General features: G+C 51.3%; 1 protein-coding gene and 1 long non-coding RNA gene across 2 annotated transcripts; both read right to left on the minus strand.

Moving 5' to 3' along the window:
- Positions 1-28,803: 28,803 nt before the first annotated feature.
- LOC137545320 (zinc finger protein 84-like) lies at positions 28,804-59,559 on the minus strand. Its single transcript, XM_068266433.1, has 5 exons — positions 59,453-59,559; positions 30,291-30,673; positions 29,848-30,113; positions 29,060-29,667; positions 28,804-28,987 (listed from the first exon to the last, which is right to left on the minus strand). Exons 1-5 carry the CDS (start codon positions 59,557-59,559, stop codon positions 28,804-28,806), a joined length of 1,548 nt encoding a protein of 515 aa, XP_068122534.1.
- Positions 59,560-65,851: 6,292 nt separating this feature from the next.
- On the minus strand, positions 65,852-66,486 carry LOC137547439 (uncharacterized). Its single transcript, XR_011026587.1, has 3 exons — positions 66,385-66,486; positions 66,173-66,295; positions 65,852-65,917 (listed from the first exon to the last, which is right to left on the minus strand). It is a non-coding gene; the product is annotated as an uncharacterized lncRNA (long non-coding RNA).
- Positions 66,487-72,089: the final 5,603 nt, after the last annotated feature.

The raw sequence follows: 72,089 nt of genomic DNA on the forward strand, positions 1-72,089 counted from the left end.
GCCTGCTCCTCAGCATGAACCTGTGGCTGCACCTCAGCATGATCCTGTGGCTGCTCCTCGGCATGATCCTGTGGCTGCTCCTCAGCATGATCCTGTGCCTGCTCCTCAGCATGATCCTGTGGCTGCTCCTCAGCATGAACCTGTGCCTGCTCCTCAGCATGATCCTGTGCCTGCTCCTCAGCATGAACCTGTGCCTGCTCCTCAGCATGATCCTGTGGCTGCTCCTCAGCATGAACCTGTGCCTGCTCCTCAGCATGATCCTGTGCCTGCTCCTCAGCATGAACCTGTGCCTGCTCCTCAGCATGATCCTGTGCCTGCTCCTCAGCATGATCCTGTGCCTGCTCCTCAGCATGAACCTGTGGCTGCTCCTCAGCATGATCCTGTGGCTGCTCCTCAGCATGATCCTCTGGCTGCTCCTCAGCATGAACCTGTGGCTGCACCTCAGCATGATCCTCTGGCTGCTCCTCAGCATGAACCTGTGGCTGCACCTCAGCATGATCCTGTGGCTGCTCCTCAGCATGATCCTGTGCCTGCTCCTCAGCATGAACCTGTGGCTGCTCCTCAGCATGAACCTGTGGCTGCTCCTCAGCATGAACCTGTGGCTGCTCCTCAGCATGAACCTGTGGCTGCTCCTCAGCATGATCCTGTGCCTGCTCCTCAGCATGATCCTGTGCCTGCTCCTCAGCATGATCCTGTGCCTGCTCCTCAGCATGATCCTGTGCCTGCTCCTCAGCATGAACCTGTGCCTGCTCCTCAGCATGATCCTGTGCCTGCTCCTCAGCATGATCCTGTGCCTGCTCCTCGGCATGAACCTGTGCCTGCTCCTCGGCATGAACCTGTGCCTGCTCCTCAGCATGATCCTGTGGCTGCTCCTCAGCATGATCCTGTGGCTGCTCCTCAGCATGATCCTGTGGCTGCTCCTCAGCATGATCCTGTGGCTGCTCCTCAGCATGAACCTGTGGCTGCTCCTCAGCATGAACCTGTGGCTGCTCCTCAGCATGATCCTGTGCCTGCTCCTCAGCATGATCCTGTGCCTGCTCCTCAGCATGATCCTGTGGCTGCTCCTCAGCATGAACCTGTGCCTGCTCCTCAGCATGATCCTGTGCCTGCTCCTCAGCATGATCCTGTGGCTGCTCCTCAGCATGAACCTCTGGCTGCTCCTCAGCATGATCCTGTGCCTGCTCCTCAGCATGATCCTGTGCCTGCTCCTCAGCATGATCCTGTGGCTGCTCCTCAGCATGATCCTGTGCCTGCTCCTCAGCATGAACCTGTAGCTGCTCCTCAGCATGAACCTGTGGCTGCACCTCAGCATGAACCTGTGGCTGCTCCTCAGCATGATCCTGTGGCTGCTCCTCAGCATGAACCTGTGGCTGCTCCTCAGCATGATCCTGTGGCTGCTCCTCAGCATGAACCTGTGCCTGCTCCTCAGCATGATCCTGTGCCTGCTCCTCAGCATGATCCTGTGGCTGCTCCTCAGCATGATCCTGTGCCTGCTCCTCAGCATGATCCTGTGGCTGCTCCTCAGCATGATCCTGTGGCTGCTCCTCAGCATGAACCTGTGCCTGCTCCTCAGCATGAACCTGTGCCTGCTCCTCAGCATGATCCTGTGCCTGCTCCTCAGCATGATCCTGTGGCTGCACCTCGGCATGATCCTGTGGCTGCTCCTCAGCATGATCCTGTGCCTGCTCCTCAGCATGAACCTGTGCCTGCTCCTCAGCATGATCCTGTGGCTGCTCCTCAGCATGAACCTGTGGCTGCTCCTCAGCATGAACCTGTGGCTGCTCCTCGGCATGATCCTGTGCCTGCTCCTCGGCATGATCCTGTGCCTGCTCCTCAGCATGATCCTATGCCTGCTCCTCAGCATGATCCTATGCCTGCTCCTCAGCATGAACCTGTGCCTGCTCCTCAGCATGAACCTGTGCCTGCTCCTCAGCATGATCCTGTGCCTGCTCCTCAGCATGAACCTGTGGCTGCTCCTCAGCATGATCCTGAGCCTGCTCCTCAGCATGATCCTGTGGCTGCTCCTCAGCATGATCCTGTGGCTGCTCCTCAGCATGATCCTGTGCCTGCTCCTCAGCATGATCCTGTGCCTGCTCCTCAGCATGATCCTGTGGCTGCTCCTCAGCATGATCCTGTGGCTGCTCCTCAGCATGATCCTGTGCCTGCTCCTCAGCATGAACCTGTGGCTGCTCCTCAGCATGATCCTGAGCCTGCTCCTCAGCATGATCCTGTGGCTGCTCCTCAGCATGATCCTGTGGCTGCTCCTCAGCATGATCCTGTGCCTGCTCCTCAGCATGATCCTGTGCCTGCTCCTCAGCATGATCCTGTGGCTGCTCCTCAGCATGAACCTGTGCCTGCTCCTCAGCATGATCCTGTGGCTGCTCCTCAGCATGAACCTGTGGCTGCTCCTCAGCATGATCCTCTGGCTGCTCCTCAGCATGATCCTGTGCCTGCTCCTCAGCATGATCCTGTGCCTGCTCCTCAGCATGATCCTGTGCCTGCTCCTCAGCATGATCCTGTGGCTGCTCCTCGGCATGATCCTGTGGCTGCACCTCGGCATGAACCTGTGGCTGCACCTCAGCATGAACCTGTGGCTGCTCCTCAGCATGATCCTGTGCCTGCTCCTCAGCATGATCCTGTGCCTGCTCCTCAGCATGATCCTGTGGCTGCACCTCGGCATGAACCTGTGGCTGCACCTCAGCATGAACCTGTGGCTGCTCCTCTGTATGATCCTGTGCCTGCTCCTCAGCATGATCCTGTGCCTGCTCCTCAGCATGATCCTGTGCCTGCTCCTCAGCATGATCCTGTGCCTGCTCCTCAGCATGATCCTGTGCCTGCTCCTCAGCATGATCCTGTGCCTGCTCCTCTGTATGATCCTGTGCCTGCTCCTCAGCATGATCCTGTGCCTGCTCCTCAGCATGATCCTGTGCCTGCTCCTCGGCATGAACCTGTGGCTGCTCCTCAGCATGAACCTGTGCCTGCTCCTCAGCATGATCCTGTGGCTGCTCCTCAGCATGATCCTGTGCCTGCTCCTCAGCATGATCCTGTGCCTGCTCCTCAGCATGAACCTGTGGCTGCTTCTCAGCATGATCCTGTGGCTGCACCTCAGCATGATCCTGTGCCTGCTCCTCAGCATGATCCTGTGGCTGCTCCTCAGCATGATCCTGTGCCTGCTCCTCAGCATGATCCTGTGGCTGCTCCTCAGCATGATCCTGTGGCTGCTCCTCAGCATGAACCTGTGCCTGCTCCTCAGCATGAACCTGTGGCTGCTCCTCAGCATGATCCTGTGGCTGCTCCTCAGCATGATCCTGTGCCTGCTCCTCAGCATGATCCTGTGGCTGCACCTCAGCATGAACCTGTGGCTGCTCCTCAGCATGATCCTGTGGCTGCTCCTCAGCATGAACCTGTGGCTGCTCCTCAGCATGATCCTGTGGCTGCACCTCAGCATGATCCTGTGCCTGCTCCTCAGCATGATCCTGTGCCTGCTCCTCAGCATGATCCTCTGGCTGCTCCTCAGCATGATCCTGTGCCTGCTCCTCAGCATGATCCTGTGCCTGCTCCTCAGCATGATCCTGTGCCTGCTCCTCAGCATGAACCTGTGGCTGCTCCTCAGCATGATCCTGTGCCTGCTCCTCTGCATGATCCTGTGGCTGCACCTCAGCATGATCCTGTGCCTGCTCCTCAGCATGAACCTGTGGCTGCTCCTCAGCATGATCCTGTGGCTGCTCCTCAGCATGATCCTGTGGCTGCACCTCAGCATGATCCTGTGGCTGCTCCTCAGCATGAACCTGTGCCTGCTCCTCAGCATGATCCTGTGCCTGCTCCTCAGCATGATCCTGTGGTTGCTCCTCAGCATGATCCTGTGGCTGCACCTCGGCATGAACCTGTGCCTGCTCCTCAGCATGATCCTGTGGCTGCTCCTCAGCATGATCCTGTGCCTGCTCCTCAGCATGATCCTGTGCCTGCTCCTCAGCATGATCCTGTGCCTGCTCCTCAGCATGATCCTCTGGCTGCTCCTCAGCATGATCCTGTGGCTGCTCCTCAGCATGATCCTGTGCCTGCTCCTCAGCATGAACCTGTAGCTGCTCCTCAGCATGAACCTGTGCCTGCTCCTCAGCATGAACCTGTGGCTGCTCCTCAGCATGATCCTGTGGCTGCTCCTCAGCATGAACCTCTGGCTGCTCCTCAGCATGAACCCGTGGCTGCTCCTCAGCATGATCCTGTGCCTGCTCCTCAGCATGATCCTGTGCCTGCTCCTCAGCATGATCCTGTGCCTGCTCCTCAGCATGATCCTGTGGCTGCTCCTCAGCATGATCCTGTGCCTGCTCCTCAGCATGAACCTGTGGCTGCTCCTCAGCATGAACCTGTGGCTGCTCCTCAGCATGATCCTGTGCCTGCTCCTCAGCATGATCCTGTGGCTGCTCCTCAGCATGATCCTGTGCCTGCTCCTCAGCATGAACCTGTGGCTGCTCCTCAGCATGATCCTCTGGCTGCTCCTCAGCATGATCCTGTGCCTGCTCCTCAGCATGATCCTGTGGCTGCTCCTCAGCATGAACCTGTGCCTGCTCCTCAGCATGATCCTGTGCCTGCTCCTCAGCATGATCCTGTGGCTGCTCCTCAGCATGAACCTGTGCCTGCTCCTCAGCATGAACCTGTGGCTGCTCCTCAGCATGATCCTGTGGCTGCTCCTCAGCATGAACCTGTGCCTGCTCCTCAGCATGATCCTGTGGCTGCTCCTCAGCATGATCCTGTGCCTGCTCCTCAGCATGATCCTGTGCCTGCTCCTCAGCATGAACCTGTGCCTGCTCCTCAGCATGAACCTGTGCCTGCTCCTCAGCATGATCCTGTGGCTTCTCCTCAGCATGATCCTGTGGCTGCTCCTCAGCATGAACCTGTGCCTGCTCCTCAGCATGATCCTGTGCCTGCTCCTCAGTATGATCCTGTGCATGCTCCTCAGAATGATCATGTGGCTGCTCCTCAGCATGAACCTGTGCCTGCTCCTCAGCATGATCCTGTGCCTGCTCCTCAGCATGATCCTGTGGCTGCTCCTCAGCATGAACCTGTGCCTGCTCCTCAGCATGATCCTGTGCCTGCTCCTCAGCATGATCCTGTGGCTGCTCCTCAGCATGAACCTGTGCCTGCTCCTCAGCATGAACCTGTGCCTGCTCCTCAGCATGAACCTGTGCCTGCTCCTCAGCATGATCCTGTGGCTGCTCCTCAGCATGAACCTGTGCCTGCTCCTCAGCATGATCCTGTGGCTGCTCCTCAGCATGATCCTGTGCCTGCTCCTCAGCATGATCCTGTGCCTGCTCCTCAGCATGATCCTGTGGCTGCTCCTCAGCATGAACCTGTGCCTGCTCCTCAGCATGAACCTGTGCCTGCTCCTCAGCATGAACCTGTGCCTGCTCCTCAGCATGATCCTGTGGCTGCTCCTCAGCATGAACCTGTGCCTGCTCCTCAGCATGATCCTGTGGCTGCTCCTCAGCATGAACCTGTGGCTGCTCCTCAGCATGATCCTGTGGCTGCTCCTCAGCATGATCCTGTGCCTGCTCCTCAGCATGATCCTGTGCCTGCTCCTCAGCATGAACCTGTGGCTGCTCCTCAGCATGATCCTGTGGCTGCACCTCAGCATGAACCTATGCCTGCTCCTCAGCATGATCCTGTGCCTGCTCCTCAGCATGATCCTGTGGCTGCTCCTCAGCATGAACCTGTGCCTGCTCCTCAGCATGATCCTGTGGCTGCTCCTCAGCATGATCCTGTGCCTGCTCCTCAGCATGATCCTGTGCCTGCTCCTCAGCATGAACCTGTGCCTGCTCCTCAGCATGAACCTGTGCCTGCTCCTCAGCATGATCCTGTGCCTGCTCCTCAGCATGATCCTGTGGCTGCTCCTCAGCATGAACCTGTGCCTGCTCCTCAGCATGAACCTGTGCCTGCTCCTCAGCATGATCCTGTGGCTGCTCCTCAGCATGAACCTGTGCCTGCTCCTCAGCATGATCCTGTGGCTGCTCCTCAGCATGATCCTGTGCCTGCTCCTCAGCATGATCCTGTGCCTGCTCCTCAGCATGAACCTGTGCCTGCTCCTCAGCATGAACCTGTGCCTGCTCCTCAGCATGATCCTGTGGCTGCTCCTCAGCATGATCCTGTGGCTGCTCCTCAGCATGATCCTGTGGCTGCTCCTCAGCATGAACCTGTGGCTGCTCCTCAGCATGATCCTGTGCCTGCTCCTCAGCATGATCCTGTGCCTGCTCCTCAGCATGATCCTGTGGCTGCTCCTCAGCATGATCCTGTGGCTGCTCCTCAGCATGATCCTGTGCCTGCTCCTCAGCATGATCCTGTGCCTGCTCCTCAGCATGAACCTGTGGCTGCTCCTCAGCATGAACCTGTGGCTGCTCCTCAGCATGATCCTGTGCCTGCTCCTCTGCATGATCCTGTGCCTGCTCCTCAGCATGATCCTGTGCCTGCTCCTCAGCATGATCCTGTGGCTGCTCCTCAGCATGATCCTGTGCCTGCTCCTCAGCATGATCCTGTGCCTGCTCCTCAGCATGATCCTGTGCCTGCTCCTCAGCATGATCCTGTGGTTGCTCCTCAGCATGATCCTGTGGCTGCTCCTCAGCATGATCCTGTGCCTGCTCCTCAGCATGAACCTGTGGCTGCTCCTCAGCATGATCCTGTGGCTGCTCCTCAGCATGATCCTGTGGCTGCTCCTCAGCATGATCCTGTGCCTGCTCCTCAGCATGATCCTGTGCCTGCTCCTCAGCATGAACCTGTGGCTGCTCCTCGGCATGAACCTGTGCCTGCTCCTCGGCATGAACCTGTGCCTGCTCCTCGGCATGATCCTGTGCCTGCTCCTCGGCATGATCCTGTGGCTGCTCCTCAGCATGATCCTGTGGCTGCTCCTCAGCATGATCCTGTGGCTGCTCCTCAGCATGATCCTGTGCCTGCTCCTCAGCATGATCCTGTGCCTGCTCCTCAGCATGAACCTGTGGCTGCTCCTCGGCATGAACCTGTGCCTGCTCCTCGGCATGAACCTGTGCCTGCTCCTCGGCATGATCCTGTGCCTGCTCCTCGGCATGATCCTGTGGCTGCTCCTCGGCATGATCCTGTGCCTGCTCCTCAGCATGATCCTGTGGCTGCTCCTCAGCATGATCCTGTGGCTGCTCCTCAGCATGAACCTGTGGCTGCACCTCGGCATGATCCTGTGGCTGCTCCTCGGCATGATCCTGTGGCTGCTCCTCGGCATGATCCTGTGGCTGCTCCTCGGCATGATCCTGTGGCTGCACCTCAGCATGATCCTGTGCCTGCTCCTCAGCATGATCCTGTGCCTGCTCCTCAGCATGATCCTGTGGCTGCTCCTCAGCATGATCCTGTGCCTGCTCCTCAGCATGATCCTGTGCCTGCTCCTCAGCATGAACCTGTGGCTGCTCCTCAGCATGAACCTGTGGCTGCTCCTCAGCATGATCCTGTGCCTGCTCCTCAGCATGATCCTGTGGCTGCTCCTCAGCATGAACCTGTGCCTGCTCCTCAGCATGAACCTGTGCCTGCTCCTCAGCATGATCCTGTGGCTGCTCCTCAGCATGAACCTGTGCCTGCTCCTCAGCATGAACCTGTGCCTGCTCCTCAGCATGATCCTGTGCCTGTTCCTCAGCATGATCCTGTGCCTGCTCCTCAGCATGAACCTGTGCCTGCTCCTCAGCATGATCCTGTGGCTGCTCCTCAGCATGATCCTGTGCCTGCTCCTCAGCATGATCCTGTGGCTGCTCCTCAGCATGAACCTGTGGCTGCTTCTCAGCATGATCCTGTGCCTGCTCCTCAGCATGATCCTGTGGCTGCTCCTCAGCATGAACCTGTGCCTGCTCCTCAGCATGATCCTGTGCCTGCTCCTCAGCATGATCCTGTGCCTGCTCCTCAGCATGATCCTGTGCCTGCTCCTCAGCATGATCCTGTGCCTGCTCCTCAGCATGATCCTGTGGCTGCACCTCAGCATGATCCTGTGGCTGCTCCTCAGCATGATCCTGTGCCTGCTCCTCAGCATGATCCTGTGCCTGCTCCTCAGCATGAACCTGTGCCTGCTCCTCAGCATGATCCTGTGCCTGCTCCTCAGCATGATCCTGTGCCTGCTCCTCAGCATGATCCTGTGCCTGCTCCTCAGCATGATCCTGTGCCTGTTCCTCAGCATGATCCTGTGCCTGCTCCTCAGCATGAACCTGTGGCTGCACCTCGGCATGAACCCGTGGCTGCTCCTCAGCATGATCCTGTGGCTGCTCCTCAGCATGATCCTGTGCCTGCTCCTCAGCATGATCCTGTGGCTGCTCCTCAGCATGAACCTGTGCCTGCTCCTCAGCATGATCCTGTGGCTGCTCCTCAGCATGAACCTGTGCCTGCTCCTCAGCATGATCCTGTGCCTGCTCCTCAGCATGAACCTGTGCCTGCTCCTCAGCATGATCCTGTGCCTGCTCCTCAGCATGATCCTGTGCCTGCTCCTCAGCATGATCCTGTGGCTGCTCCTCAGCATGATCCTGTGGCTGCTCCTCAGCATGATCCTGTGGCTGCTCCTCAGCATGATCCTGTGGCTGCTCCTCAGCATGATCCTGTGCCTGCTCCTCAGCATGATCCTGTGGCTGCTCCTCAGCATGATCCTGTGGCTGCTCCTCAGCATGATCCTGTGCCTGTTCCTCAGCATGATCCTGTGCCTGCTCCTCAGCATGAACCTGTGCCTGCTCCTCGGCATGAACCTGTGGCTGCTCCTCAGCATGAACCTGTGGCTGCTCCTCAGCATGAACCTGTGCCTGCTCCTCAGCATGAACCTGTGCCTGCTCCTCAGCATGAACCTGTGCCTGCTCCTCAGCATGATCCTGTGGCTGCTCCTCAGCATGATCCTGTGGCTGCTCCTCAGCATGATCCTGTGCCTGCTCCTCAGCATGATCCTGTGCCTGCTCCTCAGCATGATCCTGTGCCTGCTCCTCAGCATGAACCTGTGCCTGCTCCTCAGCATGAACCTGTGCCTGCTCCTCAGCATGAACCTGTGCCTGCTCCTCAGCATGATCCTGTGGCTGCTCCTCAGCATGATCCTGTGGCTGCTCCTCAGCATGATCCTGTGCCTGCTCCTCAGCATGATCCTGTGCCTGCTCCTCAGCATGAACCTGTGCCTGCTCCTCAGCATGATCCTGTGGCTGCTCCTCAGCATGAACCTGTGCCTGCTCCTCAGCATGATCCTGTGGCTGCTCCTCAGCATGAACCTGTGCCTGCTCCTCAGCATGATCCTGTGCCTGCTCCTCAGCATGATCCTGTGGCTGCACCTCAGCATGATCCTGTGGCTGCTCCTCAGCATGATCCTGTGGCTGCACCTCAGCATGAACCTGTGGCTGCTCCTCAGCATGATCCTGTGGCTGCTCCTCAGCATGATCCTGTGGCTGCTCCTCAGCATGATCCTGTGCCTGCACCTCAGCATGAACCTGTGGCTGCTCCTCAGCATGAACCTGTGGCTGCTCCTCAGCATGATCCTGTGCCTGCTCCTCAGCATGATCCTGTGCCTGCTCCTCAGCATGATCCTGTGCCTGCTCCTCAGCATGATCCTGTGGCTGCTCCTCAGCATGATCCTCTGGCTGCTCCTCAGCATGATCCTGTGCCTGCTCCTCAGCATGATCCTGTGGCTGCTCCTCAGCATGAACCTGTGCCTGCTCCTCAGCATGATCCTGTGCCTGCTCCTCAGCATGATCCTGTGGCTGCTCCTCAGCATGAACCTGTGCCTGCTCCTCAGCATGATCCTGTGGCTGCTCCTCAGCATGATCCTGTGGCTGCTCCTCAGCATGATCCTGTGCCTGCTCCTCAGCATGAACCTGTGGCTGCTCCTCAGCATGAACCTGTGCCTGCTCCTCAGCATGATCCTGTGGCTGCTCCTCAGCATGATCCTGTGCCTGCTCCTCAGCATGATCCTGTGCCTGCTCCTCAGCATGATCCTGTGCCTGCTCCTCAGCATGATCCTGTGGCTGCTCCTCAGCATGATCCTGTGGCTGCTCCTCAGCATGATCCTGTGGCTGCTCCTCAGCATGATCCTGTGGCTGCTCCTCAGCATGATCCTGTGGCTGCACCTCAGCATGATCCTGTGCCTGCTCCTCAGCATGATCCTGTGCCTGCTCCTCAGCATGAACCTGTGCCTGCTCCTCAGCATGATCCTGTGCCTGCTCCTCAGCATGATCCTGTGCCTGCTCCTCAGCATGATCCTGTGCCTGCTCCTCAGCATGATCCTGTGGCTGCTCCTCAGCATGATCCTGTGGCTGCTCCTCAGCATGATCCTGTGGCTGCTCCTCAGCATGATCCTGTGGCTGCTCCTCAGCATGATCCTGTGCCTGCTCCTCAGCATGATCCTGTGGCTGCTCCTCAGCATGATCCTGTGGCTGCTCCTCAGCATGATCCTGTGCCTGCTCCTCAGCATGATCCTGTGGCTGCTCCTCAGCATGATCCTGTGGCTGCTCCTCAGCATGAACCTGTGGCTGCACCTCAGCATGATCCTGTGCCTGCTCCTCAGCATGATCCTGTGCCTGCTCCTCAGCATGATCCTGTGGCTGCTCCTCAGCATGAACCTGTGGCTGCTCCTCAGCATGATCCTGTGCCTGCTCCTCAGCATGATCCTGTGGCTGCACCTCAGCATGATCCTGTGCCTGCTCCTCAGCATGAACCTGTGGCTGCTCCTCAGCATGATCCTGTGCCTGCTCCTCAGCATGATCCTGTGCCTGCACCTCAGCATGATCCTGTGCCTGCTCCTCAGCATGATCCTGTGCCTGCTCCTCAGCATGATCCTGTGCCTGCTCCTCAGCATGATCCTCTGGCTGCTCCTCAGCATGAACCTGTGGCTGCTCCTCAGCATGATCCTGTGCCTGCTCCTCAGCATGATCCTGTGGCTGCTCCTCAGCATGATCCTGTGGCTGCTCCTCAGCATGATCCTGTGGCTGCACCTCAGCATGATCCTGTGGCTGCACCTCAGCATGAACCTGTGCCTGCTCCTCAGCATGAACCTGTGGCTGCTCCTCAGCATGATCCTGTGCCTGCTCCTCAGCATGATCCTGTGGCTGCTCCTCAGCATGATCCTGTGCCTGCTCCTCAGCATGAACCTGTGCCTGCTCCTCAGCATGATCCTCTGGCTGCTCCTCAGCATGATCCTGTGGCTGCTCCTCAGCATGATCCTGTGGCTGCTCCTCAGCATGATCCTGTGGCTGCTCCTCAGCATGATCCTCTGGCTGCTCCTCAGCATGAACCTGTAGCTGCTCCTCAGCATGAACCTGTGCCTGCTCCTCAGCATGAACCTGTGGCTGCTCCTCAGCATGATCCTGTGGCTGCTCCTCAGCATGATCCTGTGCCTGCTCCTCAGCATGATCCTGTGCCTGCTCCTCAGCATGATCCTGTGCCTGCTCCTCAGCATGATCCTGTGCCTGCTCCTCAGCATGATCCTGTGCCTGCTCCTCAGCATGATCCTGTGCCTGCTCCTCAGCATGATCCTCTGGCTGCTCCTCAGCATGAACCTGTGGCTGCTCCTCAGCATGATCCTGTGCCTGCTCCTCAGCATGATCCTGTGGCTGCTCCTCAGCATGATCCTGTGGCTGCTCCTCAGCATGATCCTGTGGCTGCACCTCAGCATGATCCTGTGGCTGCACCTCAGCATGAACCTGTGCCTGCTCCTCAGCATGAACCTGTGGCTGCTCCTCAGCATGATCCTGTGCCTGCTCCTCAGCATGATCCTGTGGCTGCTCCTCAGCATGATCCTGTGCCTGCTCCTCAGCATGAACCTGTGCCTGCTCCTCAGCATGATCCTCTGGCTGCTCCTCAGCATGATCCTGTGGCTGCTCCTCAGCATGATCCTGTGGCTGCTCCTCAGCATGATCCTGTGGCTGCTCCTCAGCATGATCCTCTGGCTGCTCCTCAGCATGAACCTGTAGCTGCTCCTCAGCATGAACCTGTGCCTGCTCCTCAGCATGAACCTGTGGCTGCTCCTCAGCATGATCCTGTGGCTGCTCCTCAGCATGATCCTGTGCCTGCTCCTCAGCATGATCCTGTGCCTGCTCCTCAGCATGAACCTGTGGCTGCTCCTCAGCATGAACCTGTGCCTGCTCCTCAGCATGAACCTGTGCCTGCTCCTCAGCATGATCCTGTGGCTGCTCCTCAGCATGATCCTATGCCTGCTCCTCAGCATGATCCTGTGGCTGCTCCTCAGCATGATCCTGTGGCTGCTCCTCAGCATGAACCTGTGGCTGCTCCTCAGCATGAACCTGTGCCTGCTCCTCAGCATGATCCTGTGCCTGCTCCTCAGCATGATCCTGTGGCTGCTCCTCAGCATGATCCTGTGGCTGCTCCTCAGCATGATCCTATGCCTGCTCCTCAGCATGATCCTGTGCCTGCTCCTCAGCATGATCCTCTGGCTGCTCCTCAGCATGATCCTGTGCCTGCTCCTCAGCATGATCCTGTGGCTGCTCCTCAGCATGATCCTGTGCCTGCTCCTCGGCATGATCCTATGCCTGCTCCTCAGCATGATCCTGTGGCTGCTCCTCAGCATGATCCTGTGCCTGCTCCTCAGCATGATCCTATGCCTGCTCCTCAGCATGATCCTGTGGCTGCTCCTCAGCATGATCCTGTGGCTGCTCCTCAGCATGATCCCGTGCCTGCTCCTCAGCATGAACCTGTGCCTGCTCCTCAGCATGATCCTGTGCCTGCTCCTCAGCATGAACCTGTGGCTGCTCCTCAGCATGAACCTGTGCCTGCTCCTCAGCATGATCCTGTGCCTGCTCCTCAGCATGATCCTGTGGCTGCTCCTCAGCATGATCCTGTGCCTGCTCCTCAGCATGAACCTGTGGCTGCTCCTCTGCATGATCCTGTGCCTGCTCCTCTGCATGATCCTGTGGCTGCTCCTCAGCATGATCCTGTGGCTGCTCCTCAGCATGAACCTGTGCCTGCTCCTCAGCATGATCCTGTGCCTGCTCCTCAGCATGAACCTGTGCCTGCTCCTCAGCATGAACCTGTGGCTGCTCCTCAGCATGATCCTGTGCCTGCTCCTCAGCATGATCCTGTGGCTGCTCCTCAGCATGATCCTGTGGCTGCTCCTCAGCATGATCCTGTGGCTGCACCTCGGCATGATCCTGTGCCTGCTCCTCAGCATGATCCTGTGCCTGCTCCTCAGCATGATCCTGTGCCTGCTCCTCAGCATGATCCTGTGGCTGCACCTCGGCATGAACCTGTGCCTGCTCCTCAGCATGATCCTGTGCCTGCTCCTCAGCATGATCCTGTGGCTGCTCCTCAGCATGATCCTGTGCCTGCTCCTCAGCATGATCCTGTGCCTGCTCCTCAGCATGATCCTGTGCCTGCTCCTCAGCATGAACCTGTGGCTGCTCCTCAGCATGATCCTGTGCCTGCTCCTCAGCATGATCCTGTGCCTGCTCCTCGGCATGAACCTGTGCCTGCTCCTCGGCATGAACCTGTGCCTGCTCCTCAGCATGAACCTGTGGCTGCTCCTCAGCATGAACCTGTGGCTGCTCCTCAGCATGAACCTGTGCCTGCTCCTCAGCATGAACCTGTGGCTGCACCTCGGCATGAACCTGGGGTTGAACCACCACTGCCTGCGTGCTCCCTGTTAATGTAGCTTGGGGTGGGGGCTGGCCCTGGGCCTGTACCTGTCCCTGGGGTTGGGTGGGAAATGCTGCCCTGAATGCTGCAAAGGTAGATGTTAACTCCCTCTTCATTGACATCATCCAATCTATCATCACCATATTTGTGTCAGGGGTAGACTCTCCCTTGTGCCTGAACTTGTCACATGAAGATCTAGTGCAAGTTGGTGGCAATACATCCCCACATTTAGAGCATTTGTTAGTTTTTTTAGCATGCTTCTGTAGGAAGAGAAGAGAGACAGAGAAACGAATAAGCTGTCAGCATTGCTCTGCTACCCCTACCATCCGAGGGTGCAGAGTTACATTCAGTTGTACCTGTGCCTGCTGACTTGCCTCTGCGGCTGGTACCTTGCTGTTGTCTGAGACGGAGGCCTCCATCTGCTCCATGAGTCCCCGCTGCATGTGCGTCTCATGTGCACTCGGCTACTTAATATGCCCCTTGACAATAGCTCCGCCTCCTAGGTCATAGAAGACCTTTGTAACGATTGTGGAATCGTCTCCGTGGTCAGCGCACCAGACGTGCGCTGACGCGGCGAAATTCCTCCACAAGCGTATAATTGAGGACACCCAGGCTAGGTGCTATGCACCCGCAGAGGGCAATTCCCACCGGCAGATGGCGCTGTGGAGTGCAGGCGAACACAGCCGCTGCACAGCCACAGATGCCAAATGGGAATTGTACAGATCCAGGACAAGGTACAATCAGGCAGGGCTGGATAGCCCACAGGGAGCAGAGCAAAGGGACAGAACTAATGTGTGCCCACCAAAGTAGTCGCCACCCAGCAATGGCGAACACACAACGGCGGAAACGAAGTAGGAAACGCAATCGCAAGAATGGCGATTGCCAATAGCGACACAAGACTGAGCAGGACAGAGCACCAGGGTAGCAAAGACACAGCAAAGCATACAATGAGGAGATGCGGAAAATAACAAACGCTAACTGAACGCATACCCAGCACTCATTCGCAACAGTGCACGCGTTTGTGCGTGGTCTCCACGTGTTACGCACAACAGAAACAAGCACGCCTAACTAACCGACACAAGACAGACACCACACAAACGCGCTTGCTACACGGTTGCCTACTGCAGGCACCAGCAAGCGCACGCAAACAGACAGACAACGAGAATCGATCAAACAGGAACCACTGCTCTTACTGTCAGAGCCAGTGCGAACCAGGTATCAGAAAGATCCACTGCTCTTGCTGTCAGAGCAGTGTGATCCAAGCACACGACAAACAGAAGGAGTAACCAGCAGCGACCGCAGCCGAGGTTAGGTCCAAGATCCAGACCAGAGGAATCCACTGCTACTAACGCTAGGGCAAGTGCGATTCAGACAGACAGAACAGAAGGATCCACAGCACTAGCGCAAGGCGAGTGCGATCCAGGTACAGAGTAGCAGGACAGAAGGATCCACAGTGGATCCACAGTACTACCGAAAAGAGGCTAGCACGATCCAGGGAAACAGAACAGAAGGATCCACAGTACTAGCGAAAAGAGGCTAGCACGATCCAGGGAAACAGATCAGAAGGGGCTACCAGCAACAACCGCTGTTCCGGTTAGCACCCAGACACACAGAACGACTTCCTATCGACCACCGCTGGGACAGGACAATCGCAACAGACGAACAAACAGATAAGCAATCCTGACTAGACTAGGGAATCTGCCTAGCGCAGTCCCACGAATTGCTCCAAGATAACTTCAACAAGAAGTAGCATGGCTGACACTCTCTAGGAGTGTATACTACAAACCCAGAAGGAATGACCAGCAAAGGACTGTGGGTAATCCCAATCTTTATACTGCCAGTCATCACAGGAGGCAGGTAGGGGATTTGCATAACGAATGTATGCAAATTCCTCAGCAGCAAGCTGCAGAACTGACAAAAGGTCTCTCTTAAAGAGACCTGCAGAATGCAGACGTGAACAGTGGTCAAAAAGCTGCCTGCCTGCACAGGCAGCTGAGCAAATCATCACAACCTTCCAGCTCTCTGGCCAATGACGCTTGTAGTGGGCGGAGCCTATACGGTATGCTCGCATCCGCCCATGTGACGTCACGCAGCCATACGCCTCTCTGCCCGGAAGACGCCGATCCAGATGGTGGCGGCCATGAGAGAGGATGGTTCAGTCTCCACAGAGTCCTACACGTCGGCAGGTAGTGTCTATGCTCTCCGCACTCCCCCACTCCTGACCGTTCGGCCAACACAAGCTTCAAACTGCCCGAACTGAGGAGGGAACTAGCTATATAGGTGGGGGAGGCTCAGGCTAATTAATTAATTACATTTGCATTGTTTCTATAGAGAAGGAGCTCAATGGTAATCTCAGGCAGCTGTCCTGGAGGCTGATGAGAGAAAGTCTGTGGTCACACTGCCCGGGTCCACTGACAACTCTGCTGTCATGTCATTGCTAATCGCTGCAAAAAAGACCAATATACATATATGTAAAAACCTCTCTGGGTCTTTTTGGCATCGGCCACTCATCCTCCTGCAGTGGTAACATCACCGCCAAGTGCCATTGGGACTCACCTTCACCTCTGTGATTGCGTAACGTGTATTTCCCTGTTTAACCACTTATTACCAATTATAGCCCCATTTAAAGTGTTGGTTTCACTTTAAAATCCATTTTCTCAAAAAAATATATATATTTTTGGAATGTTTTATGTTGAAGTTGTAGCCCCTTATCACCTTGATAATCCATGCAATTTGTGGGGTTGTAGCTTGTATGGGGGCTTTGCTATTAACGTTAAAAGAAAATCCGGATCCAGACGTGGATCCGGGCGCGATTGCGTCATTCACGACCAAAAATCCGCGTTGTTCCGTGGACGTGTATCGAAATCCGGATCCAATCACGCTGAATGCGGAGTTTATTTTGGCAACAACCGTGGTTGCCGGATTTGTGGATCGGGACCTCTGAGCACCACTGGCTGCCATCAGCAGGGGACACTTGACCCACGTACCCTGCTTGGCCCACGTCCTGAACCTGGTGGTGCAGAAATTCCTGCGCACCTACCAGGGGATGGACGATCTGTTGGAAGCGGCTCGGAAAATTGTGCGCACTTTCCACAAAGCTGGCAGACATCCAGCAGCGTGAGGGCCTTCCATGGCACCGCCTTGTCATCAATGTGCCAACTTGCTGGAACTCCACTCTGGCGATGCTGGAGCGGCTGGTTGAGCAGAGGAGGGCTGTCCACCGGTACATCTATGATGCCACTGTCGCCGGCACCACCAAACTGCAGATCCTCTCCAACGCACAGTGGGGGCAGATGCAGCAGGTCTGCTTGGTGTTGGCTCCCTTCCTGCAGGGAACCAACCTGGTCAGCGAGGAACGGGCAAACCTCTGCCAGTGGGTGCCCTTTGTTTGTCTGCTGGACTGGGCACTGTGCGATTTGATGGATTTGGGAGAGGAGGCCCTGAACCAGCTGGAACAGCAGCCACCTGCGCAGTCATCTTCTGCGCGGGAATTTGAGTCGTTGGAGGAGGATGGAGGAGGAGTTGGAGGTGCTGGACGTTGCTGTTAAGGGGGAACAGCGGAGTGCAGCAGCAGTGGTGAGAGGGTGGAGAGAGGAGGAAGAGGCTCAGGGGCCAGAGGAGGAGGACAGCATTGTGGCCACTGACCCTGATGTCTCTGCTGGAAGACCGCCCTGTGCACCATGGCAGGGCACATGCTGCGCTGCCTGCGCACAGACCCCATGGTTAAGCAGATGCGAGTGAGGGAGGACGCCTGCATCAGCATGATCCTGGACCCACGGCTGAGGGGGAAGGTGACTCTGTTCCTGCCTGCTGGAGACACTGAGCAGCAAACAAGGGAGTTGCAGCAGATCCTTTTTCGGCGATTGGAGCAAGCCTTCCCCCCCCCCCCTCTGTCCCTGTCCAGCTAGCACAGCAGCCGGTGCCTGCGGCCAGCAGCAGTATCAGGCACCCAGGAGACCTGGTGTCCTTGACTAAGGCACTCTACATGATGGTAGAGCAGCCGAGAGAGGAGGTGCGTGCAGCAGCATCCTCCTCGCAAAGTCACAGCCAGCGTATGACCCAGATGGTGGCTGGCTACATGGGGTCTTTCAGTGGGCTTGACACCAGCAACAAGGAGCCTGTGGACCCCTTGGAGTACTGGATGGAGCGCTTGCATATCTGGAGTGAGCTGGCGCAGTACGCCCTGGAAGTTCTGTCTTGCCCCCCTTCCAGTGTGCTGTCTGAGAGGTGCTTCAGTGCGGCCAGTGGCGTGGTCACCGAGAAGCGCTCTTGTCTGTCCCCAGAGTCCATGGACAGACTCACACTCACATTCCAGGCCCCTGTTGTCGGCGACAGGAGGACATGAGGTGCCTGGGAATTATTGTTTGACAACACCTTCAGTCCCCTGCTACTTTGGCCTGGTTTTTCTTTAGGTGCTGTGGTACCAACGCTAGGTACCATGGCCCGTGACATGCCTGCTGCCACACGTCACTCCTCCTTTTCCTGCAGCATTTAACATCCTGCTGTCAGTGTTCCCACCACCAGGGTCCACAGAGTTATGCGCCACTAGCTATTACCCCACTACAATAGCTATATAGTGTTGTAAAAACAAAAAAAAATCTGAGGTGTCTGTGTTGAAAACTGTGCTGTCCCAATTGTGCATTGGACACAATGTGGGCTGCACAACTGCTGTCCAGAACCTCCTGCTGTTGGTGTTTATTTACAGCCGTGCTACCAACGCTAGGTACCATGGCCGTTACATTGCCTGCTGCCTGCCACAGGTCACTCCTCCTCCTCCTGTATTTTACCTCCTGCTGTCTGTGTTCCCACCGCCAGGGTCCACAGAATTATGCGCTGCTGCCCTGCGCCACTCCTCCTCCTCCTGCTATATTTAACCTCCTGTCTGTGTTATCACCGCCAGGGTCCACAGATTTATGCGCTGCTGCCCTGCGCCATTCCTCCTCCTCCTGCTATATTTAACCTCCTGCTGTCTGTGTTCCCACCGCCAGGGTCCACAGAATTATGCGCTGCTGCCATGCGCCACTAGCTATTATGCCACAAATTTAGCTATGCTGGTGTTGAATACAGAATTTTACAAAAGTTGAGTTCTGTAAGGGAAAAAACATTAAAGGAGTTATCAGGCACCTGTGAGGAAAAATAAGGACTACTTACCTGGGGCTTCCTCCAGACCTGAGCTCCCAGCATGTCCCTCGCCACAGCTCTCCCCGCAGCCATTCGCCCGCTCTGCCTCCCAGTCCGCGGTGATAACGTCAGGCCGACCTGGAAGTAAGCCTGTACTGCGCCTGCGTGAGTGGCGCTGTCAATCACCGCCACGTGGACCGGAGTGTACTGCGCCGGCCAAGAACTACTGCGCCTGTGCAGTACGCTCTGGTCCACGTGGCGGTGATTGACAGTCCCGCTCGTGCAGGCGCAATACAGGCCAACCTCCAGGTCGGCCTGACGTCATCACCACGGACCGGGAGGCAGAGCGGGCAAACAGCTGTGGGAAGAGCTGCGGCGAGGGAAGTGCTGGGAGCTTGGGGCTGGAGGAAGCCCTGGGTAAGTAGCCCATATTTTCCCTAACAGGTGTCTGATAACTCCTTTAAGTTGGGTACAAGAGGAAGAATATCAACACAAAATAAAAAGATGGTGGTGGTGAAGAAGAAGAACCAGGTGAAGAAAAAGAAGAACCAGATGATTGAAGAAGACCCAGATGATGATGATGAAGAAGAAGAACCAGATGATGATGATGAAGAAGAACCAGATGATGATGATGAAGAAGAAGAACCAGATGATGATGATGAAGAAGACGAAGGAGAACCAGGTGAAGAAGATGAAAATCTGAGTGAAGATGAACCAGAAGGCCATCCGAATTCGCGAACACGAATATTACCTGAATTCAGTTACCGATCACAATTCGAATTCGATGGGCGTGATCACGGTAGAATCAGAAATTGACCCGGACCTGAATTTGAATGTTCTCTAATCGAATTTGCATACATTTGAGCATGCCTGATTGTGATAAGTAGTGAAAGTTATTGGTGAATGAATGGGAGGTGAAAATTGCTCGGATGCATAAGGTGAAAAACGACTGGGGCTGAAGTGGTTAAAGTCACTGGCCGCTGACTTTAGCAGTTAATAGCAACGCCCCCATATGTGCTGGAAACTGCAAATTTGCAGTATATGTTAACCACCTGCGGACCGACGTAGTTTCATTCTACGTCCAGCAGGTGGCAGCAGCGTTCTGACTTGGCGTATCTTCTACGACGAGTCAGTTCAGGGCTCCCAGCGGTGGTGCATGCATTGGATTAATGTAACAAAGCTATATATCTTTATATATACACTTGCCGACCGTGTCACGCTGACAGGCGCCAGCCCCAGGACGGCCTAACGTTGATCAGCGTAAGGTCCCGGAGCAGTGGTTTGTGGGCGATCGCCCAGCATGCAGTGCGGCTCCCCTCCGTAATCAGCCCGCCGGGTGCTTGTCATCAGGTCTGATTGGCATCGGTTTGAGGTCTGAGTGACATCTGATCATCTGTGCATTGTTGATTGGCATCTGATCGCCTGTTTTCACCCTGATTGGCATCTGATTGGCCTTTTGATTGCCCTGTGATTGGCTCTGATTGACCTATGTCTGTTTCTAATTGCATTTGATTGCCTCCGATTGTAGCATTGTGCGTCTGTCAGATTACACACAAGTCGGTGCATGCAGCGCTGCAGGACGAGATTTCTCCTCCGCAGTAAGATACGTTTGCCGAGGCATATGAGCTGAGGGGCGGTGTTGGAGCTCCTATGCCTTGGCAAGCACTTTGTATCAAAATTGGCAAAGGTTTTTTCATCAACATCGATCGATGTGAATGGATTAATCGGGTTTGCCAGGAGATAGGTGCAGAGTGGGTTGGAACATTTTGTGGGCGGTGCTCCTATGTCCTGGCAAACGCCATGCCCCTCTTTTTTTCACATTTTTTGGCAGATATTTTATCATCCACATTGATCAATGCGAATGCGAGAATCTTTGCCATTCATTTTTCCTGTTATGGAAAAAAAAGTGCATCACCCGTATGCCCAATATAAGGAGTATAGCAGAAACTCCTAATACTGCCCATACATGTAATGATTGCGGAGACCCTAACATGCCAGGACAGACCCCATTTTGTAAAGAAGACACCCCAAGGTATTCTCTGAAGGGCCTGGTGAGTTCATAGAAGATTTTATTTTTTGTCACAAGTTAGAAGAAATAGTTTTTGTATTTTTTTCTCACCAAGTGTCATTTTCCGCTAACTTGTGACAAAAAATAAAAATCTTCTATGAACTCACCATGCCCCTTATGGAATACCTTGGGGTGTCTTCTTCCCAAAATGGGGCCATTTGTGGAGTGTGTTTACTGTCCTGGCATTGTTTGGGGCGGGGGGGGGGCTAAATAGTGAGCACCCCTGTAAAGCCTAAAGGTGCTCATTGGACTTTGGGTCCCTCTGCGCAGCTAGCCTACAAAAAGTGTCTCATATGTGGTATTGCCGTACTCAGGAGCAGGGCTGTGGAGTCGGTACAAAAATCCACCGACTCGGACTCCTCAGTTTAGGATTCTACCGACTCCGACTCCTCTAATTTGCATAATAAAATTTTGTTGATTAACAGTATGTAACATGAAATTCATCTCTTAACTGCCGACGCTTAGGAATTTTACAAGACAACTGAAGTGAGAAGGATATGTAGACTACTATATTTATTCCCTTTAGACTAAAACTAGTCCATGGTAAGAGTACTTGTAAAGGGTACAAACCGGAACAAAGAACATCTATCAGGCCCTATGCAATGTAACTGTGGGTACATGTAAGAGTGATGTGCAGGTACTCTGCAGGGGAATGAGGAGATTCTTCCTCTATTACATATTCTTCATGCACAATCTGAACATGGATCAGGCCCTAGGCAATGTAACTGTGGGTACATGTAAGAGTGATGTGCAGGTACTCTGCAGGGAAATGAGGAGATTCTTCCTCTATTACACATTCTTCATGCACAATCTGAACATGGATCAGGCCCTAGGCAATGTAAGTGTGGGTACATGTAAGAAGGATGTGCAGGTACTCTACAGGGGAATGAGGAGATTCTTCCTCTATTACACATTCTTTATGCACAATCTGAACAAGGTTTATGGGTGACAGACAACACCTCTGTGTTCAATGTGCACAACATTCTCAGTGGATTCCCTGCAGCTCTGTGGGGAGCGCATATGTAGAGTATAGTACTACTGTGTAACAAAGTAAACCTGAGACAGATGAAATTAAAGTTTTATACATACTTGGGGCTTCCTCCAGCCCCCTTCAGGCTAATCAGTCCCTCGCTGTCCTCCACCACCTGGATCTTCTGCTATGAGTCCAGGTATTTGAGCCAGTCTGGCGTAGTGCGCATGCACACTCCGCCGCCAGGAGCGTACTACACCTGCGCAGCACTATTACGCAGGTGCAGAACGCTCCTGGCTGTGGAAGCGGCATGCGGCCTGACTGTGCTGACTGGCTGAATTACCAGGACTCATAGCAGAAGATCCAGGTGGCGGAGGTGGACAGCGACTGGATTGGCCTAAAGGGGGCTAGAGGAAGCCCCAGGTATATATAAAACTTTTCTTTTCATCCTTCTCAGGTACCATTTAATTTGTAGTCTACAAACCAAATTTTAACAACATATCAAATTATTTGATTTCATGATACATTTGCATAAATCAGCATCAGTACAGAATTATTTCCATCTCATTGACCATCTCTATTAGTGACACAGCTACACATCAGGCTTTATTCTTACAGCATAGACGTTATTTAGTATATATAAGAGATTCCTGTGTACACATCATATATACAGTCACAAACAGATGTGTATATCTGACTTTAAAAATACGGGGACTGCTTTATTGAAGCAGCACAAGTAACTATATTTGATTGGTTTATTTCATTTTTGTGGACTAAGCACAGCTATTACTGTATATATACATTATTTTTAATGACTATTATCTGAGAAATAGAACATTTTATCATATTTTCTATTTTAATTACAGTTTAAAATTAATAGGAGTCGGAGTCTGCGCATTTTTTCCCGACTCCAGGCACCCAAAATTGCTCCGAATCCACAGCCCTGCTCAGGAGTAGTAGTATAATGCGTTTTGGGGTGTCTTTCCACACATACCCATGCTGGGTGGGAGAAATATCTCTGTAAATGACAACTTTGGGTAAAACAAAATCGAAAAAATCTCCCCAAAATACATTATATTACTTCTCCTGAGTACGGCAATACCACATGTGTGACACTTTTTTGCAGTCTAGGTGCGCTAAGGGGCCCAAAGTCCAATGAGTACCTTTAGTATTTCACAGGTCATTTTTACTTGTTTGGTTTCCAGACTACTCCTCACGGTTTAGGGTCCCTAAAATGCCAGGGCAGTATAGGAACCCCACAAGTGACCCCATTTTTGAAAGAAGACACCCCAAGGTATTCTGTGAGGAGTATGATGAGTTCATAGAAGATTTTATTTTTAGTCACAAGTTAGCAGAAAATGACACTTTGTGAGAAAAAACCACCAAAAAAATTTCCACTAACTTGTGACAAAAAATAAAATCTTCTATGAACTCACCATACTCCTAACGGAATACCTTGGGGTGTCTTCTTTACAAAATGGGGTCACTTGTGGGGTTCCTATACTGCCCTGGCATTTTAGGGGCCTTAAACCGTGAGGAGTAGTCTGGAAACCAAACAAGTAAAAATGACCTGTGAAATCCTAAAGGTACTCATTGGACTTTGGGCCCCTTTGCACTGCTAGGCTGCAAAAAAGTGCCACACATGTGGTATCGCCGTACTCAGGAGATGTAGTATAATGTGTTTTGGGGTGTATTTGTACACATACCCATGCTGGGTGGGAGAAATATATCTGTAAATATCAGTTTATGAACTCATGACTCTTTTATGAACCCACCACGCCCCTCCGCAAATACCTTGGGGTGTCTTCTTTCCGAAATGGGGTAATTTAGGGGGTATTTATACTATCCTGGCATTCTAGCACCTTAAGAAACATGAAAGGTGCTCAGAAAAGTCAGAGCTGCTTCAAACTGCGCAAATTCACTTTTTTGTACCATAGTTTGTAAACGCTACAACTTTTACCCAAACCAATAAATATACACTTATTGGATGTTTTTTTTTTTAATCAATGACATGTAGCATTATAAATTTGCACAAAAACTTGTATAGAAATTTTTACTTTATTTGAAAAATGTTACCACAGAAAGTTAAAAATATCATTGTTTTGACAAAATTCCTGTCTTTTTTGATGAATATAGTAAAAACTAAAAATCGCAGCAGCAATCAAATAGCACCAAAAGAAAGCTGTGTTAGTGACAAGAAAAGGCGGTAATAGATGTTTGGATAGTACGTTGTACGACCGAGCAATAAACCGTTAAAGCCATGCAGTGCTGAATTGTAAAATATGGCCTGGTCACTAGGGGGGTAACACTGCGGTCCGCAAGTGGATAAAGTGGGCCCAAATTAAAAATACAAGATTTCAGAAATAAAATGTATTTTCTAAATTATAATGATAAATAGCAGCCTTTTTTCAGCTGCATGATGACAAATATAAAATATTTTACATTTATTGGAGGAACCCCTCCCTTCCTTTCATATTGCCAGGACAGAATCCGGCAGACTGGTGGAGGAGATAAAAAACAAAACACAGGCTGCTACTGATGATGTCACAGGGGAGGTGATCTCAGCTTGTGTGAGACTTCACATAGACCACGCCCCTGTGAGGGAGGGTAGCTGATGACAAACACACCCATGATCTAAAGCCTCCTACTAAGCTCAGAAGTAATGGCTGCCACCTGTATAACCCTAGTAATGAAAAGAGAAGGGGGGGAAAGCATGCACTGAAATGCTCATAGGCTTGAAGGAGTGTTTATTTATCTTTGTATGTGTCAGAGTGGTGCAACTAAATATGTTGAATTAAAAAAAGTTTGGTTTGGGTCCACTTTAACTACTTAAGCCCACAGGGTTGAAATTTTTTTTGCAGCTGAGCAACTTTCACCTCCCATTCATTTGCCAATAACTTTATCACTACTCATCACAATGAATTGATCTATATCTTGTTTTTTCCGCCACCAATTAGGCTTTCTGTGGGTGATACATTTTGCTGAGAATTAATTTATTCTAAATTCATTATAACAGTAATATTATGAAAGAAATGGTAAAAAATCATTATTTCTCAGCGTTTGGGTATTATAGTTTGAAATTAATACATGCTACCATAATTAAAACCTATGTACTTTATTTGCCAATTTGTCCCGCTTATTACACCATTTACATTATGTCCCTATCACAATGTATGGCGCCGATATTTTATTTGGAAATAAAGGTGCATTTTTTCAATTTGCGTCCATCACTATTTAAAACCCCATAATTTAATGAATTATACTGATATACTTCTTATGACATGCATATTTAAAAAGTTCAGACCCTTAGGTAACAATTTTTTTTTTTTGCAATTTTTCTTTTTTTAAATTAAAAATTTGATTTGGGTATTTTTTGAAGTGGGAGATAAACAGCTGATTTTAAATGTTTAAAAAGGTATTTATTTAATACAAAGTGGTTTTTGGGTGTAGTTTTACTATTTGGCCACAAGATGGCCACAGTCAAAAAGTCCTGGGAGCAATCGATCTCGCTCCCAGGAAGAAGAATGAAGACCAGGAACTTTTTTACCTCAGAAAAACTGCAGCGTCTAAAGAGACGCTGTTGGCTTTTCTCGGGGTGGGGGGAGACTGGGGGGAGGGGAAGTCCGATCAGTGAAAGGGATCTATCTAATCCCTTTCATTGATTGCTTGGCTAACAGCAGGCGGCGGGAGCGCGCACGGGGGGCCCCGCGGGAGTGCGCGCAGCCTAACTGGACGAGAATTTTCGTCCAGTTAGGCTTAAGTGAGGACATAGTGTGAGAAGGTATCAGCTCTGTAAGGGGGTACAGAGTTATAGGCCAGGCAGAGGAGATCGCCATCTTCACCACACACACCAGGATAACTTTATTAGCAGCTTTAGTCACAGGAGAGATATCTGGAGATGCATCAGATTTCCATTCTAATAGGATTTATTTTGTTACATAACAAATCATTCCCAGCAACAGCTTCCCACATTTGTCTATAGCAGTGACTGTAACACATATAACAATAACCTGTCCCCCTCTCCTCCCCAGAATTCCTGTATCTCCCCTCCAGCCCAAACACCTGTATCCAATCATCTCCTAATTTACATTTGGGGTGCAGCACTGAGGCATTGGGGTGTCTATAGCAGTGACTAACACATATAACAATAACCTGTCCCCCTCTCCCCCCCAGAATTCCTGCATCTCACCTCCAGCCCAAACACCTGTATCCAATCATCTCCTAATTTACATTTGGGGTGCAGGACTGAGGCATTGGGGTGTCTATAGCAGGGACTGTAACACATATAACAATAACCTGTCCCCCTCTCCACCCCAGAATTCCTGTATCTCACCTCCAGCCCAAACACCTGTATCCAATCATCACCTAATTTACATTTGGGGTGCAGCACTGAGGCATTGGGGTGTCTATAGCAGTGACTGTAACACATATAACAATAACCTGTCCCCTTCTGCACCCCAGAATTCCTGTATCTCACCTCCAGCCCAAACACCTGTATCCAATAATCTCCTAATTTACATTTGGAGTGCAGCACTGAGGCATTGGGGTGTCTATAGCAGTGATTGTAACACATATAACAATAACCTGTCCTCCTCTCCTCCCCAGAATTCCTGTATCTCACCTCCAGCCCAAACACCTGTATCCAATCATCTCCTAATTTACATTTGGGGTGCAGCACTGAGGCATTGGGGTGTCTATAGCAGTGACTGTAACACATATAACAATAACCTGTCCCTCTCTCCACCCCAGAATTCCTGTATCTCACCCCAACCCCAAACACCTGTATCCAATCATCTCCTAATTTACATTTGGGGTGCAGGACTGAGGCATTGGGGTGTCTATAGCAGTGACTGTAACACATATAACAATAACCTGTCCCCCTCTCCACCCCAGAATTCCTACATCTCACCTCAACCCCAAACACCTGTATCCAATCATCTCCTAATTTACATTTGGGGTGCAGCACTGAGGCATTGGGGTGTCTATAGCAGTGACTGTAACACATATAACAATAACCTGTCCCCCTCTCCACCCCAGAATTCCTACATCTCACCTCAACCCCAAACACCTGTATCCAATCAGCTCCTAATTTACATTTGGGGTGCAGCACTGAGGCATTGGGGTGTCTATAGCAGTGACTGTAACACATATAACAATAACCTGTCCCCCTCTCCACCCCAGAATTCCTGCATCTCACCTCAACCCCAAACACCTGTATCCAATCATCTCCTAATTTACATTTGGGGTGCAGCACCGAGGCATTGGGGTGTCTATAGCAGTGACTAACATATAACAATAACCTGTCCCCCTCTCCACCCCAGAATTCCTGTATCTCACCTCCAGCCCAAACACCTGTATCCAATCATCTCCTTCTAATTTACATGTGGGGTGCAGCACTGAGGCATTGGGGTGTCTATAGCAGTGACTGTAACACATATAACAATAACCTGTCCCCCTCTTCCCCCAGAATTCCTGTATCTCACCTCCAGCCCAAACACCTGTATCCAATCATCTCCTTCTAATTTACATGTGGGGTGCAGCACTGAGGCATTGGGGTGTCTATAGCAGTGATTGTAACACATATAACAATAACCTGTCCCCCTCTCCAGCCCAGAATTCCTGTATCTCCCCTCCAGCCCAAACACCTGTATCCAATCATCTCCTAATTTACATTTGGGGTGCAGCACTGAGGCATTGGGGTGTCTATAGCAGTGACTGTAACACATATAACAATAACCTGTCCCCCTCTCCACCCCAGAATTCCTGTATCTCACCCCAAACACCTGTATCCAATCATCTCCTAATTTACATTTGGGGTGCAGCACTGAGGCATTGGGGTGTCTATAGCAGTGACTGTAACACATATAACAATAACCTGTCCCCCTCTCCACCCCAGAATTCCTGTATCTCACCTCCAGCCCAAACACCTGTATCCAATCATCTCCTAATGTACATTTGGGGTGCAGCACTGAGGCATTGGGGTGTCTATAGCAGTGACTGTAACACATATAACAATAACCTGTCCCCCTCCCCACCCCAGAATTCCTGTATCTCACCTCCAGCCCAAACACCTGTATCCAATCATCTCCTAATTTACATTTGGGGTGCAGCGCTGAGGCATTGGGGTGTCTATAGCAGTGACTGTAACACATATAACAATAACCTGTCCCTCTCTCCACCCCAGAATTCCTGCATCTCACCTCAACCCCAAACACCTGTATCCAATCATCTCCTAATTTACATTTGGGGTGCAGCACCGAGGCATTGGGGTGTCTATAGCAGTGATTGTAACACATATAACAATAACCTGTCCCCTCTCCTCCCCCCAGAATTCCTGCATCTCACCTCCAGCCCAAACACCTGTATCCAATCATCTCCTAATTTACATTTGGGGTGCAGCACTGAGGCATTGGGGTGTCTATAGCAGTGACTGTTGGTGCCTCTGATGGTGCCCATACATAGTACAATAGAAACGTTCAATTGTACCGTTTATACAACCAAAATGATCAAATCAAATGAAAGTTGAACGTTTATCCTGTTTTTTCGATAAAAATCAGATCACTTCAGGTTCCTTTAAGGAGAAGTCAAGGTGTATTTTTTGGGGGGGCAGATGGGAGACAGAGGCGGGTTCTCTGCCTCATGACATACCTCTGTGTCCCCCAACCGCCGCTCCCCCTCCCCCGCTCTATAGCCTTCCGAGATTAGCATCAATATTTGTCGCTGTCTCGGAGGTAAACGTGGGAGAGAGATTCCATTTAAACCGTCTACTACTGCGTTCCTACAGGGTTTCCAGAGCTGCCATTGGACAAGTCTCTCTCCCTGGCCACACCCCCTGCCGCTCCCCCGACACCCTGCACGCTGTGAATAAGAGAATGAATCTCTCCTTCCAGCATCGTCACCCTGGAGGTCACGAAAGTGAAAGTGGGCCAGTGCAGGCCACAGGCGCGGCGATTTCAGAGGCTACCTGATCCGCTCAGCCCCCCAGATCAGGTGACCTAGTGTTTATTTACTTTCAGGAGCCCACCTCGAGCTCCCTTTAAGGCTTCTCTCCAGTGTGAGATTTCTCATGTACGATCAGCTCTGATTTATATGCAAACCATTTCCCACACTCAGTGCAGTAATAGAGCTTCTCCCAGTGGTGAGAGAGGGATAAGCGGAACTGAACAAGCCTGTTATTGGCCGCTGCACTCCCCTCTCCATCCTCCCTACTGCCTGCTATGCTGGGGAGATGGAGAGCAGTATGCTGTGGCCACTTCAGGTTCACTGGAGGCAAAGCTATCACTGACCCTTACTTACCACCAGTGTGACATCTCTCATGTCTGGCAAGCTGTGATTTATACACAAAACATTTCCCACACTCAGCACATGAATAGGGCTTCTCACCAGTGTGAGATCTCTCATGTCTGGCAAGGTTTGATTTATATACAAAATGTTTCCCACACTCAGCACATGAATACGGCTTCTCATCAGTGTGAGATCTCTCATGTATGACGAGATGTGATTTCGATACAAAACATTTCCCACACTCAGCACACGAATAGAGCTTCTCACCAGTGTGAGTTCTCTCATGTAGGCCAAGCTCCCCTTTAAACCGAAAACATTTCCCACACTCAGCACATGAATATGGCTTTTCACCAGTGTGAGTTCTCTCATGAGCGACAAGACTTGATCTCACCGTATAACATTTCCCACACTCAGCACATGAATAGGGTTTTTCACCAGTGTGAGATCTCTCATGTTGGACAAGATCCCATTTAGACCAAAAACATTTCCCACACTCAGCACATGAATAGGGCTTCTCCCCAGTGTGATATTTTTTATGTCTGACAAGATATGCTTTATCTGGGAAACATTTCCCACACTCAGCACATGAATATGGCTTCTCACCAGTGTGAGATCTCTCATGTGTGACAAGATGTGGTTTCAGCACAAAACATTTCCCACACTCAGCACATGAATAGGGATTCTCACCAGTGTGAGATCTCTTATGTCTGACAAGGTATGATTTCTGTGCAAAACATTTCCCACACTCAGCACATGAATAGGGCTTCTCACCAGTGTGAGATCTTTCATGTATGACAAGGTATGATTTCTGTGTAAAACATTTCCCACACTCAGCACATGAATAGGGCTTCTCACCAGTGTGAGCTCTCTGATGTAAGACAAGCTCCCCTTTAGACCGAAACCATTTCCCACACTCAGCACATAAATAGGGCTTCTCACCAGTGTGAGTTCTCTCGTGTATGACAAGATGTGATTTCTGTAAAAAACATTTCCCACACTCTGCACATGAATAGGGCTTCTCACCAGTGTGCGATCTCTTATGTATGACAAGCTGTGATTTATCTGAAAAGCATTTCCCACACTCAACACATAAATAGGGCTTCTCACCAGTGTGACATCTCTCATGTATGACAAGATTTGATTTCAGCACAAAACATTTCCCACACTCAGCACATGAATAGGGCTTCTCACCAGTGTGAGTTCTCTCATGAGCGACAAGATGTGATTTCAGCTTATAACATTTCCCACACTCAGCACATGAATAGGGCTTTTCACCAGTGTGAGATCTCTCATGTTGGACAAGCTCCCCTTTAGACCGAAAACATTTCCCACACTCAGAACATGAATAGGGCTTCTCACCAGTGTGAGTTCTCTCATGTATGATAAGCTGTGATCTGTGTACATAACATTTCCCACACTCAGCACATGAATAGGGCTTTTCACCAGTGTGAGATCTCTCATGTTGGACAAGCTCCCCTTTAGACCGAAAACATTTCCCACAGTCAGCACATGAATAGGGCTTCTCACCAGTGTGAGTTCTCCCATGTCTGACAAGTTCTGATTTCTGTGAAAAACATTTCCCACAGTCTGCACATGAATAGAGCCTCTCACCAGTGTGAGATCTCTCATGTTTGACAAGACTTGATTTACCCACAAAACATTTCCCACACTCTGCACATAAATAGGGCTTCTCCCCAGTGTGAGATCTCTCATGTCGGACAAGCTGTGATTTCCATGCATAACGTTTCCCACACATGGAACAGGAATAAGACCCTCCAGCAGGGGGAGAGCTGTGCTGGGTATGAGGCCCCTCAGGGTTAGACAGGTGAGAGGAGTCTGGGGGAATATTTGGGGTCACCAGGATATCTGCAGGAGACTCTTGTCCAGTGACATCCTCATCCGTTGTACAGTCTGTGGATACAGAGAGACGAGTCTCTGAGAGGTTCCTGATGCCGGGACTCCGCGCTGCAAATAGAGAAACATCATCACTTCCTGTTAGAGAATTCTGAGGGGAGGAGCAATTATCATTAGGGAGGGTCAGTGAGCTGCTGAGAATTTTTTAATCGAACAAACCCTGAATTCAAGTAAATCACATACGAAAATCCCTCTGTACTGAATCTCTATAATAAAACTTAACGTTTATTGATGTATAAAAATGATCTGGCTGATAATATCTACAAACTTGCAAATATTGCTGGACCCACTCTGTCAGATCATTTTTATACATCAATAAACGTTAAGTTTTATTATAGAGATTCAGTACAGAGGGATTTTCGTATGTGATTTAGCTGCTGAGAATTCCAAGTTCATGCAAAGTTTATGCAGATGAGAAATGGACAAGAGGCAGCAGCTGCATAACTTTGCATATAATTAGCATACAATTTGCACCATCTCAGAGATATTGACATATGACTGACCATCACCTGATCATCAAATGCATTTCCTGACAAACTGATTATCTGCAAACAATTTAACCCCTTGCCGACTGCTCCACACTGATTGGCGTGAAGTCCTGGGGCGGGGCTTTACAGGAGATCGCGTGCGCTCCGCCATCAGTCTCCCGGCGGCGATCACCACTAGGAGACTGTTAGACGGCAAAATCACCGTCTATTTACACCATACAACGCTGTCATCTACGGTAGCGCTGTACTGGGGACAGTTGTGTGACACGGCTGTCCCCTCTGGAGGCTGAAGCCTATGACAGCCGATCGCTGTAACTGGCCGGCTGGGGGGAGGGAGGGATAGAAAATAATAATAAAAAAAAATAGCAAAATTTATAAAAAATTAATAAAAAGGCAAATAAATATTTATAAAAAAAATAAACAAACACTCCAGCAGCAATCAGAGCCCACCGACAGCGAGCTCTGTTGGTAGGCAGAAAACGGGGGAGGGATCACCTGAGTACTAAGTTGTACGGCCCTGCAGCAAAGCCTTAAATCTGCAGTGGGGGGTGTTTAAGGCCATGGTTCCATCACATCTGCATACAAGGCAGAGTTATTTGCATGTAATTCCCCCTCCATAGAGCTACAGCATTGGCCATACATGGAAAGCAGTAGATTGTAGAGCTGGATGAGACAATGGCAGCAATGTGTTTATACTTACTTACAGATATGGAACGTCTGGACACTTTTTGCTCAAATGTAGATAAATGCTGAGAAATGTTTTTCCACAATAAGGCCTCTTGTACATGGTCTTATCTTTTGGGAGACACCTCTGTCATTTCCTGTCAAACAATTACTTGCTGGCTGAACAAAATTTACTTTAAGTCAAAATTTGCCCGGGGTATGAATAATTATGGGCAGCACTGTAGGAAGCACTGCTTGTTTATTCTTCCCTGGAGAGAGGACAATAGACTCTCCAGCAGATCCCCCTCACATTCCTTGTTCCTACATCATAGGAACACTAATAGCTAGTCAGGAAAGCAGACACGTCATAAAACCATTACCTCTTCTCTCCAGCAAACCTTACACATTCTTTGATACGTTTTCAAAGGCTATCGATAAGGAGAGGTGGGGGGGAGGGGTTTGGGGTCAGTGCTTCCAGCAGAGAAAGGGTTAAATAGCCGGACACACAGGCTGTCAAAAGAGTCCTTCCTTTCCCAATCAATGTTACCATCAAGGATTTGGGCTTTCATCTTTGGACTAATGACACACAGGACTTCCTAACTTCTGTTATGGACTTAAGGCAGCCATACACCTAGTGATGATGGGCAGATTCCCCCAAGAGACAAATCTCTCTCTGATGGAATGTGATATGAGAGAGATCTGTCAGCTGCCCACACACCAGACCCCGACTACCGATCCCGGACAAGCGGAGGCCATGGACAGGTAACGCATAACTTGCACTGGCCACCGGTGGGGGGGGGGGAGGGGGGGACACTATCGAGCAAGCCGGCCCAACATCTTGCAGCATGCGCGGTCCACAATGCGGCCAATTTCCCTCCCGCACTTGGCGGCACAGATTTTTATCCAATTTGATTATAATAATGGAATCGGATGGTCGATCAGCTGCCAAGTCTGCTGATGTTTGGCCCCTTTACAAGGGGAATTGTAGTATCCCATGCAGTTTAGTTAGGAGGGGGGCAGATGAGAGGGAATATCCTGCACGCTGGTGCCCCCTGCTGGTCATATAGCCATTTTCTATATGCAACTGAAGCCCTCTCCTACTAATTGGCTGACTTGCTCAGCTTTTGCTTGATTATCACTGCAAGCTAGGTGTATTATGTGTGCACTTCTCATTGGCTTATAAGCAGCCTGCAGGCTTTATAAAGCAGCAGAGAACTGTTTGGGAGTGAGTTTCTCCATTGTGTGTTTGGCCCCTGTACAATGCCACAGGACACGGTAATACTACTGCTCAGACATTATCCAGTTATCTTTCACTTTTATTGCCATTATTTCACGCTATCAATCTGCTCATTTCCTGTATTCATTTTATGCATCATTTTCCTATAAAATAAATGATTACAAATCGCTTGTCTGAGTGCTTGTTCTGAATAGCTCTGTAAGAGAGTCCCGCTTTTCTGCAGACAACGTTACCATCAGCATTTTCTTATTGATCTCGTTATATTTTGCTATCCCTAGAGAGGTTCTCCTCCTTACAGGACTGGATAGAGTTAGGCCGCTTGCACACTACATGCGATTGCCATTTTTTATCTAATCCGATTTTTTATTCCGATTAAAAGACGCACTGCATGCAGTACATTTTTTAATCGGTATCAAAGATCAGATAAAGAAATCGGAATTGCATGTAGTGTGCAAGAGGCCTAAGATATGCGTATTTGCACGCTAATGCGAACTCGTGGCAGCGACCGATTCTCTAAATGAGATCACAGATTGTATCGATTGTAAACACAATCAAAATTGTACAATGTGTGCACTCACCAACCAATCCAAAAGGTTACTCTGCCTGCAGTGCTGACTGCTTTCAGGATTCCCTCAGGGTCTGAGGCTGAATGGTAAACTGCAGCAAAGGGGACAGGAATTGGAGGGTGACATCAGTAAATTATAAAAATAGGATATATTTATTAGGAAATGGAGAGCCCACAATAGCGTAGTATGTTAGGCACTTGCAGACGGCAGTGATTGTTTTGCTGCGGATATCTCTGCCATGACGTAGATTTCACTAGCTGCTGTCCGCACGCAGCAGGAGGAGGAGACTCAGCAGTCTGCCCAACACCCCCCCCCCCCCCCGTGTCTCTCTCTCTTTTGGTCAGTTTTTATGTTATTTTTGGCTAGTTTTCTCAGTATAGTTTGTTTTATTGTTGTTTAGCAGCCTCTGCAGTTTCTGCTCCATAGCAGCCACGGATATCAGCACCAGCAGTCAGTCGCCCACAGCCCAGAGCAGCCAGGCACTGGCCACGCACCACACAGGTGGTCAAAGCGAAGAGGTCACTCGGAGGAGTGCTGACCTCAGCCAGAGGGGCCCCGCCAGGAGCCACACACACGTGGCCAAGCCAAAGAGAAGACCACACGGAGGAGTGCTGACTTCAGCCAGAGGGGCCCCTCCAGGAGCCACACACACGTGGTCACGCCAAAGAGAAGACCACACGGAGGAGTGCTGACCTCAGCCACAGGGGCCCCTCCAGGAGCCAAACACACGTGGCCAAGCCAAAGAGAAGACCACTCAGAGGAGTGCTGACCTCAGCCAGAGGGGCCCCGCCAGGAGCCACACACACGTGGCCACGCCAAAGAGAAGACCACACGGAGGAGTGCTGACCTCAGCCAGAGGGGCCCCGCCAGGAGCCACACACACGTGGCCAAGCCAAAGAGAAGACCACACGGAGGAGTGCTGACCTCAGCCAGAGGGGCCCCACCAGGAACCACACACACACGTGGCCAAGCCAAAAAGCTCAGCCAGAGGGGCCCCGCCAGGATCCACACACACGTGGCCAAGCCAAAGACCTCAGCCACTGGGAGGTAGGCCTGAATAATTTATTGTTTTTTCGATCAAAATCGCAATCACGGAAACCATGCTTCCGTGAACGTGACGATTTCTCGCGATTTGCCTGGCAGCAGTGTACTAGTTCAGCCCAGCAGTCCATCTCCCGCTTGTCGCTCTGTAGCGACGGCTTAGCAGCTCTCACCAGCTCCTTCCTAGTGGCCGTCTCCACCCCCTACGTTATCACAGTCTTAGTTTCTCCCTCCGCCTTGCATAGCGCGTCATCGGTGGGCGGGCGGCTGCGGCAGGCACTCACTCTCGCTCCACCCAGCCTAATACGTCATCAGCTGGGCGGGCGGCAGACTCCGCCCACAGGTACTCGCTCTCTGTCTGCCTTGCATAGCGAGTCATCAGTGGGCGGGCGGCTGCGGCAGGCACTCACTCACTCTCGCTCCGCCCAGCCTAGTATGTCATAAGCTGGGTGGGCGGTAGACTGCGCCCATTGGGCCACGAGTGGAGGAGGGGGGACGGAGCAGTGGGCCACGAGCGGAGGAGGGGGAAGGGACGGAGCAGGGGGCAAGAGCGGAGGAGGGGGAAGGGACGGAGCAGGGGACCATGAGCGGAGGAGGGGGAAGGGACGGAGCAGGGGGCCACGAGCGGAGGAGGGGGAAGAGACGGAGCAGGGGGCCACGAGCGGAGGAGGGGGAAGGGACGGAGCAGGGAGCCACGAGCGGAGGAGGGAGAAGGGACGGAGCAGGGGGTAATGAGCGCAGGAGGGGGAAGTGACGGAGCAAGGGGCCATGAGCGGAGGAGGGGGAAGGGACAGAGCAGGGGGCAACGAGCGGAGGAGGGGGAAGGGACAGAGCAGGGGGCCACGAGCGGAGGAGGGGGAAGGGACGGAGCAGGGGGCCACGAGCGGAGGAGGGAGAAGGGACGAGCTGGGGGCCACGAGCGGAGGAGGGAGAAGGGATGGAGCAGGGGGCCACGAGCGGAGGAGGGGGAAGGGACAGAGCAGGGGGCCACGAGCGGAGGAGGGGGAAGGGACAGAGCAGGGGGCCACGAGCGGAGGAGGGGGAAGGGACGGAGCAGGGGGCCACGAGCGGAGGAGGGAGAAGGGACGAGCTGGGGGCCACGAGCGGAGGAGGGAGAAGGGATGGAGCAGGGGGCCACGAGCGGAGGAGGGGGAAGGGACAGAGCAGGGGGCCATGAGCGGAGGAGGGGGAAGGGACGAGCTGGGGGCCACGAGCGGAGGAGGGAGAAGGGACGAGCTGGGGGCCACGAGCGGAGGAGGGGGAAGGGACGGAGCAGGGGGCCACGAGCGGAGGAGGGGGAAGGGACGGAGCAGGGGGTAATGAGCGGAGGAGGGAGAAGGGACAGAGCAGGGGGCCACGAGCGGAGGAGGGGGAAGGGACAGAGCAGGGGGCCACGAGCGGAGGAGGGGGAAGGGACAAGCTGGGGGCCACGAGCGGAGGAGGGAGAAGGGATGGAGCAGGGGGCCACGAGCGGAGAAGGGGGAAGGGACAGAGCAGGGGGTAATGAGCGGAGGAGGGGGAAGGGACGGAGCAGGTAACAGCAATAGCGAGGGAGATCTGGAGGCTGCAGCACTGGCTGACCTGTACACTGGCTGACCTATGGCTGACCTGTACACTGGCTAACCTATGGCTGACCTGTACACTGGCTGACCTGTACACTGGCTGACCTATGGCTGTCCTGTACACTGGCTGACCTATGGCTGACCTGTACACTGGCTGACCTATGGCTGACCTGTACACTGGCTAACCTATGGCTGACCTGTACACTGGCTAACCTATGGCTGACCTGTACACTGGCTGACCTATGGCTGACCTGTACACTGGCTGACCTATGGCTGACCTGTACACTGGCTAACCTATGGCTGACCTGTACACTGGCTAACCTATGGCTGACCTGTACACTGGCTGACCTATGGCTGTCCTGTACACTGGCTGACCTATGGCTGACCTGTACACTGGCTGACCTATGGCTGACCTGTACACTGGCTAACCTATGGCTGACCTGTACACTGGCTGACCTATGGCTGACCTGTACACTGGCTGACCTATGGCTGACCTGTACACTGGCTAACCTATGGCTGACCTGTACACTGGCTAACCTATGGATGACCTGTACACTGGCTGACCTATGGCTGACCTGTACACTGGCTGACCTATGGCTGACCTGTACACTGGCTGACCTATGGCTGACCTGTACACTGGCTGACCTATGGCTGTCCTGTACACTGGCTAACCTATGGCTGACCTGTACACTGGCTAACCTATGGCAGACCTGTACACTGGCTAACCTATGGCTGACCTGTACACTGGCTAACCTATGGCTGACCTGTACACTGGCTAACCTATGGCTGTCCTGTACACTGGCTAACCTATGGCTGACCTGTACACTGGCTAACCTATGGCTGACCTGTACACTGGCTAACCTATGGCTGTCCTGTACACTGGCTAACCTATGGCTGACCTGTACACTGGCTAACCTATGGCTGACCTGTACACTGGCTAACCTATGGCTGACCTGTACACTGGCTAACCTATGGCTGACCTGTACACTGGCTGACCTATGGCTGTCCTGTACACTGGCTAACCTATGGCTGACCTGTACACTGGCTAACCTATGGCTGACCTGTACACTGGCTGACCTATGGCTGACCTGTACACTGGCTGACCTATGGCTGACCTGTACACTGGCTAACCTATGGCTGACCTGTACACTGGCTGACCTATGGCTGACCTGTACACTGGCTGACCTATGGCTGTCCTGTACACTAGCTAACCTATGGCTGACCTGTACACTGGCTGACCTATGGCTGACCTGTACACTGGCTGACCTATGGCTGACCTGTACACTGGCTGACCTATGGCTGACCTGTACACTGGCTAACCTATGGCTCACCTGTACACTGGCTAACCTATGGCTGACCTGTACACTGGCTAACCTATGGCTGACCTGTACACTGGCTAACCTATGGCTGACCTGTACACTGGCTAACCTATGGCTGACCTGCACACTGGCTAACCTATGGCTGACCTGTACACTGGCTGACCTATGGCTGTCCTGTACACTGGCTAACCTATGGCTGACCTGCACACTGGCTAACCTATGGCTGACCTGTACACTGGCTGACCTATGGCTGTCCTGTACACTGGCTAACCTATGGCTGACCTGTACAAGGGCTAACCTATGGCTGACCTGTACACTGGCTGACCTATGGCTGACCTGTACACTGGCTGACCTATGGCTGACCTGTACACAGGCTAACGTATGGCTGACCTGTACACTGGCTAACCTATGGCTGACCTGTACACTGGATGACCTATGGCTGACCTGTACACTGGCTGACCTATGGCTGACCTTTACACTGGCTGACCTGTACACTGGCTGACCTATGGCTGACCTGTACACTGGCTGACCTATGGTTGACCTGTACACTGGCTGACCTGTACACTGGCTAACCTATGGCTGACCTGTACACTGGCTAACCTATGGCTGACCTGTACACTGGCTGACCTATGGCTGACCTGTACACTGGCTAACCTATGGCTGACCTGTACACTGGCTAACCTATGGCTGACCTGTACACTGGCTGACCTATGGCTGACCTGTACACTGGCTGACCTATGGCTGACCTGTACACTGGCTAACGTATGGCTGACCTGTACACTGGCTAACCTATGGCTGACCTGTACACTGGCTGACCTGTACACTGGATGACCTATGGCTGACCTGTACACTGGCTGACCTTTACACTGGCTGACCTGTACACTGGCTGACCTGTACACTGGCTGACCTATGGCTGACCTGTACACTGGCTGACCTGTACACTGGATGACCTATGGCTGACCTGTACACTGGCTGACCTTTACACTGGCTGACCTGTACACTGGCTGACCTGTACACTGGCTGACCTATGGCTGACCTGTACACTGGATGACCTATGGCTGACCTGTACACTGGTTAACCTATGGCTGAACTGTACACTGGCTAACCTATGGCTGACCTGCACACTGGCTAACCTATGGCTGACCTGTACTCTGGCTGACCTATGGCTGTCCTGTACACTGGCTAACCTATGGCTGACCTGTACACTGGCTAACCTATGGCTGACCTGTACACTGGCTAGCCTATGGCTGACCTGTACACTGGCTGACCTGTACACTGGCTGACCTATGGCTGACCTGTACACTGGCTAGCCTATGGCTGACCTGTACACTGGCTAGCCTATGGCTGACCTGTACACTGGCTGACCTGTACACTGGCTGACCTATGGCTGACCTGTACACTGGCTGACCTATGGCTGACCTGTACACTGGCTGACCTATGGCTGTCCTGTACACTGGCTAACCTATGGCTGACCTGTACACTAGCTAACCTATGGCTGTCCTGTACACTGGCTAACCTATGGCTGTCCTGTACACTGGCTAACCTATGGCTGACCTGTACACTGGCTAACCTATGGCTGACCTGTACACTGGCTAACCTATGGCTGACCTGTACACTGGCTGACCTATGGCTGTCCTGTACACTGGCTAACCTATGGCTGACCTGTACACTGGCTAACCTATGGCTGACCTGTACACTGGCTAACCTATGGCTGACCTGTACACTGGCTGACCTATGGCTGACCTGTACACTGGCTGACCTATGGCTGACCTGTACACTGGCTGACCTATGGCTGACCTGTACACTGGCTGACCTATGGCTGACCTGTACACTGGCTGACCTATGGCTGTCCTGTACACTAGCTAACCTATGGCTGACCTGTACACTGGCTGACCTATGGCTGACCTGTACACTGGCTGACCTATGGCTGACCTGTACACTGGCTGACCTATGGCTGACCTGTACACTGGCTGACCTATGGCTGACCTGTACACTGGCTGACCTATGGCTGACCTGTACACTGGCTGACCTATGGCTGACCTGTACACTGGCTGACCTATGGCTGACCTGTACACTGGCTAACCTATGGCTGACCTGTACACTGGCTAACCTATGGCTGACCTGTACACTGGCTGACCTATGGCTGTCCTGTACACTGGCTAACCTATGGCTGACCTGTACACTGGCTAACCTATGGCTGTCCTGTACACTGGCTGACCTGTACACTGGCTGACCTATGGCTGACCTGTACACTGGCTAACGTATGGCTGACCTGTACACTGGCTAACCTATGGCTGACCTGTACACTGGCTGACCTGTACACTGGATGACCTATGGCTGACCTGTACACTGGCTGACCTATGGCTGACCTTTACACTGGCTGACCTATGGTTGACCTGTACACTGGCTGACCTGTACACTGGCTGACCTGCACACTGGCTAACCTATGGCTGACCTGTACACTGGCTGACCTATGGCTGTCCTGTACACTGGCTAACCTATGGCTGACCTGTACACTGGCTAACCTATGGCTCACCTGTACACTGGCTGACCTGTACACTGGCTGACCTATGGCTGACCTGTACACTGGCTAACCTATGGCTGACCTGTACACTGGCCAGCCTATGGCTGACCTGTACACTGGCTGACCTATGGCTGACCTGTACACTGGCTAACCTATGGCTGACCTGTACACTGGCTGACCTATGGCTGACCTGTACACTGGATGACCTATGGCTGACCTGTACACTGGCTAACCTATGGCTGACCTGTACACTGGCTAACCTATGGCTGACGTGTACACTGGCTAACCTATGGCTGTCCTGTACACTGGCTAACCTATGGCTGTCCTGTACACTGGCTAACCTATGGCTGACCTGTACACTGGCTAACCTATGGCTGACCTGTACACTGGCTAACCTATGGCTGACCTGTACACTGGCTGACCTATGGCTGTCCTGTACACTGGCTGACCTATGGCTGACCTGTACACTGGCTAACCTATGGCTGACCTGTACACTGGCTGACCTATGGCTGACCTGTACACTGGCTAACCTATGGCTGACCTGTACACTGGCTGACCTATGGCTGACCTGTACACTGGCTGACCTATGGCTGACCTGTACACTGGCTGACCTATGGCTGTCCTGTACACTAGCTAACCTATGGCTGACCTGTACACTGGCTGACCTATGGCTGACCTGTACACTGGCTGACCTATGGCTGACCTGTACACTGGCTGACCTATGGCTGACCTGTACACTGGCTAACCTATGGCTGACCTGTACACTGGCTAACCTATGGCTGACCTGTACACTGGCTAACCTATGGCTGACCTGTACACTGGCTAACCTATGGCTGACCTGTACACTGGCTGACCTATGGCTGTCCTGTACACTGGCTAACCTATGGCTGACCTGTACACTGGCTAACCTATGGCTGACCTGTACACTGGCTGACCTATGGCTGACCTGTACACTGGCTGACCTATGGCTGACCTGTACACTGGCTAACGTATGGCTGACCTGTACACTGGCTAACCTATGGCTGACCTGTACACTGGCTGACCTGTACACTGGCTGACCTATGGCTGACCTGTACACTGGCTGACCTATGGCTGACCTTTACACTGGCTGACCTGTACACTGGCTGACCTATGGCTCACCTGTACACTGGCTGACCTATGGTTGACCTGTACACTGGCTGACCTGTACACTGGCTAACCTGCACACTGGCTAACCTATGGCTGACCTGTACACTGGCTAACCTATGGCTGACCTGTACACTGGCTAACCTGTACACTGGCTGACCTATGGCTGACCTGTACACTGGCTAACCTATGGCTGACCTGTACACTGGCCAGCCTATGGCTGACCTGTACACTGGCTGACCTGTACACTGGCTGACCTATGGCTGACCTGTACACTGGCTAACCTATGGCTGACATGTACACTGGCTGACCTATGGCTGACCTGTACACTGGATGACCTATGGCTGACCTGTACACTGGTTAACCTATGGCTGAACTGTACACTGGCTAACCTATGGCTGACCTGTACACTGGCTAACCTATGGCTGACCTGTACACTGGCTGACCTATGGCTGACCTGTACACTGGCTAACCTATGGCTGACCTGTACACTGGCTAACCTATGGCTGACCTCTACAATGGCTGACCTATGGCTGACCCGTACACTGGCTGACCTATGGCTGACCTGTACACTGGCTGACCTATGGTTGACCTGTACACTGGCTGACCTGTACACTGGCTGACCTGTACACTGGCTAACCTATGGCTGACCTGTACACTGGCTGACCTATGGCTGACCTGTACACTGGTTAACCTATGGCTGACCTGTACACTGGCTAACCTATGGCTGACCTGTACACTGGCTGACCTATGGCTGACCTGTACACTGGCTAACCTATGGCTGACCCGTACACTGGCTAACCTATGGCTTACCTGTACACTGGCTGACCTTTACACTGGCTAACCTATGGCTGACCTGTACACTGGCTAATCTATGGCTGACCTGTACACTGGCTAACCTATGTCTGACCTGTACACTGGCTAACCTATGGCTGACCTGTACACTGGCTAACCTATGGCAGACCTGTACACTGGCTGACCTATGGCTGACATGTACACTGGCTGACCTATGGCTGACCTGTACACTGGATGACCTATGGCTGACCTGTACACTGGCTGACCTATGGCTGACCTGTACACTGACTGACCTATGGCTGACCTTTACACTGGCTGACCTATGGCTGATCTGTACACTGGCTGACCTGTACACTGGCTGACCTGTACACTGGCTGACCTATGGCTGACCTGTACACTGGCTGACCTGTACACTGGCTGACCTGTACACTGGCTGACCTATGGCTGACCTGTACACTGGCTGACCTGTACACTGGCTGACCTGTACACTGGCTGACCTGTACACTGGCTGACATATGGCTGACCTGTACACTGGCTGAAGTGTACACTGGCTGACCTATGGCTGACATGTACACTGGCTGACCTATGGCTGACCTGTACACTGGCTGACCTATGGTTGACCTGTACACTGGCACACCTGTACACTGGCTGACCTGTACACTGGCTGACCTATGCCTGACCTGTACACTGGCTGACCTGTACACTGGCTGACCTATGGCTGACCTGTACACTGGCTGACCTGTACACTGGCTGATCTGTACACTGGCTGACCTATGGCTGACCTGTACACTGGCTGACCTGTACACTGGCTGACCTATGGCTGACCTGTACACTGGCTAACCTATGGCTGACCTGTACACTGGCCAGCCTATGGCTGACCTGTACACTGGCTGACCTGTACACTGGCTGACCTGTACACTGGCTAACCTATGGCTGACCTGTACACTGGCTAACCTATGGCTGACCTGTACACTGGCTAACCTATGGCTGACCTGTACACTGGCTGACCTATGGCTGACCTGTACACTGGCTGACCTATGGCTGACCTGTACACTGGCTGACCTATGGCTGACCTGTACACTGGCTGACCTATGGCTGACCTGTACACTGGCTGACCTATGGCTGTCCTGTACACTAGCTAACCTATGGCTGACCTGTACACTGGCTGACCTATGGCTGACCTGTACACTGGCTGACCTATGGCTGACCTGTACACTGGCTGACCTATGGCTGACCTGTACACTGGCTGACCTATGGCTGACCTGTACACTGGCTGACCTATGGCTGACCTGTACACTGGCTGACCTATGGCTGACCTGTACACTGGCTGACCTATGGCTGACCTGTACACTGGCTAACCTATGGCTGACCTGTACACTGGCTAACCTATGGCTGACCTGTACACTGGCTGACCTATGGCTGTCCTGTACACTGGCTAACCTATGGCTGACCTGTACACTGGCTAACCTATGGCTGTCCTGTACACTGGCTGACCTGTACACTGGCTGACCTATGGCTGACCTGTACACTGGCTAACGTATGGCTGACCTGTACACTGGCTAACCTATGGCTGACCTGTACACTGGCTGACCTGTACACTGGATGACCTATGGCTGACCTGTACACTGGCTGACCTATGGCTGACCTTTACACTGGCTGACCTATGGTTGACCTGTACACTGGCTGACCTGTACACTGGCTGACCTGCACACTGGCTAACCTATGGCTGACCTGTACACTGGCTGACCTATGGCTGTCCTGTACACTGGCTAACCTATGGCTGACCTGTACACTGGCTAACCTATGGCTCACCTGTACACTGGCTGACCTGTACACTGGCTGACCTATGGCTGACCTGTACACTGGCTAACCTATGGCTGACCTGTACACTGGCCAGCCTATGGCTGACCTGTACACTGGCTGACCTATGGCTGACCTGTACACTGGCTAACCTATGGCTGACCTGTACACTGGCTGACCTATGGCTGACCTGTACACTGGATGACCTATGGCTGACCTGTACACTGGCTAACCTATGGCTGACCTGTACACTGGCTAACCTATGGCTGACGTGTACACTGGCTAACCTATGGCTGTCCTGTACACTGGCTAACCTATGGCTGTCCTGTACACTGGCTAACCTATGGCTGACCTGTACACTGGCTAACCTATGGCTGACCTGTACACTGGCTAACCTATGGCTGACCTGTACACTGGCTGACCTATGGCTGTCCTGTACACTGGCTGACCTATGGCTGACCTGTACACTGGCTAACCTATGGCTGACCTGTACACTGGCTGACCTATGGCTGACCTGTACACTGGCTAACCTATGGCTGACCTGTACACTGGCTGACCTATGGCTGACCTGTACACTGGCTGACCTATGGCTGACCTGTACACTGGCTGACCTATGGCTGTCCTGTACACTAGCTAACCTATGGCTGACCTGTACACTGGCTGACCTATGGCTGACCTGTACACTGGCTGACCTATGGCTGACCTGTACACTGGCTGACCTATGGCTGACCTGTACACTGGCTAACCTATGGCTGACCTGTACACTGGCTAACCTATGGCTGACCTGTACACTGGCTAACCTATGGCTGACCTGTACACTGGCTAACCTATGGCTGACCTGTACACTGGCTGACCTATGGCTGTCCTGTACACTGGCTAACCTATGGCTGACCTGTACACTGGCTAACCTATGGCTGACCTGTACACTGGCTGACCTATGGCTGACCTGTACACTGGCTGACCTATGGCTGACCTGTACACTGGCTAACGTATGGCTGACCTGTACACTGGCTAACCTATGGCTGACCTGTACACTGGCTGACCTGTACACTGGCTGACCTATGGCTGACCTGTACACTGGCTGACCTATGGCTGACCTTTACACTGGCTGACCTGTACACTGGCTGACCTATGGCTCACCTGTACACTGGCTGACCTATGGTTGACCTGTACACTGGCTGACCTGTACACTGGCTAACCTGCACACTGGCTAACCTATGGCTGACCTGTACACTGGCTAACCTATGGCTGACCTGTACACTGGCTAACCTGTACACTGGCTGACCTATGGCTGACCTGTACACTGGCTAACCTATGGCTGACCTGTACACTGGCCAGCCTATGGCTGACCTGTACACTGGCTGACCTGTACACTGGCTGACCTATGGCTGACCTGTACACTGGCTAACCTATGGCTGACATGTACACTGGCTGACCTATGGCTGACCTGTACACTGGATGACCTATGGCTGACCTGTACACTGGTTAACCTATGGCTGAACTGTACACTGGCTAACCTATGGCTGACCTGTACACTGGCTAACCTATGGCTGACCTGTACACTGGCTGACCTATGGCTGACCTGTACACTGGCTAACCTATGGCTGACCTGTACACTGGCTAACCTATGGCTGACCTCTACAATGGCTGACCTATGGCTGACCCGTACACTGGCTGACCTATGGCTGACCTGTACACTGGCTGACCTATGGTTGACCTGTACACTGGCTGACCTGTACACTGGCTGACCTGTACACTGGCTAACCTATGGCTGACCTGTACACTGGCTGACCTATGGCTGACCTGTACACTGGTTAACCTATGGCTGACCTGTACACTGGCTAACCTATGGCTGACCTGTACACTGGCTGACCTATGGCTGACCTGTACACTGGCTAACCTATGGCTGACCCGTACACTGGCTAACCTATGGCTTACCTGTACACTGGCTGACCTTTACACTGGCTAACCTATGGCTGACCTGTACACTGGCTAATCTATGGCTGACCTGTACACTGGCTAACCTATGTCTGACCTGTACACTGGCTAACCTATGGCTGACCTGTACACTGGCTAACCTATGGCAGACCTGTACACTGGCTGACCTATGGCTGACATGTACACTGGCTGACCTATGGCTGACCTGTACACTGGATGACCTATGGCTGACCTGTACACTGGCTGACCTATGGCTGACCTGTACACTGACTGACCTATGGCTGACCTTTACACTGGCTGACCTATGGCTGATCTGTACACTGGCTGACCTGTACACTGGCTGACCTGTACACTGGCTGACCTATGGCTGACCTGTACACTGGCTGACCTGTACACTGGCTGACCTGTACACTGGCTGACCTATGGCTGACCTGTACACTGGCTGACCTGTACACTGGCTGACCTGTACACTGGCTGACCTGTACACTGGCTGACATATGGCTGACCTGTACACTGGCTGAAGTGTACACTGGCTGACCTATGGCTGACATGTACACTGGCTGACCTATGGCTGACCTGTACACTGGCTGACCTATGGTTGACCTGTACACTGGCACACCTGTACACTGGCTGACCTGTACACTGGCTGACCTATGCCTGACCTGTACACTGGCTGACCTGTACACTGGCTGACCTATGGCTGACCTGTACACTGGCTGACCTGTACACTGGCTGATCTGTACACTGGCTGACCTATGGCTGACCTGTACACTGGCTGACCTGTACACTGGCTGACCTATGGCTGACCTGTACACTGGCTAACCTATGGCTGACCTGTACACTGGCCAGCCTATGGCTGACCTGTACACTGGCTGACCTGTACACTGGCTGACCTGTACACTGGCTAACCTATGGCTGACCTGTACACTGGCTGACCTATGGCTGACCTGTACACTGGTTAACCTATGGCTGACCTGTACACTGGCTAACCTATGGCTGACCTGTACACTGGCTGACCTATGGCTGACCTGTACACTGGCTAACCTATGGCTGACCCGTACACTGGCTAACCTATGGCTTACCTGTACACTGGCTGACCTGTACACTGGCTGACCTTTACACTGGCTAACCTATGGCTGACCTGTACACTGGCTAATCTATGGCTGACCTGTACACTGGCTAACCTATGTCTGACCTGTACACTGGCTAACCTATGGCTGACCTGTACACTGGCTAACCTATGGCAGACCTGTACACTGGCTGACCTATGGCTGACATGTACACTGGCTGACCTATGGCTGACCTGTACACTGGATGACCTATGGCTGACCTGTACACTGGCTGACCTATGGCTGACCTGTACACTGACTGACCTATGGCTGACCTTTACACTGGCTGACCTATGGCTGATCTGTACACTGGCTGACCTGTACACTGGCTGACCTGTACACTGGCTGACCTGTACACTGGCTGACCTGTACACTGGCTGACCTATGGCTGACCTGTACACTGGCTGACCTGTACACTGGCTGACATATGGCTGACCTGTACACTGGCTGAAGTGTACACTGGCTGACCTATGGCTGACATGTACACTGGCTGACCTATGGCTGACCTGTACACTGGCTGACCTATGGTTGACCTGTACACTGGCACACCTGTACACTGGCTGACCTATGGCTGACCTGTACACTGGCTGACCTATGCCTGACCTGTACACTGGCTGACCTGTACACTGGCTGACCTATGGCTGACCTGTACACTGGCTGACCTGTACACTGGCTGATCTGTACACTGGCTGACCTATGGCTGACCTGTACACTGGCTGACCTATAGCTGACCTGTACACTGGCTGACCTATGGCTGACCTGTACACTGGCTGACCTGTACACTGGCTGACCTGTACACTGGCTGACCTGTACACTGGCTGACCTATGGCTGACATGTACACTGGCTGACCTATGGCTGACCTGTACACTGGATGACCTATGGCTGACCTGTACACTGGTTAACCTATGGCTGACCTGTACACTGGTTAACCTATGGCTGACCTGTACACTGGCTAACCTATGGCTGACCTGTACACTGGCTGACCTATGGCTGACCTGTACACTGGCTGACCTATGGCTGACCTGTACACTGGCTAACCTATGGCTGACCTGTACACTGGCTAACCTATGGCTGACCTCTACAATGGCTGACCTATGGCTGACCCGTACACTGGCTGACCTATGGCTGACCTGTACACTGGCTGACCTATGGTTGACCTGTACACTGGCTGACCTGTACACTGGCTGACCTGCACACTGGCTGACCTATGGCTGACCTGTACACTGGCTGACCTATGGCTGTCCTGTACACTGGCTAATCTATGGCTGACCTGTACACTGGCTAACCTATGGCTGACCTGTGCACTGGCTGACCTGTACACTGGCTGACCTATGGCTGACCTGTACACTGGCTGACCTATGGCTGACCTGTACACTGGCTAACCTATGGCTGACCTGTACACTGGCTGACCTATGGCTGACCTGTACACTGGCTAACCTATGGCTGACCCGTACACTGGCTAACCTATGGCTTACCTGTACACTGGCTGACCTGTACACTGGCTGACCTTTACACTGGCTAACCTATGGCTGACCTGTACACTGGCTAATCTATGGCTGACCTGTACACTGGCTAACCTATGTCTGACCTGTACACTGGCTAACCTATGGCTGACCTGTACACTGGCTAACCTATGGCAGACCTGTACACTGGCTGACCTATGGCTGACATGTACACTGGCTGACCTATGGCTGACCTGTACACTGGCTGACCTATGGCTGACCTGTACACTGACTGACCTATGGCTGACCTTTACACTGGCTGACCTATGGCTGATCTGTACACTGGCTGACCTGTACACTGGCTGACCTGTACACTGGCTGACCTATGGCTGACCTGTACACTGGCTGACCTGTACACTGGCTGACCTGTACACTGGCTGACCTGTACACTGGCTGACATATGGCTGACCTGTACACTGGCTGAAGTGTACACTGGCTGACCTATGGCTGACATGTACACTGGCTGACCTATGGCTGACCTGTACACTGGCTGACCTATGGTTGACCTGTACACTGGCACACCTGTACACTGGCTGACCTATGCCTGACCTGTACACTGGCTGACCTGTACACTGGCTGACCTATGGCTGACCTGTACACTGGCTGACCTGTACACTGGCTGACCTATGGCTGACCTGTACACTGGCTGACCTATGGCTGACCTGTACACTGGCTGACCTATGGCTGACCTGTACACTGGCTGACCTGTACACTGGCTGACCTGTACACTGGCTGACCTGTACACTGGCTGACCTATGGCTGACCTGTACACTGGCTGACCTATGGTTGACCTGTACACTGGCTGACCTGTACACTGGCTGACCTATGGCTGACCTGTACACTGGCTGACCTGTACACTGGCTGACCTATGGCTGACCTGTACATTGGCTGACCTGTACACTGGCTGACCTATGGCTGACCTGTACACTGGCTGACCTGTACACGGGCTGACCTATAGCTGACCTGCACACTGGCTGACCTGTACACTGGCTGACCTGTACACGGGCTGACCTATAGCTGACCTGCACACTGGCTGACCTATGGCTGACCTGTACACTGGCTGACCTGTACACTGGCTGACCTATGGCTGACCTGTACACTGGCTGACCTATGGCTGACCTGTACATTGGCTGACCTATACTGTGGCACCTATATACTGGCTTACCTGTCCTGTGGCAACTATAGGTGGCTAAACTATACTAGGGGACATATATGTGGCTACCTATGCTGGGGGAAAACATACTTACCATCTGTGTGTGTTGATCCATCGTTGCGTATTAAAAATTGTGAAATGAATCGAAATTTGTGACAGAAATCTTGCAATTCAATCTTTTCTTAAAATCGTTCAGGCCTACTCAGAGGAGTGCAAACCTCAGCCAGAGGGGCCCCGCCAGGAGCCACACACACGTGGCCAAGCCAAAGAGCTCTGCCACACGGAGGAGTGCTGACCTCAGCCAGAGGGGCCCCGCCAGGAGCCACACACACGTGGCCAAGCCAAAGAGAAGGCCACATGGAGGAGTGCTGACCTCAGCCAGAGGGGCCCCGCCAGGAGCCCCACACACGTGGCCAAGCCAAAGAGAAGACTACTCAGAGGATTGCTGACCTCAGCCAGAGGGGCCCTGCCAGGAGCCACACACACGTGGCCAAGCCAAAGAGAAGGCCACATGGAGGACTGCTGACCTCAGCCAGAGGGGCCCCACCAGGAGCCACACACACGTGGCCAAGCCAAAGAGAAGACCACTCAGAGGATTGCTGACCTCAGCCAGAGGGGCCCTGCCAGGAGCCACACACGTGGCAAAGCCAAAGAGAAGACCACTCAGAGGAATGCTGACCTCAGCCAGAGGGGCCCCGCCAGGAGCCAAACACACGTGGCCAAGCCAAAGAGAAGACGACACGGAGGAGTGCTGACCTCAGCCAGAGGGGCCCCGCCAGGAGCCACACACACGTGGCCAAGCCAAAGAGAAGGCCAGACGGAGGAGTGCTGACCTCAGCCAGAGGGGCCCCGCCAGGAGCCACACACACGTGGCCAAGCCAAAGAGAAGGCCACACGGAGGAGTGCTGACCTCAGCCAGAGGGGCCCCGCCAGGAGCCACACACACGTGGCCAAGCCAAAGAGAAGGCCAGACGGAGGAGTGCTGACCTCAGCCAGAGGGGCCCCGCCAGGAGCCACACACACGTGGTCAAGCCAAAGAGAAGGCCACACGGAGGAGTGCTGACCTCAGCCAGAGGGGCCCCTCCAGGAGCCACACACACGTGGTCACGCCAAAGAGAAGGCTACTCGGAGGAGTGCTGACCTCAGCCAGAGGGGCCCCACCAGGAGCCACACACACGTAGCCACGCCAAGGAGAAGGCCACTCGGAGGAGTGCTGACCTCAGCCAGAGGGGCCCCACCAGGAGCCACACACACGTAGCCACGCCAAGGAGAAGGCCACTCGGAGGAGTGCTGATCTCAGCCAGAGGGGCCCCGCCAGGAGCCACACACACATGGCCAAGCCAAAGAGAAGGCCACTCGTAGGAGTGCTGACCTCAGCCAGAGGGGCCCCGCCAGGAGCCACACACACGTGGCCAAGCCAAAGAGAAGACCACACGGAGGAGTGCTGACCTCAGCCAGAGGGGCCCCGCCAGGAGCCACACACACGTGGCCAAGCCAAAGAGAAGGCCACTCGGAGGAGTGCTGACCTCAGCCAGAGGTGCCCCGCCAGGAGCCACACACACGTGGCAAAGCCAAAGAGAAGGCCACACGGAGGAGTGCTGACCTCAGCCAGAGGGGCCCCACCAGGAGCAACACACACGTGGCCAAGCCAAAGAGAAGACCACTCGGAGGAGTGCTGACCTCAGCCAGAGGGGCCCCGCCAGGAGCCACACACACGTGGCCAAGCCAAAGAGAAGGCCACTCGGAGGAGTGCTGACCTCAGCCAGAGGGGCCTCACCAGGAGCCAAAAACACGTGGCCAAGCCAAAGAGAAGACCACACGGAGGAGTGCTGACCTCAGCCAGAGGGGCCCCGCCAGGAGCCACACACACGTGGCCAAGCCAAAGAGAAGGCCACTCGGAGGAGTGCTGACCTCAGCCAGAGGGGCCCCACCAGGAGCAACACACACGTGGCCAAGCCAAAGAGAAGACCACTCGGAGGAGTGCTGACCTCAGCCAGAGGGGCCCCGCCAGGAGCCACACACACGTAGCCACGCCAAAGAGAAGACCACACGGAGGAGTGCTGACCTCAGTCACAGGGGCCCCGCCAGGAGCCACACACACACGTGGCCAAGCCAAAGAGAAGACCACACGGAGGAGTGCTGACCTCAGCCACAGGGGCCCCTCCAGGAGCCAAACACACGTGGCCAAGCCAAAGAGAAGACCACTCGGAGGAGTGCTGACCTCAGCCAGAGGGGCCCCGCCAAGAGCCACACACACGTGGCCAAGCCAAAGAGCTCAGCCAGAGGGGCCCCGCCAGGAGCCACACACACGTGGCCAAGCCAAAGAGAAGGCCACTCGGAGGAGTGCTGACCTCAGCCAGAGGGGCCCCGCCAGGAGCCACACACACGTGGCCAAGCCAACGAGCTCAGCCAGAGGGGCCCCGCCAGGAGCCACACACACGTGGTCACGCTGACGGCACCGGAAGCTCGCCCCAGCCGCCCGAAGCTCTGAGCAGTGCCGCCATCCACACATGCGGCCTCCCACTGGCATCACGGCTTGCAGCTCTCTGCGTTCCCCACCTCGGCCACCAGAGAAGCAGAGAGTCTGCTGAAGTGCTGTCTGGGAGTGAGCATTCCTTTTGGGTTTGGTAAGTTGAGGGGGTAGTGGGGGTGAGTTCTTGGTGGTGGCAGCTCCAGGGCTCACCTGCGCTCCCCCACTTTTGTGTAACAGGCAGGTTTGGGGGCCCCAGGCAGTGGCAAAGCTCGGGGCCCCCACTTGTTATGTGCACCCGTGTCTGAGTGCACTACATCTCCCAGGATTCAGCCCCATCCGGGCAGACTGGCACAGAACCCTCTCGGGAAAAAGGAAAGAGGGTGGTTTCTGCTTTACATCAGCTCTGCCTGCTGCTCCAACTCCTCCATACTCACCAAGAAATGCTCCCCTGAACGTGAACTCCTCCTTGTAACTGCATGCCAACATACTCGCCCGGGGCTTCTCCTCCTATGCCCTTGTTGGCGTGTACATTCCAGCTGATGCCGAGGTCAGAACTGCCCTCTGCGATCTCAGCAATACTGCCACACAGTGGGAGATGTCCCTCCCAGACTCCCTGTCCATCATCATGGGGGATCTCAGTAATACCGCCACACAGTGGGAGATGTCCCTCCCAGACTCACTGTTCATCATCATGGGGATCTCAGTAATACCGCCACACAGTGGGAGATGTCCCTCCCAGACTCACTGTTCATCATCATGGGGGATCTCAGTAATACCGCCACACAGTGGGAGATGTCCCTCCCAGACTCACTGTTCATCATCATGGGGGATCTCAGTAATACCGCCACACAGTGGGAGATGTCCCTCCCAGACTCGCTGCTCAACATCATGGGGGATCTCAGTAATACTGCCACACAGTGGGAGATGTCCCTCCCAGACTCGCTGTTCATCATCATGGGGGATCTCAGTAATACCGCCACACAGTGGGAGAGGTCCCTCCCAGACTCGCTGTTCATCATCATGGGGGATCTCAGTAATACCGCCACACAGTGGGAGATGTCCCTCCCAGACTCGCTGCTCAACATCATGGGGGATCTCAGTAATACCGCCACACAGTGGGAGATGTCCCTCCCAGACTCACTGTTCATCATCATGGGGGATCTTAGTAATACCGCCACACAGTGGGAGATGTCCCTCCCAGACTCGCTGTTCATCATCATGGGGGATCTCAGTAATACCGCCACACAGTGGGAGAGGTCCCTCCCAGACTCACTGTTCATCATCATGGGGGATCTCAGTAATACCGCCACACAGTGGGAGATGTCCCTCCCAGACTCCCTGCTCATCATCATGGGGGATCTCAGTAATACCGCCACACAGTGGGAGATGTCCCTCCCAGACTCACTGTTCATCATCATGGGGGATCTCAGTAATACCGCCACACAGTGGGAGATGTCCCTCCCAGACTCACTGTTCATCATCATGGGGGATCTCAGTAATACCGCCACACAGTGGGAGATGTCCCTCCCAGACTGACTGTTCATCATCATGGGGGATCTCAGTAATACCGCCACACAGTGGGAGATGTCCCTCCCAGACTCACTGTTCATCATCATGGGGGATCTCAGTAATACCGCCACACAGTGGGAGATGTCCCTCCCAGACTCCCTGCTCATCATCATGGGGGATCTCAGTAATACCGCCACACAGTGGGAGATGTCCCTCCCAGACTCACTGTTCATCATCATGGGGGATCTCAGTAATACCGCCACACAGTGGGAGATGTCCCTCCCAGACTCCCTGTTCATCATCATGGGGGATCTCAGTAATACTGCCACACAGTGGGAGAGGTCCCTCCCAGACTCCCTGTCCATCATCATGGGGGATCTCAGTAATACCGCCACACAGTGGGAGATGTCCCTGCCAGACTCACTGTTCATCATCATGGGGGATCTCAGTAATACCACCACACAGTGGGAGATGTCCCTCCCAGACTCACTGTTCATCATCATGGGGGATCTCAGTAATACTGCCACACAGTGGGAGAGGTCCCTCCCAGAGAGCGTGTGTGTGTGTGTGTGTGTGTGTGTGTGTGTGTGTGTGTGTGTGTGTGTGTGTGTGTGTGTGTGTGTGTGTGTGTGTGTGTGTGTGCGTGCGTGCGTGCGTGCGTCTCTTGGAAACGCCTTGACCAATTTGAACGAAACTTGGTACGCAGATCCCTTACTATCTGGGATGATATGTTCTGGGGGTTTCGAGTCCCCCCTGCACACCTGGGCGGAGCTACAAACAGCCAATCAGATTCAAGTCAATAGAAAAAAATGTAAAAGGCTGCCATTCTCACAGTAATCAAGCCTGAGTCCCCACACTTGGCACAGTTGGTCACTTGGTGACCGAGGTTACAAATCCAGGAAAAGTGGGCGGAGCATTAAACAGCCAATCAAATTTCAGCCGTTCATTTTAAATGGGAAAATGAAAACTGCAGCCATTCTTAGACTATTAATCGCAGGGTTCTCAAACTTGGCACACTTGGTCACTGGGTGACTGAGATTAATATTCAGGAAAGTGGGTGGAGTCTGCAACAGCCAATCAAAAGTCACCTATTGATTTTCAAGGGGAATATTTAAACTGCTGCCACATACAGCCATTTCCTTGGTGGATAAACTGCTTCCATTCACACATTTTTGATGCCAGGAACCTGACAGCTCACAAACTTGGTCATTGAGTGACTGTGTGTTATGGTTACAAAAAGTGGGCGGAGCCAAAACAACTTTTACTGGGAAAATATAAACTGCAGCCATTCTTACACTGGTAATGGCAGTGTTCTCAAACTTTGCACAGTTGGTTACTGGGTGACTGGGATTAATATTCAGAAAAGTGTGTGGAGCCTAAAAAAGCCAATCAAAATTTGCCTATTGATTTTCAAAGTGAATATTAAAATTGCTGACATTCTTGCACTGTTTATTGCACAAGCCTCAAACCTGATACAGTCAGTCATTGGGTGACTGGGGTCCAATATCACTAAAGGGGGTGGAGCCACAAACAGCCAATCAGATTTGGTAGATTGATTTCAGGCATTCTGTTAATGGCAGGGTTCTCAAACTTGACACAATTGGCCACTGGGTGACTGGGGCTAATATTCAGGAAAGTGGGTGGAGCCTACAACAGCCAATCAAAATTCACCTATTGATTTTCAAGGGAAATATTAACATTGCTGCCATTCTTACACTCTTAATAGCAGAGGCCTAAAATCTGCTACAGTCAGTCACTGGGAGATTGGGATTTAAATTCTGAAAAGGGGGCAGGCTACAAACAGCCAATCAGATTTAATTTCAATGGGAAAATGCAACTTATTGATGCCAAGGACCCCAGAGCTCATAAACTTGGTCATTAAGTGACTGTATGTCAAGGTTAGAAATAGTGGGCGGAGCCAAAAACAACTAACTTTTTAAATTGGAAAATTTAAACTGCAACCATTCTTATACTGTTAATGACAGGGTTCCCAAACTTTACCCAGATGGTCACTGGGTGACTATGATTAATATTCAGGGAAGTGGGTGGAGCCTATAATAGCCAATCAAAATTCACTTGTTGATTTTCAAGAGGAATATTTAAATCGCTGCCATTTTTACACTGTTAATAGCAGATGCTTCAATCCTGCTACAGTTGATATTGTGTGACTGGGGTTCAAATGCAGGAGAGGGGAGGAGCCGCAAACAGCCAATCTGATTTAATTTCTATGGGAATATACAAATTATTGATGCCAAGGACCCCAACGCTCACAAACTTGGTCATTGAGTGTTTGTGCGTTAGGGTTAGAAAAAGTAGGTGGAGCTAACACCAACCAAATACATACCTGGGCAACGCCGGGTCGGGTCATAAGCTAGTAGCCTATAAACAACAAGAAATTTCTCTAAAAACACCACACCACTCAAGGGATAATTTCATTCATCTTTATTCAACTACAACCGTAATAAAACCACTTAAACACATGGGGGGCGGGTGACCATACCATCAATCAGGGCTGTGGGGTCGGAGTAAGAGTCGAGGAGTCGGAGCAGTTTTGGGTACCCGGAGTCGGTGATTTCATAAACTGAGGAGTCGGAGTCAGATGACTTTGTACAAAAGCCACAGCCCTGGTAAGTATTAGACTATGGCCTCGATTCATAAAGCATTACCTCATGCGGTAATGCTGAAACCAGCAGACTTTACCGACCACTTAGCAAAATGTCAATTCATAAAGGCTGTTACCGCATGAAAAGCTGACATTACCGACCAGGGAGATAAATTACCGACTTGGCTGCAGTTACCGACAACACATGTCAGTAAATTGTCAGCAAATGTCAATTCATAAAGCCTTCAACATGCGGCAAGCCTGGCGGTAGTTACCGACACCTCTGGTGAGGCGATAACAAGTTACCGACAGCTCTGACAGCTCTGATTAATGCAAAGTGCAGAGAGCCGAAGTCTGTTTGAGTCATCTGTGGAGAGAGACAGAGAGCCCTCTGTGTGAATCATTTCAGCAGGCAGGGAAAGACTGTGTGACTCATCTGTCTGAGTCATCAGTGGAAAGAGCCGGCTGTGTGAGTAATTTCTGCAGGCAGGGAAAGACTGTGTGACTCATCTGTCTGAGTCATCAGTGGGAGAGCCAGAGAGAGCCGTCTCTGTGATTCATTTCTGCAGAGCAAAGAGGGAATCGGGACACTGCTCTACTCTACCGCTCAATGGGCTGCGGTAATTTACCGACCTCCAAGGGCAGCTGGGGAAATCTTTATGAATTAGCACACAGACCGGGAAAATACCGAGTGCGGTATTTTCCCGACAAGATTTTTGTTATCGCACTGCTCTTTATGAATCGAGGCCAAAGGAGTCGGAGTTGAGGAGTTGGGAGTCGGAACCATTTTGGGTACCCGGAGTTGGAGTCGGAGGTTTCATAGACTGAGGAGTCGGAGTCAGAAGATTTTTGTACCGACTCCACAGCCCTGCCATCAATCATAAATAATCAGCACCCCCCATGTTTTTAAGTGTTTTTTATGATGGTTGTACCTGCTCCGCCAGAAACGCCAACACCCTCGACCACTGCTACGCGGTCCTGAGAGATGCATACAAAGCCATCCCGCGGGCAGCACTAGGCTCATCTGACCGCTGCCTCATCCACCCGATACCCACTTACAGGAGGCGCCTGCAAACTGCTCCTCAAGTCCACCAAAGTGTGGTCAGCTACAACTCCAAGCCTGCTCCTGCTGTATGCACTGGAAGGCCCTGGTAGCAGCATTCTGGAATAAGGATACCTGAGAATACTTAGCTCTTTTTCATTCATAAAAAATACAAATAGCAGCAGCAATCAAATACCACCAAAAGAAAGCTCTATTTGTGAGAAGAAAAGGGGGTGAAACTCATTTGGGTGGTAAGTTGTATGACGGAGCAATAAAACATTAAAGTTGTGAAGAGCTGAATTGTAAAAAATGGCCTGGTCACTAAAGGGGTGCAAACCTCTGGGCCTCAACTGGTTAAAGTGGAACCCAAGTGATATGGAAGCTGCCATATGTATTTCCTTTTAACCACTTGAGGACCATGGTGTTAAACCCCCCTAGTGACCAGGCCATTTTCCCTAATCAGGCCACTGCAGCTTTAAGGCCTTGCTTCAAGGCCGCACAACTCAGCACACAGTGATTCCACCCCATCCCCCACTCTCCCCACCAACAGAGCTTTCTGCTGGTGGGGTCAGATCACCCCCCAGATGTTTGTTTATTTATAAATAAATATTTATGTCTTTACTTTTTATTACATTTCTTTGTTTTTAGTAATTATTTTAATTCCCCTCCTTCCCCCGTCTGCCTAACACAGCGATTGGCTGTCATAAGCTTCAGCCTATCATTAATGATCGCTCCTCTGTCCCCCACGGGGACAACCATGTCGCTCGGCAGTCCCCAGTACAGCGCTGCCTTAGATCGCAGCGCTGTACTAACTAATTAGATGGCGGTTTCATCGTCTAACAGTCTCCGAGCGGCGATCACTGCTGGGAGACTGAAGCTCCGCCTTCCAAGTGGAGATGTGCGTGCGCGGTCTCTTTCAGAACCCAGCCCAAGGACTTGACCCTAATTGACGTTAGGCGGTCCTGGGGCTGCCGCTGCGGTCACGCCCGTTGGCGTGACGCAGTCGTTATGTAGTTAAACAATGTAGATTGCCTGGCAGGCCTGCTGATCTATTTGGCTGCAGTCGTGTCTGAATCACACAAGCATGCAGCTAGTCTTGTCAGTTCTGGTAGCCAGACAACTGGTATTGCTTAAAAGGCAATTAATATAACAGCCTCCATATCACTCTCAACTCGGGCTCACTTTAATCTATTTTAATTATAATTTTTATTTATGGCCACTAGATGGTGCCATAACATTATCCTGGGTCACCTGGGAAGTTTTTGATCATTTTTTTCTTTTCACTTTACTTTCATTATTATGAATGAACATGGCTCCTGATTGGAACCATGTTTATTCATATCCATTGACTTTGATTGGCTCAGGGCTCAGATGTTCCCATTCACAAATCTCAGATATATAAGTCCAGCCGTGTACAAATGGCAGGTGCGCGCCATGGATTGTCAGGAAGCGCCTGTACACCAGGTTTACAAGATAGAGGCACAAACAGGACGCGTATATATATCACCAGTTTCTGTGAAGAGCTTAAGATGACAAAAATCTAACAAGTCTACAGAGCATAACCCCGAATCAGGCCAGTCTGTGAGCAGCAATACAGCCACACCAGCAATAACCATCCACATTATCCTATATTACTGCTGATTACTCACCTGTTCTGCCCTCTGTAACATTGTCCTCCTCTTTACTTGTCCTCATCATGCCTCCCTCCTCCATAGACTGCTGATCACTCCTCACATACGTCTCTTCTTCTTCCTCTTTACTTGTCCTCATCATGTCTCCCTCCTCCATAGCCTGCTGATCACTCCTCACATATGTCTCTTCTTCTTCCTCTTTACTTGTCCTCATCATGTCACCCTCCTCCATAGACTGCTGATCACTCCTCACATACGTCACTTCTTCTTCCTCTTTACTTGTCCTAATCATGTCTCCCTCCTCCATAGACTGCTGATCACTCCTCACATATGTCTCTTCTTCTTCCTCTTTACTTGTCCTCATCATGTCTCCCTCCTCCATAGACTGCTGATCACTCCTCACATACATCTCTTCTTCCTCCTCTTTAATTTTCACCATCATGTCTCCCCCCTCCATAGTCTGCTGATCACTCCTCACATACGTCTCTTCTTCTTCCTCTTTAATTTTCACCATCATGACACCCTCCTCCATAGAATGCTGATCATTCCTCACATATGTCTCTTCTTCCTCCTCTTTAATTTTCACCATCATGTCACCCTCCTCCATAGACTGCTGATCACTCCTCACATATGTCTCTTCTTCTTCCTCTTTACTTGTCCTCATCATGCCTCCCTCCTCCATAGACTGCTGATCACTCCTCACATACGTCTCTTCTTCCTCCTCTTTACTTGTCCTCATCATGCCTCCCTCCTCCATAGACTGCTGATCACTCCTCACATATGTCTCTTCTCCTTCCTCTTTACTTGTCCTCATCATGTCTCCCTCCTCCATAGACTGCTGATCACTCCTCACATATGTCTCTTCTTCTTCCTCTTTACTTGTCCTCATCATGCCTCCCTCCTCCATAGACTGCTGATCACTCCTCACATACGTCTCTTCTTCCTCCTCTTTAATTTTCACCATCATGACACCCTCCTCCATATAATGCTGATCATTCCTCACATACGTCTCTTCTTCCTCCTCTTTACTTGTCCTCATCATGCCTCCCTCCTCCATAGACTGCTGATCACTCCTCACATATGTCTCTTCTTCCTCTTTATAGGTCCTCATCATGTCACCCCCCTCCATAGACTGCTGATCACTCCTCACATACGTCTCTTCTTCCTCTTTACATGTCCTCATCATGTCTCCCTCCTCCATAGACTGCTGATCACTCCTCACATACGTCTCTTCTTCTTCCTCTTTACATGTCCTCATCATGTCTCCCTCCTCCATAGACTGCTGATCACTCCTCACATACGTCTCTTCTTCTTCCTCTTTACTTGTCCTCATCATGTCTCCCTCCTCCATAGACTGCTGATCACTCCTCACATACATCTCTTCTTCTTCCTCTTTAACCACAGCACCTACACGTATCAGTTCTCCACCCTAAGTGCACAAAATGAGAGATAATTTAAATTGTGAACACAGATAACAGCACATGCAGAAGGATAATATAATACAGTTTAGAGCCTCTGAAGACCCCCAGTCCCACCTACCTGATAATGGCCGAGGGGGGCGAGATCATCCTGTGGAGAATCCTGGGAATAAAGAGGACCTGTACATCTCTCTGGTGGGTTTCTGTTACTGGATACATCTGTAGGAAACACACACACTGACTGAATACATTGTCTCTATGTGATTATCAGATGATGGGGATCTAGGTGGACAATCCCGGGAATAAAGAGGACCTGTACATCTCTCTGGTGGGTTTCCGTTACTGGATACATCTGTAGGAAACACACACACTGACTGAATACATTGTCTCTATGTGATTATCAGATGATGGGGGATCTAGGTGGACAATCCTGGGAATAAAGAGGACCTGTACACAGGGCTGTATTTAGGGTTTGGGCTCCCCTAGGCACCCCAAACCTACGGCGCCCCCCCCCCCCCCCCAGGACGTTGGCCGCGGCGAAAAATGGGCGTGGTCACATAATACAGTGGGCGTGTCCATAACCCAGTGGGTGTGGCCAATTAAAATTTTCTAGTAAGCCAAAGTCGGTGGGGCCATGTTTTCTCCCTGGGTATGAGTAAAGTGACCCTAAAAAAGCGCACACACACACACACACACACACACACACACACACACACACACATTAGCCAGTGTTCTCTCGCACAAAGTAGTGGTAGGTATTAGATTGTGAGCTCCCCTGAGAAAAGTCAGTAACATGACTATGTTCTCTGCAAAGTGCTGCAGAAGATGTCAGTGCTATATAACTTATATAACTACATAATAATATGGTAGGGCATTAGACTATGGTAGGATTAGATTGTAAGCTCCTCAGAGGATAGTCAGTGACATGACTACATACTCTGTGAAGTACTGCTGAAGATGGCAGTACAATATAGTACAGTAGTATGGCAGCATGGTGGCGTAGTTGTTAGCGCTCTCGCCTTGCACCGCTGGGTTCCCGGTTTGAATCCCAGCCAGGGCACTATCTGCAAGGAGTTTGTATGTTCTCCCTGTGTCTGTGTGGGTTTCCTTAAGACACTCTGATTTCCTCCCACATCCCAACAACATACAATACAGATAAGTTAATTGGCTTCCCCTAAAAATTGGCCCTAGACTACGATACTTACATACACACATGACTATGGTAGGGATTAGATTGTGAGCCCCACTGTAGGACAGTTAGTGACAAGACAATACATACTCTGTACAGCGATGCGTAATATGTTGGCGCTATATAAATAATTAGTATAAGTACAGTCAGTGGCGGCTCCAGGTTTTTTGGGAGGGGTGCTATGCAGGTGCTGGATTAATTTTTGTGGCTATAAAAAAAATGGGTGTGGCCATGACCGGATGAGGGTGGAGCTAACTGTAATTTAACGTGAACCTGAGGTGAGAGTGATAAGGAGGCTGCCATATTTATTTCCTTTTAAACAATTCTAGTTGCCTGGCAGCCCTGCTGGTCTATTTGGCTGCAGTAGTGAACTGAATTACACCAGAAACAAGCATGCAGCTAATCTTATCAGTTCTGACAATATTGTAAGAAACCCCCGACCTGCTGCATGCTTGTTCAGGGTCTATGGTTGAAAGAATTAGAGGCAGAGGACCAGCACGGCAGCCAGGCAGCTGGTATTGCTTAAAAGGAGATAAATATTGCAGCCCAATATTATTCTCACCTCGGGTTCGCTTTAAAAGTGCAACGCAAAGACAGTGGGCCCAAGTTTAGGTCACCCTTTCCCCAGAAAATTCACATAATTGTGCAGGTTTTCTCAAGAAAATACACGTAATGTGAGCAGATTTCCCAGAACATATATTCAATCGTGGCAGATTTGACCAGAAAATACATGTAATCATGTCGGCAGATTTGACCAGAACTACGAGCAATCATGTCAGCAGATTTGACCAGAACTACGAGCAATCATGTCAGCAAATTTGATCAGAAATACGTGCAATAATGTCAGCAGATTTGATCAGAAATACGTGCTATAATGTCAGCAGATTTGATCAGAACCACGAGCAATCATGTCAGCAGATTTGATCAGAAATACGTGCAATAATGTCAGCAGATTTGATCAGAAATACGTGCTATAATGTCAGCAGATTTGATCAGAAATACGTGCTATAATGTCAGCAGATTTGATCAGAAATACGTGCTATAATGTCAGCAGATTTGATCAGAAATACGAGCAAAAATGTCAGCAGATTTGATCAGAACCACGAGCAATCATGTCAGCAGATTTGACCAGAACTACGAGCAATCATGTCAGCAGATTTGATCAGAAAAACGTGCAATAATGTCAGCAGATTTGATCAGAAATACGTGCTATAATGTCAGCAGATTTGATCAGAAATACGAGCAAAAATGTCAGCAGATTTGATCAGAACCACGAGCAATCATGTCAGCAGATTTGACCAGAACCACGAGCAATCATGTCAGCAGATTTGACCAGAACTACGAGCAATCATGTCAGCAGATTTGATCAAAAATACGAGCAATAATGTCAGCAGATTTGATCAGAAATACGTGCAATAATGTCAGCAGATTTGATCAGAAATACGTGCAATAATGTCAGCAGATTTGATCAGAAATACGTGCAATAATGTCAGCAGATTTGATCAGAAATACGTGCTATAATGTCAGCAGATTTGATCAGAAATACGTGCTATAATGTCAGCAGATTTGATCAGAAATACGAGCAAAAATGTCAGCAGATTTGATCAGAACCACGAGCAATCATGTCAGCAGATTTGACCAGAACTACGAGCAATCATGTCAGCAGATTTGACCAGAACTACGAGCAATCATGTCAGCAGATTTGATCAGAAATACGAGCAATAATGTCAGCAGATTTGATCAGAAATACGTGCAATAATGTCAGCAGATTTGATCAGAAAAACGTGCAATAATGTCAGCAGATTTGATCAGAAATACGTGCAATAATGTCAGAAGATTTGATCAGAAATACGTGCTATAATGTCAGCAGATTTGATCAGAAATACGTGCAGTAATGTCAGCAGATTTGATCAGAAATACGAGCAATCATGTCAGCAGATTTGATCAGAAATACGTGCAATAATGTCAGCAGATTTGATCAGAAAAACGTGCAATAATGTCAGCAGATTTGATCAGAAATACGTGCAATAATGTCAGAAGATTTAATGAGAAATACGTGCAATAATGTCAGCAGATTTGATCAGAACTACGAGCAATAATGTCAGCAGATTTGATCAGAAATACGTGCAATAATGTCAGCAGATTTGATCAGAAATACGTGCTATAATGTCAGCAGATTTGATCAGAAATACGTGCTATAATGTCAGCAGATTTGATCAGAAATACGTGCTATAATGTCAGCAGATTTGATCAGAAATACGAGCAAAAATGTCAGCAGATTTGATCAGAACCACGAGCAATCATGTCAGCAGATTTGACCAGAACTACGAGCAATCATGTCAGCAGATTTGACCAGAACTACGAGCAATCATGTCAGCAGATTTGACCAGAACTACGAGCAATCATGTCAGCAGATTTGATCAGAAATACGTGCAATAATGTCAGCAGATTTGATCAGAAATACGAGCAATAATGTCAGCAGATTTGATCAGAAATACGTGCAGTAATGTCAGCAGATTTGATCAGAAATACGTGCAATAATGTCAGCAGATTTGATCAGAAAAACGTGCAATAATGTCAGCAGATTTGATCAGAAATACGTGCAATAATGTCAGAAGATTTGATCAGAAATACGTGCAATAATGTCAGCAGATTTGATCAGAAATACGTGCAATAATGTCAGAAGATTTGATCAGAAATACGTGCAATAATGTCAGCAGATTTGATCAGAACTACGAGCAATCATGTCAGCAGATTTGATCAGAACAGTCTAACGGGCTGGGCTGAGTGACAGGACAGTCTGGCGGGCTGGGCTGAGTGACAAACAAGGCAGTCTGGCAGACAAGATAGAGGAGCCAGGCGCTGGAACGCAGGAGGTGACTGTGACAGGACTGGCAGAGCTTAAGTAGTTTAGGAAGAGAGACTGACAGAGTGGTGAAAGAAAGAGAGCATGCCTATGGCTAACAGAGCATGAGGCAGGGTGTGTATTACCTCCAGTCCATTGTCCTGGCTGCTCTCTGCTCTGATGTTGACACTTTGCTGGGCTGGCTCTTTCATCTCTGACCCTGGCTGCAATACATGCTGGCTGTGGCGGTCTCTCGCTGTCTCTTGTCTCGCCCCTGTCAGCGTGTCTCTGTGCTGGGCTGAGTGTCACGCTCCAGTGCTCACTGACACTGTCCTCTGAATGCCCCCACTTGAATTCTCGCGCCAGAGCTGTGACAGTGACAGACAGGGGAGGATGGAATCAAACTTCACTAATGGCTGCACAGGGTGGAAGGAAGATGATTTCCCTGTCTCCAGCAGCAGGGGGAGGATCTCCGAGGCCGCCGGTGCTCCATCCAGACCAGACCTGGCACAGTGGCAGCAGGAAGAAGCTGAGGGAAGGCTGCAGGGGTGCTGTGAGGAATCTGACCTCTCTCTCAACACTCGGAGTGCTGCGCGAGGGAAACTCTGCATGCCGCCTGGTCTAGTGACGTCACTAACTAGACCACACCAGCGGCATGCAGAGTTTAGGATCAAGTCCCGGCCGGCCACTACCACTCTACTGGAGGGCAGAGGGGGAGCAAGTTCACATGCATGTGCGTGTGTGTGTGCTCTCCGACACCCCCCCCCCCCCCCTTCCACCAAAAAAAAAAAAATATATATATATATATATATATATATATATATATATATATATATATATATTTTTTTTTATATAAAAAAAATTAAAAGAAAAAAATAATGTAAAAATTATAAATGAACTTTAGGTGGCCGCCCCTCCCCCGAGGACCCGCCCATGGCACCGGCCCACGGGTGCCTCTTAATAGATACGTCCATGCCTGTACATCTCTCTGGTGGGTTTCTGTTACTGGATACATCTGTAGGAAACACACACACTGACTGAATACATTGTCTCTATGTGATTATCAGATGATGGGGGGATCTAGGTGGACAATCCTGGGAATAAAGAGGACCTGTACATCTCTCTGGTGGGTTTCTGTTACTGGATACATCTGTAGGAAACACACACACTGACTGAATACATTGTCTCTATGTGATTATCAGATGATGGGGGATCTAGGTGGACAATCCTGGGAATAAAGAGGACCTGTACATCTCTCTGGTGGGTTTCTGTTACTGGATACATCTGTAGGAAACACACACACACTGACTGAATACATTGTCTCTATGTGATTATCAGATGATGGGGGATCTAGGTGGACAATCCTGGGAATAAAGAGGACCTGTACATCTCTCTGGTGGGTTTCTGTTACTGGATACATCTGTAGGAAACACACACACTGACTGAATACATTGTCTCTATGTGATTATCAGATGATGGGGGATCTAGGTGGACAATCCTGGGAATAAAGAGGACCTGTACATCTCTCTGGTGGGTTCCTGTTACTGGATACATCTGTAGGAAACACACACACTGACTGAATACATTGTCTCTATGTGATTATCAGATGATGGGGGATCTAGGTGGACTGCAAGTACTGCTCTCTCCTGTACAAGTAATGAAAGTCTCCTCTTACCCGGTGATGTGAGGGGCGGCTGATTCTCCATCATGGCGTCCTTGTGGAGGTCCTGGTGTCCTTCTATATACTGCCCCTCCTCCATGGAGAAATAGATGAGACAATGAGCCTCCTTATAGGAACCTGACACACAGAATGATACAGTCACCACCATACAAATCACTGGCTGTCACTGGATACTGTCCCATAATTCCTGCTAATGCTCAACTCACCCCGACAGCAGATCAGTGAGGATGTTGTGGGCTTCTCGTGTCTCTCAGATATCAGGGGGTGAGGTGGGGGCACCGCGATGGTCACCAGACTTCACAGAAGGGAAACTCTGTATGGAGAGACTGAAGGTAAGGTCATGTGACACTCCCAGAATCCTCCTCACCTCTCCAGTCATGCGACATTCCCAGAACCCTCCTCACCTCTCCAGTGACGTCTGCAGGGGGTGTCTATCCGCTTAATGTGACAGACAGGAAGTGCACAGAATGTCCTCTACGCTAAACACTGCCCCACCTCAATACCAGTCCTCCCCTCCCCCACTATATGCTCCTCCTACCCCAATACCTGTCATCCCCTCCCTACCCCAATACCTCCCCTCCCCTCCCCCACTATGTGCTCCTCCCCATCCCAATACCTGTCCTCCCCTCCTCCACTATGCACGCCTCCCCTCACCCCAATACCTGCCCTCCCCTCCCCCACTATGTGCTCCTCCCTCACCCCAATACCTGTCCTCCCCTCACCCCAATACCTGCCCTCCCCACTATGTGCTCCTCCCCTCCCCCACTATGTGCTCCTCCACTCACCCCAATACCTGTCCTCCCCTCCCCCACTATGTGCTCCCCTCACCCCAATACCTGTCCTCCCCTCCCCTACTATGTGCTCCCCTCACCCCAATACCTGTCCTCCCCTCCCCCACTATGTCCTCCCCTCACCCTGTGTTGGCTGCAAATAAAAATATTTTCCCACTTTTGACTCTTATAATATTATTTATAACTGAGTTATTTTACAAATAAAACTCCCCTCTCACCTCTGTCGGCTGCAAGAGGAAATCCCTGATTTACTTCCGGTCTGTCATTACTTCCTCTCTGTGGTTCTACTTCCGGTTTCTGCGTTCCAGCTGCTGGTGGTGGATTCGCCATCTTGTGGTCAGTCAGCTAACTGCAGCCTCCTTTAGTAATTAAAGGGAGAAAAAACAGCCAGTACTTGAAGAAAACCTGAAAAAAAAAGTTTCACTTACCTGGGGTTTGTACCATCACATGCACCCGTCCTGTGTCCACGCTGTCCCTCAAAGGTCCTCCACCCCCCCCCCCCCCGCTAAGTTTCATTACCGCTGACTTGCTAATGGACGGCGCAGTGCGAGAGAATCTCTTTGTCTCCTGCAACGAGGACGCACGCAGCCAGGCGGCCAGAATTGCAAGTCGCGGCGGGGGACCAGAGGATTGTTGAGGACCGGCGCAGGCACAGGATGGCTACAGGGGGCTGGTAGAAGTCCCAGGTAAGCGAAACCCTTTTTTTTGAAGTTATTTCAGTTTCCTTTTAAAGTGGACATGAATTCTTGTACCGGACAGAAGGAAAACAGAGATAAATGCCCCCTGAATGTATTTATTTATTGTACTTATAAAGCACCTGTCAGGAACAGGGCCCGCGGCACGCCTGCGTATACGGTTCCCGACTGCGGGTTTGACCAGACTGAGAGGGGAAGCAGCCTTAATCAAGCTAAAACAAGTCTGTGACCCCTCAGAACACCTCTCACTGCCACCACTAGCTGTTGCTAGACACTTCCACTCGGCTGTCGAGTGCTCAGCGCGCAATCCGCGTTTTCGTATTCGGGTCAGCTTTGCGCTTTATGCCGAATACAGGAACGCCACGCACACACACGCACAATTGCAATCTTACACTGTAGTGAAGCAAAACCACTAACAGTCGTTCCGAACGATACTGTTAGCCACTCTGCTGTCGAGCTACTCGCACTGGCGTTTTCGTACGTTGGGTCTACTGCGCGCTTTAGGCCAACGTATGACAAATGCCCCCACACAAAATGCAATCACAATCTTATACGGTAGCGTCGCTCAATCATACAATCAGGCATGAACTTAGTTACACTTCAGTCTCTACTAGGCTATGAGTGTTAGTTTAGTACAGCAGAAGTCAAACTTATTAAATAAGCATTTAATATTCCAGAAAAAAATGGAACAATGCAGAACATAATATATACAAAAGATTTACAAAAACAGTAAAAATTACAAGGATAAAAGTTACAAAGTTACACACAAAGCGATTTGCTTACCCAATAAAACAGGGATCAAGATAGAAGAACCTTGGACTTGGGTTTTGTGGGCAGACACAGTTCTGGTTGGACCAGGAGCCAACTTAGCTTGGGCCGGGAGTCCAGCTTCAGCTACCGTCAGGAGAAGACTGATTTTAGGTATCTTTTTTAGGTAGGCTTTTTATGCTGGAATATTTGCCTTGAGGCTGCAAGCCTGTTTGGACGGGGGGAACTAGTTTTAATTACATCCTCAGACATAATTTGATTCCCAAAGATCTACTTCCACATGCAAAGAGTGTATTATAGCACACACACAACAAAAGACTTCCTTACTCCCGGTTAAAGGTGACAATTGATTAAGGCTTTCACATTGCAGCAGGATGTCATATGTAAAGTCCTGGCTCAGGCTGGTGTGAGCTGCTTCAAAGCATACTGTAGCCAGTCCAGGTGACAATTGCTCCCAAGCACAATACATCTCTGAGACATTATTCAGACAACATGGTCTGACCACCTGTATAGGCTTCACAGCAACTGTCTTATTAAGGGTTTCCTAATTAGAAGCAGACAATGATAGAGTTAATTTACATTATATAAGGAATTCCAGGAAGCTAGTTGCCAGCCTTCAAAGCCAGTCTGGCTAACAGACAATCCCATGTGATACAGTCAGAAAAATGAAAGAAATATGTTCCTGTATTATCCTTACATCATAAGCACCCCAGTATATCACCACAACGCCCACATATTACGCAGCGCTGGACATTAGTTTAGGTTACAGACAATATTTAGGGGTGACATACAGCAATACGACAATACAGGAATACATGCAGACCAGATCACACAGCACAGTATGAGTACAAGGTAATGCTTAGTCACTGGATGGGAGCATGGAGATCACACAGCACAGTATGAGTACAAGGTAATGCTTAGTCACTGGATGGAGCATGGAGATCACACAGCACAGTATGAGTACAAGGTAATGCTTAGTCACTGGATGGAGCATGGAGATCACACAGCACAGTATGAGTACAAGGTAATGCTTAGTCACTGGATGGGAGCATGGAGATCACACAGCACAGTATATGAGTACAAGGTAATGCTTAGTCACTGGATGGCAGCATGGAGATCACACAGCACAGTATGAGTACAAGGTAATGCTTAGTCACTGGATGGGGCATGGAGATTACACAGCACAGTATGAGTACCAGGTAATGCTTAGTCACTGGATGGGAGCATGGAGATCACACAGCACAGTATGAGTACAAGGTAATGCTTAGTCACTGGATGGGAGCATGGAGATCACACAGCACAGTATATGAGTACAAGGTAATGCTTAGTCACTGGATGGCAGCATGGAGATCACACAGCACAGTATGAGTACAAGGTAATGCTTAGTCACTGGATGGGGCATGGAGATTACACAGCACAGTATGAGTACCAGGTAATGCTTAGTCACTGGATGGGAGCATGGAGATCACACAGCACAGTATGAGTACAAGGTAATGCTTAGTCACTGGATGGGAGCATGGAGATCAGACAGCACAGTATGAGTACAAGGTAATGCTTAGTCAGTCACTGGATGGAGCATGGAGATCACACAGCACAGTATGAGTACAAGGTAATGCTTAGTCACTGGATGGGAGCATGGAGATCACACAGCACAGTATGAGTACAAGGTAATGCTTAGTCACTGGATGGAGCATGGAGATCACACAGCACAGTATGAGTACAAGGTAATGCTCAGTCACTGGATGGAGCATGGATATCACACAGCACAGTATGAGTACAAGGTAATGCTTAGTCACTGGATGGGAGCATGGAGATCACACAGCACAGTATGAGTACAAGGTAATGCTTAGTCACTGGATAGGAGCATGGAGATCACACAGCACAGTATGAGTACAAGGTAATGCTTAGTCACTGGATGGGAGCATGGAGATCACACAGCACAGTATGAGTACAAGGTAATGCTTAGTCACTGGATGGAGCATGGAGATCACACAGCACAGTATGAGTACAAGATAATGCTTAGTCACTGGATGGGAGCATGGAGATCACACAGCACAGTATGAGTACAAGGTAATGCTTAGTCACTGGATGGGAGCATGGAGATCACGCAGCACAGTATGTGTACAAGGTAATGCTTAGTCACTGGATGGAGCATGGAGATCACACAGCACAGTATGAGTACAAGGTAATGCTTAGTCACTGGATGGAGCATGGAGATCACACAGCACAGTATGAGTACAAGGTAATGCTTAGTCACTGGATGGAGCATGGAGATCACGCAGCACAGTATGAGTACAAGGTAATGCTTAGTCACTGGATGGAGCATGGAGATCACACAGCACAGTATGAGTACAAGGTAATGCTTAGTCACTGGATGGAGCATGGAGATCACACAGCACAGTATAAGTACCAGGTAATGCTTAGTCAGTCACTGGATGGTAGCATGGAGATCACACAGCCCAGTATGAGTACAAGGTAATGCTTAGTCACTGGAGGGGAGCATGGAGATCACACAGCACAGTATGAGTACAAGGTAATGCTTAGTCACTGAATGGAGCATGGAGATCACACAGCACAGTATGAGTACAAGGTAATGCTTAGTCACTGGATGGAGCATGGAGATCACACAGCACAGTATGAGTACAAGGTAATGCTTAGTCACTGGATGGAGCATGGAGATCACACAGCACAGTATAAGTACCAGGTAATGCTTAGTCAGTCACTGGATGGGAGCATGGAGATCACACAGCCCAGTATGAGTACAAGGTAATGCTTAGTCACTGGATGGGAGCTTGGAGATTAGGCAAGTTAGGTTCACTCAGATGCATAGCATCGGTTCACAGTAATGGATGTGCATGATCAGGTAGGACACAAAAGGAGGAGGACCCTGCCCAAAGGCTTACAATCTAGAGGGAGAGGTAAGGACACGAAAGGTAGGGGACCAGAGTTCAGCTGTGGGTTTTTGACATAGCTCCCAACTGTCCCTTTTTTGGAGGGACAGTGTGAGGAAACGCGGAAAAGCCGCCGCAAGGGCTCAGAGTGAGGCGGCTGTTTCCGCGTCTAACATGGCGGCACAACGCGAAGAAACCGACGCATGCTGCATGGGCAGAGCAGTGGAGTCCGCGTTGGAGGCGGCGGATTGTACGCATGGCAAAGCAGCTGGCATTGCGGCTGGATGCGGGGAAACCGCCACTCGCTTAGAGAGCAGGGCGGCGGTCCCCGCGCCTGAATCAGTGATCACATTACAAGACATGTCTGGTGTGGCTGGGACTGCTAGTCCACACAGGTTCAGAAGGACGCGCGCGCGCTGAGAGGCAGAGCTTATATGACAGCCAGAAAAGGGTCAGCTGACCAGGCGGGTCAGCTGACATTTTCACCACCTGCTATTGGTCCAGCATTTAGGGGAGGCGCTGGAGAGCGCTTTGCTATATATACTGGGTGCTGGTCATTCTCTGGTTGTCTGCCGTTGCGATCACTACGTGGTAGCACTCAGACCTTGTCTGTATCTGTGTTCTAGCATAGTTTCCAAAGGTGTTGACGATCAAGGAACTCACACCTTAGCGTCAGGAATATTGAACTGTATTATTTGTTATGACCTTTTGCCTGTCTGACCACTCCTCTGAACTCTGATTCTGTACCTTGCTATCTCTGATATCC

This window comes from Hyperolius riggenbachi, chromosome 2, assembly GCF_040937935.1.
Source record: "Hyperolius riggenbachi isolate aHypRig1 chromosome 2, aHypRig1.pri, whole genome shotgun sequence".
Classification (NCBI taxonomy): domain Eukaryota; kingdom Metazoa; phylum Chordata; class Amphibia; order Anura; family Hyperoliidae; genus Hyperolius; species Hyperolius riggenbachi.

Coding starts and splice junctions, on each gene's coding strand:
- LOC137545320 (XM_068266433.1), bottom strand. CDS start 59,559: ATGGTGAAAATTAAAGAGGAAGAAGAAGAGACGTATGTGAGGAGTGAT. Junction 30,114..30,290: donor ATGTGCTGAGTGTGGGAAAT/GTTATAAGCTGA, acceptor AATGCTTTTCAG/ATAAATCACAGCTTGTCATA. Junction 29,668..29,847: donor TTACACAGAAATCATACCTT/GTCATACATGAA, acceptor GTCACACATGAG/AGATCTCACACTGGTGAGAA.